We start from the raw sequence: 71,150 nt of genomic DNA on the forward strand, positions 1-71,150 counted from the left end.
TTTTCAGGTGCTGGGCAGTTTCGCTGGACCAAAGGCTCAGACCAAGCTGCTGGAAATCCTGGACACGGGACTATTGCACGTGTGTAGATCAGCTCTGTAACGGGGACACCATGACTTTGCGGATGCAAACACTACTCAGTAGTGCACAGACAGCCTGGCAGTACACAGCAAACCTGGCTTATTTGGGAGATACAGGACCAGGCATGTACAGGTAATAAGGGCAGTGTGCATGCAGAGGTCGTGAGCGGTCCCATCCGTGACAGATGTCATCACTTCGGTTAAGGAAATTACAGATAGGAACATGGCAGTCCTACCGTAGGATGCAATGCAGACCCTGCTTTCTGCTTCCAGACTCACACTGATTCTGACAGGAGTAAAAATTATGTTTTCACTGAGCTACCTAAGACAGTATCTGTGGCACAGGTATTTTTGACTTTAATCAATCCTATTGAGAGTCAGTACTCTATTCCTCACTTGGATTCCTTTTTTTTTTTTTTTCTTTTTGAGAAATGAATGTTTCCCTTCTCTTTTCTTTATCTACTTCTAACTGTCTCAGCTGAAATATTAATCCAAAATACTCATGTATAGGCTAAAGTCAAAGTTAATTTGGATAGTTTAAAGGGGAAAAGATGATCACGAGTTCTCAAATAATGAAAATAGTGCAGTTTTTATTTTAAGTGATTCTTGTTATCTTTGTTGCTATATTACTATTAAAAATGCCTGTAACATTAGCTAAGCTAATATTAAAGTACTAGTTTTATTAGGAGCTTTCCTCCAATCTCATTGTTCCAGAAACATGTGTTTTGACATCCATGAGAAAATTTGCCCACATCTGGAAATAAATATCAAATCTCCAGTTGGACATGCTCATTTGCAAACATCAAACAGCGAAAGCCATTGAAGATTATATTATGGTTCTGTATTACCTTTTCTGTGATAGTTTCTTCTAACAATGAAGAAGGTCATCAGCTGAAATCTTCCAGACACTGAACCCATCCAGTATCTGGTTCAGTTTACACTGGAACATCTCTGAGGGTAAGCTGATGCCCACAGTAGTTCATACCCAGCAGCACCTACCAAAGGATGTGACAAAACCCCTATAACTCAATGTACAACGACCAATTGTTGACCTTATGAGGCAGGTCCGTAAGGGAACTATACACACATTTGCACTTGTGGATGCCAAGCTTAAGGCAGGTGAACTCCCTTCGCTCCCACCCGCACTGTCTTGCTTAACAGGCTCTAACTAATGGTTATCAGTGCTCATGCTGCGCCTAACAGCCCTTAGGACAATTGGTAGGGGTAAATCCCACCCTCTCCATGAGAATGCAGAGCTGTTCCCAGGAGGCCTCTTTCCTGTGGTGCATTGTGAGACTTGCCTTTTAACAGGCTCAAGGGCAGAAGTTGTGTTAGTCTGCCAAGGCATCCGGCTTTGCCAGGCCTGCATTTACTGGCAGTTGTGGTTTGGGACACTAGATCAGAGAGACAATTCAGAATTATGGGAAGGCGTTCAGTACGGAGACTGAACGCAGAGCATATGATAAATCCGGCAAACAAGATGAATGCTGTGACTGCTTTCTCATCCATCAGCACTGAAGGAGCAGCAGAACAAGACACAGCATGGTAGATGGGATTATACTGCCTTGCTGACACGGGATGACCAATAATGGCTCCATAACGTCTGCAAAAAGAGGCATACCCTCATGGATATCTATAAAGGAGGTACTCCAGTCTTCCGGAGCCGTGGTACATAACTGAAGAAATCCATTCAAATAAAGAAACAGGCTCTCAGCAATTTCACTTTGCAGTTCCAGTTCACTTAGCAGTTTCAGGGTGGAGTTGGCCTGAACATCTGGAACACAAAGGCAAAATGGCACTGGCTTGAAAATCACCTGGATGCAAAGACTGCATAAAGAGCTGTGACTGGCTTCGCGCTGGTCTGTATCTGGAAAACTAGACGCGAGTGTTTTGCACAGAGCAGAACCTAGATACCGAGGTATCCCTTAACCAAAGAATGCTCCCTTGTAAGAACTATACACTTTGGGTTAAAGCAGTCAAGGAAAATTAGGGATGCCGTATGTGCTCAAATTCATGCCATGCATGACAATTTTAATGAGTAATTAATCGTAAACGTGTGTGCTGCTTTGTGCATTGTGAACTGCTGTTAGGCATATACCTCATAGGGTGCAGATTTTAAAGGGCTTGGTTTGTCTTTTGGGGATTTTTTTTGTTAAGCTCCTGGGGTGAGGCCACTGCTAATCTTTATGGAGTATTTTGTACCTAATTAATTGTAAGGACTGAGGTAGCTGAGTGCTTTTATTTTCCTTTACTGAATAAAATATCAATTAAAATGTAAATCTCTGCAATTGCTGGCTTGGGGACATGGGGCTGCCTATAATTGAACTGTGTAGGTTACTCACTGTTTTCAGATACTTTAATAATAAAACGTTGGCATAGCTGCTGATTCTCATTTCCGTACAATTAAATGGACAATATCAAGTGTTACACACAAACAATGACCTATATCAATCTTGCCGATGTAGCCAAGGGGGGATAAATAGTGATACAGTCAGAGCAGTTGATTGAGAGTAACAGTTAATGATGTTCCCTATCAAAAAAGTGCAGTGTGCAAGAACAAAACTCATGAAACATGCATGTAATTTCACTTATTTCCTTGCCTCTCCTCATTTCCTTTCTCCTTCACATATTTACTTGGACTTGCAGTACAGAGCCAGCTAGACACTACCTGGATTAGAACTGTTTCTCCCCTTCACTTGCCTGAGCTGTCCATCTCCCTGGAATGGTCTTCACCCTGTGGTAGCAGGAATGGAAAGGCTAGGTTAACTCCCCGTTAAGCGCTTGCAGAGGAACACTTGCACTGAAAAGCACAGACTACAGCAGTCTGACCCACGGTGGGAAGAAGTGGGGCTGCATACTCAGAATCACAGGCCCTCAAGAATATATATGCTGGAAGTTGTTTAGGGTTCCTGTGAACCAGCAATACCATCCCTCAGCTTTACTCCGCCCTCCTTCTTCTCGGTCTATGAACCTGTGCAAAATCCTCTGCTCTGTCCCTCCTGCGCTTCCGTATCTCCTTGAATGCGACCTCTCTCTTTTGCCTCTGCAGCAGTATCTTCCGCAGCCCTCCTCCTTTGCTCCCTTTCCTGTAACAGCAGTGTGCTCAGGCTCCTGGCAGCACAGCTTGTCTTTCAGATCTCAGAGCTCCTGGCAAAAGCCATCCAGCTATAATTGCTTAGAAAATATGCAAGAAAAGGAATCGGCCAGTATTATTTCTGCATGACAAGGCGTGGGGTTAACACTTTCCTCATTTTTAATACACCATTTGTTTCAAAGCTGATGTACAAAAATAGCAAGACAACCGTCAAGCATAACTGAACGCTCTGAGCAACTGTAAGATCACAACGTAAATGTTTGCCTTTTCTTTTTCTTTAATGTCTTTCTGACAGCCTGCACCAGAGGACACAACATGATATCCTAGGGGTTACAGCACTTATTTGGGAAGTGGGAAATCTGAGTTTTAGGCCTTCTTCAGCCTGAAGGATTTGAATCTGTACCTCTCAATAAAATGCCTAATCATGCTACAAAATAGGCTAGAACAGTGTTGTTCTCTATCCCTCCTGCTGAAGCCGAGCTAATGTGAGCAAAGAGTGTAAGATTAACAGGGCCAGGGAGAGAGGATAAGCAAAAGGGGAACTGTGTGTAGCACAGTGAGATGGGGACTCCCAGGGACTTATGAGTCCTGGAGCATTTTGCTTCTTGCTCCAATGGATGTTGATGTATTTCAGCCAGGGACGCTTGAACAAGCAGGACAGCAGCAGGGATCAAGTCTCTCTTAATGAAAGGTTTAATGAAAAAAAGCCATCATCATCTCATCTGTGTATCTTTATTTATTTGCACTACGGGTTTACTTCAACTTTAAATGCTCCTTGCTACACTGCACTGGAATTACAACGGCTTTCCATGTGATTCTTAATACCACTGCCTGGCAGGATGAAGCCTTTATTTTGCAAACTTCAGACTGGAGTTGGAACGAATATTGCTGATTTCAATACCTATTGAGCAAAGCAGTTAAGCATGTACTTGAATTTCTTGTCAGAATTTGAGATTTTCAAGCAGAAGAATAAAACAAGAAACATCTTATCTTTTGACAAGAGAAAGAAACAAATATAAAGACATTATCAACTGAGATCTCACATTTTACATTTGTGTATTTAGTCTCCTTAGGCAGTCTCCTGCCAAATAAAATTCAAATAAAAATTGTAAATGCTATTTTTCTCATGGTATTATTTTCTATACTTTGCTGGATTCTATCTGAACCTATATTCAGTCTCATATTGGTAATTTCATTTCGAAGTTACATGCATTAACATGCCCAAACTTGGTAATATTTTGAACAGTTCCTGCAATGAGCAAGGATATAGCTGGGGTCTCTACTGCAGAAGCATTTCAGCATCTTGTCTCACTCTCTTCGGCTCCAATATCGAACCTCCACAAAACGTCCACATTTGGACTCTATAGAGCCTTTTGGCTAGCACCAGGGGAAGCACTCTTAACTCCACAATGATCAACTGCTTAATAACATGGGAACAAAAATACTAGGTCAACGCTGCACAAACTCCCACATCGCAGAACGTAAATGTACTCCTGGTTTCATTTTCTTGGTTGCTGTCAATAACTAGCTTGGAAGCCTTTGGGAAATGAAGTGCTTGTAGCTTTTTGCATGTAAAACAGCTTTAAAAATAATGATCATAGTGTATACGTAACTGCCTTAGTCTGGCTCTTCCAGGTTTGACTGGAGACTTGAAACATAACCAGCTGATACAGTTATGATATTTATTGATGAAGCAACACAACACTAAGAAACTAGTAATACTAATGAATAAACTACTGTGATCGGTTGTACTCATTCACAACCATATCACTACAAACAAAATTGAGTTACAATTCTGTTGCCTATTTCTACTAGCAGTATTAATTCATCATTATATTGCGATGAAGAAGTCTTACAAATCACATGCAAGCTCTATTAAGTTACAGTTCTATTACCTTCTCTTCTCTACTTAGTATTAGGGTACAAGCCTATCCCTTCTTGTTCCAGCCTCCCACACCAAGTCTTTCAGACAGAAACCTGATGAGAGGCCAGTGGGTGTCCCAAGGGGGTTCCCTCCAGCAACCTGGAGGGCTTGGGACTAGGCATCCACACTCCTACTGTCAGATCTCACCCTTCTTTGTTCTCCACTTGATTACACCTTCTTTTCAGGAACTCACCTTTTTACTACCCCTAATTATTTTTTCCTCATTCATCTCAATTCTGCTACATCCATACCCAAATGTGGTGTTTCTAACGCTGTTACCTAGGCAGTTTTGAGCCAACACTGTATGACAGTTACCTAGATGAGGACAGCCTTGTGCCCCAAGACTCTCTTCCAAGCCTTGGTTCATGCTGGTTACATTTCATCTGTATCATATGCTATTTGGCCAGAATTATCCTACTGTAGCCTTGGTTCTCCTAACTAATTAAGCACAAGTAGTTTCTCATCTCATGCACAGATAGCTTGCATACCAGAGCAACAGAATAACCCATTTTGTGCTCACACAGTATCTTTGCCCTTGAATAGTTTCCACCACCCTCCTCGTTCCCGTCTGTGAAGCTCAGTGTTGCAGTGGGACCTCTTGCCACAGTGTGCCCCTGCACATGCCAGTGCTTCCACCTAAGTGAATACCTGCACATGACAAGGAAATAACGCAGAAGTAGCTAAGAGAACATCTTGCTACTTTAAAGCCTCATGACAGGCCTTTCTTAGCCCAAGAGGACACAAGAAAGAAAGGAGGTAAAGGGGAAGGCAGAAACTGGTCCCTTACAACCTGCATTGCTGACAGGCCAGTAGATGAACAGGCAGAAGATACAGGCAGTGGGGAAGAACCCAGCCCATATAATTTCTGCCTGCAGCAATGCAAAGGCAGGGATCAGGTGCCTTCCCTAGAGAAATCCTCTGTGCAGAAGGCAGAAACTGAAGTAGAAGAAGCAGGAGAGAGACACAGCAGCCAGCCAGGCCAGCACTCAGGTGTCACCTGCCAGGCCTGCGGGGTCAGCACAACCTCCTGTCACCTGCATGATTCTCTTCTGTTTGAATATGTTACCAAAACTCAGTAGACACGAAAGGGAAAGGGACCTGGAATTGGTACTCCTTCTCCAGACATGTTAATAAGGCCAGTTGTATGATCTCTTCATGCCTTCTTACTTCATCTGAATGGAACGGAGCAAAATTTGATCACTCATCTCTGCTTGAAAAATAACGTACAGCATAGTGAAGACTAACTTTTTCAGGCCCAGTTGAACAGGATTCCCCAGGGAACTGTGGGACTGAGAGGATGAGGGACATAATCCTCAGCTTCTGATCCCAGAAGTTGAGGTCCATTAGCAAGTGCACTGCTGCAAAAAACACTTCAGCTCTGTCAGCAACAGAATCGCATCTTTCTACTAAGAGTTACATCTTCTCGACAGGGAGCACTGAGCCTCCTTCTCCTGCCAAAGCCTCATCTCAACGCCAACAGCAAGTCAGGCTGCACTGCCAGTTGCCACTTCCCTCTGTCATCTGGCATCTCACTTCATTTTACTTCCCAAACCCTCACCTCACTGCTTACACCCACTGACACAGTCACTGCCAACCACCAATTCCCATTGCCAACATACGCCATCTCATCTGACTGGGTACATCTACACTGCAACCAAAGGCACGGCCGCCGCTCACACAGACATAGAGCAGTACCTACAGAGTTGTGTTTGCACTAACTGTACACTCTGCCCAGCAAGCACATCAATGCAGCCACAGGGGTGACCAGCCAGCATCGAAGCCATGCTGCTCCCATGCTGCTGCCCAGTGAGCTATGCAGTTTTAGAGGTGGGCTGGCAGCGTTAAGTATACAAAAATTAGAGTCACAGTCTTGACTGAAGATAAGAAACACGCCATAGCCACTTCCCAATCCTTCTGCTTAACCTTAACAGAGAAGTTTCTTCCTCTTCAGAACGACGTCCTCCTGGGGCCCTGCGTGAGGTAAGCACGGTAGCATGACTGATGTTACAACAACCAGATAAAAAGGCAGTGCTTCTAAAGTGACTACAAAGCGATTTTAAGTGACAGCAGGCAACATTTGCCCACGGGGAAATGGCTGAGCTGGGTCAAGACATAATTTTTATCACAGAGGCTGGATGGGATTCCTGTGTAAACTGTGGACTCCTACAACGTGGAGATGATTCATCTCATCTGGAAGAGGACATCTGAATCTGGTCAGAGGAACTGCACCATCAAACTATTTACTTCTCTTCCTAAACTATTCAGAAACAGCATTCTGCAATGTTTAGCTCAGATGTAAACCTTCAGGTTTGAAGAGATAAATCTCAACTTTTGTTTAGAGCTAGTGTACCCTCTCTTCAAAAAAACCATATGTTCTGCAGGCTTCATGTCTCCTCATCAGAATTTGCAACCAATCTCTCACTTTTACTCACTGCTTTTAAATTTCAGAACTTTCAGAAAATAACATTTAAAGTGTAGCTCCAAATGTATATATTGATCCTTTTTAATCAATCTTAATGTGAAGTTTAAGTGAAAAGTTGTTACATACATACAAATACATAAATTTACAGCGTTATTAAATATTTTTATTTCCATGTGCATTTAATAGACATAGTAGAAATATTAACAGGTGTTTTTACTGTGCAACTTTTAAAATGACAAAGCATTAAATTTAGCAAAATAGCAATTAAGCTACAAAGTTGAGTACTCCAATATGCAGTATGAATACCTATGATTTGAATAAAACCACTCTGCATAAGGCGCATGGTTATAATCTTTTGCATCGGGTAGGGTTTTTTGACTTTCCTTCCAGAAAGCAAGACACACAGGCTCACTTCCTACAAAAAATAACAGTTGATCTTCAAAAAGCAGTGTATTTTTAAATGATAATACCAAATGATTTATCAGTGTGTTTATAAAATAATACTCCTTCTTTACCTTTTGTTAGAATTAATTAGAATTCATTCACATGGCTTTCCACTTTGATCTATAAATCAAACTCTGACCCTAACAGCAGCTTGTGAAATATTTATTAGCACAGGATTATTAGCACAGCCTGATTACTGTCTAGATCATCCAGTAGCATACATTCCTGCATGTTACTGCCAAGAAACCTGGCTTTGGTGCTCAATTATATATTATGACAGTAATTTTCTGTGTCCCAGTCTTTTCCCTAGTATAGGTTTCTATTTACCCACATTTTGGTTTCACGGTACCGTTCCATCTTGACTATCTCTTTGGCTTGCTATAGAGACTTAATTTCTCCAAGCAAGATTACAAAATGGATATGACTAAATTAAATAATATTTTAATAAAGAAAGCTTCAAAAAGATATATTTAAGTTACTCATGGATGTCATTTACTTTTAAAAATGAGTGACTAATTTATGGTTATTTTTCTGTGGTAGTGGAACTAGATGTAATTTGGGGGGGGGGGGGAATATAACAGATGACAGCACAGCTGTTCTTATGTTCTTAAACTTCAGATGTTCACACGGAGATTCCCAGAAGCGGGTATGAGAGCCTGGCATTACTTCCTCACGGGAAAAGAGAGTCAACATCTAGACAGCGGACAAGTGGTAAAGGCTTGGGCAGGGGAAGAGAGGAGGAGAAATACCACAAACGACTCTGAGAGCAAAAAGCACGCAGCTTGTTTTTAATGAGGTAACTGGATGAGCAAAGGAGGGGATTCAAAAAGGAGATGACAAAGTGAAGATTAGAGAAATGGCCCTTTCAGCAACATTCTCAATGCACAGGGCAAGACTGTCAACAGCAGAGAAAAGCACAACGAAACAATTAAGATGCTGAAAGCCTGAACAAAAGCTTTGCAGAAGAACAACTGTACTGGCTCAGGGCACCAGTTCACCTTGCTCAGTGTCCTCCCTCTGGCAGCAGCAGTAACAAAGGCACGAGGAATATAAGTTTGTTTGTTTTTAGAAAGAAAAACCTGTATCTTAGGGAACCGATCAAGATTTATGCATAGCCCAGATACAGTCATCACAAGGGAATGTGGCACATCCATCCTGCACCCTAGGTAAAAAGGACCAGGGTGCAGACACTACATAGGGATTTGGCAGTGTTTGCAAGACCTGCCAAGAGGCTTGAGAGAGCCTGAACCAACCCCCACATGTAGCAATGACACCGGGTAGACTCCCCTCCTGAGTTCACCGCACCAAACTCCTCACTGCTCAGCCTCCTACCAAGCCCTGCCTATTCTGCTGCCAGAATACAGCTGGTGAAGAAGAACTCTCTGCTATGCTACATCTTAAGGACACACCATAGTTGGACACACAGGTGACTGGAGCAGTCCTTTTCTCCCTGTTTTCTGAGCATTCCTTCAGCCTACAAGCCAGAGACCGCATGCAACAGGATCACAGTTCTACAGCCAGTCACTGTGTCCTTACAGCCTCCTCTGGTCACTGTTGCCAATAAGTCTATGGAGGGTGAGGAGCAGGGAAAAGTAAGCAAGTGATGGTGACAGCCTTCAGCTTTAGGCTATCCTACCTTCCCACTCTCAGTGTTATTCAGGAGCAGGTAGCAGTGACAGCTCTGTGTCTGCTGCCTGGGCTCCTTCCTCATCAGGGCTCTTGCCAGCAGGACATCCCTCTTGCCTTGCTCATTACATGTCTGGATGGAAGCACTCCTACAGAGGAATATAATTTGAAGTTTGCGTGCAACAGTTAAATTTGAATAACAAGATCATAGTATTTTCCACAGTGACTGGGGAATGGGAGATTTCAAGGTAAAGATGAAAATCTCTGCCTTAGTCATGCTGTATTGCAGACGACAACCAAAAACCTTCGAGAAAAATGTCACAGATATTTGTTTAGGAGTATCTCCGGTTTTCATCTAACTACTGCTAAATATAGAGTCCATAAACAACTTGATAATAAGGCACTGGGACCTGGAGCTTCTGCCTGACTGCCATAGCTGCTGGCTAGGATGCAACGTGCACGTCCTTTGATGCACTGTGGTCTACCTTTTGCTGAAGGGCATAATATGTACTTTGCTCAGCCTATTCCAGAGACAGACAGTGAGGTCAGGCTCTGTGAAGGTACAGGTCTGACTCCCTTTAGGCCGAGGCAATCTGAGAACTGTCCTCCAGATTTCTAGATAAGCTCTCTAACCCTCAGGCTGTTAAATCAGGCACAACTAACCCTACGTAAGCTTTACAAATGTGGGCAGCCAGAAAGGTTTCTGATAGGAGCACCTAACCCCCACGTCCACCAGGCTTCCCCGGGGGATCAGGCCGTCAGGGAACGGTGTGCTTGCCTGAAGGTCTCTGCTCTTCCCCGACCACCACCCCACTCACAACCCGGCCACCGCGCTGTGAGAGACCCTGCCGTATCCGGGCCCGGGCTCCCCTGCGCGCGCAACGCGGCACCTGGGGAAGCAGACGGGAGCCCCGGGCTTCTCCTGCCGGGGTCACCGCCCGCCCCTCCCCGGCTCCTCCAGGCACCCCGCAGCGCCCTCTCCCCTCCCGAGCCTCACTCCCCCCCGCCCGTGCCCCCCGCCCCTCCGCCTCCCTGCCCGCCTCCGCGCCACTCTCCCACAGAGACCCGCCGCAGGCCACCGTGACGCCCCCCAGCCCCTCACAGCGGGGCCGCCCCCGCCAGGGCCCAGCGCCCGCGTGCCCCCAGACCGCCGTCGGCGCATGCGCATTGCGGCCGCGCGGCGGCTCCTGCAGGGACGCTGCCGCCGCCGCCGCGAGCCGCGCCGCCGCCGCAACGTGTTGCGCGCCCCGCGCTGCAGCGCCTCTGTGTATCGTGGCCGTACCGCTGCCTCCGGCCGGCCGCACACCGCCCAGCCGCCCTGCTGCAGCTTCCAGCTGAGCAGGCTCCAGATGTTCCCTTTAAAACCTTAAAGGACCTCTGCGTTCAGGCAGTTCATGCCGGTGCTGCTCTCGCCTCCTCCTCCTCCTCCCCACGGCTGCTGCAAGCCCCTTCTTGAATTGCTCTGCACGTTACTGCTGCTTGGTGCAGACAGACGTTTCCATGCAAGCGCCAGCCGCCCGCTGCAATAACAACCATCAATACATCATTCTTCTCCCGCCCCGAACCCGGAGCTATTTTATTACTTGGGGAGGTGCAGGGACCTTTTTCCGGCAAGGAGGTCCAGTGTAAGTTTTTCTGCAGCTTCCGCTGTTATTTACAAGTCATCGGTTTTGCTCACCATCCCCTGGGAACCGAGGAAACCAAAGTTGCCAGGTAAATGCCCTCTTCCTTGTCTGCAGCACTTTACCGGAGGCAGCTCCAGTTTGTCTTTATAGCATGGCTGCTTCACTGCTATTATATAGCATGAATTGTAAAGCGGAGGCTGCATTAATTGCATAGCTGTCACTGGTTAATTCATTTTATTGCCCGCCTCTCATGACATTTCTTTGCAGAGCTCTTTAGAGAGGCTGCATTTCACTGCACAGCTGCCGCTGCATCACTCGGGTTGTATTTGCCCGCATGATTTCCTACCGCACTGCTCTGACTGCATTATTATTTCGGCCTGTTTGCACTGCTCTCCCGCGGGCGGCGGGGACGGGGACGGGGACGGGGACGGGGGGGGGGGGTCGGGGCATGCCCTCGAAAGGCGGCTGTCGGCAGCAGAGCTGCGCGCAGGATGCCGGGGAGAACTGCAGTCTCAGCAGGGGCAGCATCCCGGCGACCTAAAGATGGTGCCGCTGCCGCAGACAAGCCCGACCGCAGCCCTGCCGTTACTACTGTCGGTGTTGTCCCCGCAGGCCGGCGGCCGGTGCCCGCAGCAAGCCGCCCACACCGGGGGAGGCCCGGCGGCCTGAGGCCGCCCGCCGCCGCTTATGCAACACATCATCGATAACCACCCCGACATGGCCACCGCGCTGCTGGCGGGCGAGAAGCTGAAGGAGCTCATCCTGCCGGGGCAGCAGGATGACAAGGCGGGCGCGCTAGCGGCTCTGCTCCTCCAGCTGAAGCTGGAGCTGCCCTTCGACCGCGTGGTCACCATCGGCACCGTCCTCATCCCCATCCTGCTCGTCACCCTCGTCTTCACCAAGAACTTCGCCGGTAAGGGCAGCGGGCCGCCGCCAGGCCCGAGCCGCTGCGGGGCGGCTGCATCGCCCCTCCGCAGCCGCGGGCTGCCGGAGCGGAGCAGAGCGGGGACGCTTCCTAACGGCCGCCCGCGCCGAGGCGCAGGGGGCAGCCACGCCCTAACGGCCGCCGGCGCTGAGGCGGAGGGGGCAGCCACGCCCTAACGGCCGCCCGCGCCGAGGCGCAGGGGGCGGTGAGCGCCTTTCCTCGCAGCGCCGGCGTTGGTGGTGGGAAGCCGTGGCCCCTTTTGCTCCGTGGGCAGCCCAGAATTGCCCTAGGGAGCTCTGTGGGGCGCAGGGGATTTTCATTTTCCTGGGGCAGTTGGGAGCCAGTGTGAATGGCCCTGTATGTGTTTATGTACGTAATCAGGTGGCTCTTGGATGGATCCAGAGCTGAGTTAAGGCTGATTTTAAGCATTTTCCCCAATTTTAATTCAGGCATGCACAATATGTATGTTTAACTGGCCTACTAGGTGAAGGCGAATGCTTTTACGTAGACTGATGCAATGATTATGTTCAGGCACATGGTCATATTGGGATAATGGAAATCACTGGTATTTGACCCAGTTAAAGGCCTACATATTGCATACAGGCTTTTTTAAAGCTTAAAAAAGCCCGGTTTGTTTGCCCATCACAGCCACTGTAGAGGCCTCCCAGTCTAGGAAGGAAGTTTTAAGTCTTGATGAACTTTGAAAACGAGTGACCCAGTAAATTGTTAGGTCTACTTCCAGGTCATTGGCATGAACGCTGCTTAGTTTGCGAGGTATCAGCTGGATGAATGGAACTACTAGGTTGCGATTGCGTTTATTGGATTACCATAAGGCACCGTAAAGCTCCACACTGAAGATCCTTGTGAAATCACTAGCATTTAAATATGCAGGACTTACTTTGCAGTCTGTAGCCTATATGGTTAGTGGGAACTGGCAGTATTTACTAAGAATTCTCTTGTACTAAGCATATCAAAATCCAACTCTTGTTTTCCATGCTTTGGGATCAACTTCTAACACTTGCAGATCCTTGCTTTCATTATGAGATGTGATTAAACTGCCTAGAGAAATACCTGCTTATGCATAGAAGCTTGGTGGAAATTTTTCTTAATTATAGTTAAAACATTTTAAACACATACCTCATTTTTTTAAACATAACATTTATAGCTCAAGATCTTCAGCCACAGTAAATGGGAAGAACCTAGTTTTGTGAATGATCATCTGGAGGTGACCTAAAGAGGACAGATTTTCATGGCATGCTGAGCTGGTTGAACCTCTGAAAGCAGTCTTCTTACAGTGACTGAAAGTCAGAATACAAAGTCACTTTTATGGATCTTCAGCATAGAATGCAAAAGTATTTGGCTCCCTTCCTCTTTTTGGTTAGTAGAGAAGTAAACTGTAATAAAAAGGCAATCCGTCAGAAGGTCATGAGGGTGCATACTTCCATAAGTACCCTCATACCGTATGAGATTTACAGGTCTGAATCTCTGAGGATAACGTTGGGCACAAGAAAGGGCATCCCTTAGTGTATGTACTTTTCCATAGTGTGAACTTCTTAGCAGAAGTGCTTTCAGGACTCACTGCTCGTGTAGACAGGAGTAACATGCTCCATAGGAACAAATCCTCAGAGAGCACACTGTGGCAGAAACCACAGGTCTAAGAGAGACTGAGTTTTATACAATGGATGTCCCTCTGCAAGTCTCAACAATGGCCTACACAGCTATAAGCAGGTCTACTGATTTTACTTGCTACTCACATCTGCCCTTATTTCTGCAGTTGGGTTTATTTTATGCTGTGGAATACTGCTGTCTGGGGTGGCGGCCGTGAGCTTAAATGTTCCAAATTAGTTTTTCAGAGGTACCAAAAGCAAAATCATGTAAGCCTGGTCACAGACTTGGTAGCTAATTTGACCCTATAATTGTGGAGCAGTAACCTATGATGTCCTGACAGGACAAAGCTTCAGTGCAACACTAAAGACCTCCCTATGCCATTGGAAAACTGTAGGGCAATGTTCTGCTCTCATATGATGTCATGTGATTGTTCAGATAATCTACAATTAGAAAGTAAATGTCACAGGAAAAATATCAAAGGTATGCTACAACAGAAGAACGGAGTCAGCACAAGCATATAATACAAACACTGTAAGGAACTGATAAAGCCATACAGATTTCTTTTTGGGGTGCAGTCAGAAGAGCCTGAGATTAGAGGATTCAGTCCTCCTTCCGCTGAGTTCAAGAGCAAAACTCCTACTTAATTTGAATGTGACCTGAATCAGGTCATAATTTCTCTGTTGCTAAGATAATATTTACTCAGACTTCTTTGCTAAGCTGAGCTTGTCCAGAAACACTGTTAAGTATAGTAATAACAGCAGGCCTGCTGAATGCATGCTTATTCTTGATCTGCAGTTTGTGTTGTGTTTCACCTATGCACTGCCACTAATCGTTGAAGAATCTAATTTTGTTTTCTTGCTTTGGATACAGCTCCCTCTGTGCAATTTAAGCAATAGGTATGAGAAGTGTGAACTTTGCTGGCAAAATTGAGTGCTTTTCCTGCTGCTCCTTTGGTTGTGAATACCATGGTAGCTTCCCAAAGTTTGCTTTGTGCTGTTGTGTGCAGCCAGTTATTGCTTCTGAACAGAAAATAAGAACTGATGCTTATTTTATTCCTATTTCTATTAATGATATCCAGTGCAAGCCATTTAAGCCACCAGCATGCCACTAAACTGAAAACAGCACCCCTTTCTGGGTTCTGTCCCATCTTACGTAAACTTTGTTGGTAGAGCGCTTAGAATGATGTGTGCACGTTCAAGACATTATTGTAGCGACCAAAAAGCAGTGGTAGCATCAAAAGAGTCCGCACGATTAGTGTGTAGAAGACATAAAGCCCTCTATACTTCTAATCTACCTTGGAGTTTACGTAGTAAGATCAAGCTGAGCTTAAAGAGTAGTCCCCTGTACAACGCAGTGGAACAAGTACAGTAAAATCTGCTTGACTTAGCAGCTTATGTGTCTTGCGCCGATAATGTGCAGAAGGAACCCTGTCACAGTAAGATGGGGTATCCCGATGCAATACTAAGCCTTCTGGCCTAGAGACTATTATGAAACATATATGAAAGCACAGTTCAGTGTCAGAGCACAAGACAAAGAAAGAATGCGTTGTGGGGGACATTTATTTAAAAGATGATAATCGTTAATGGTCATAAGATTATGTCTGTTGTATAATTTATTGTATACTATACTTCCCCTGTGGGTGAAGATAAAGTTATTGAATTACATTGTTTTAATTCGGTGGGCTAAGTGATTGTTTAGGTTAACATGTTTGCTATTCATATAAGTGATTTGTTTGTCCTCATATTTGAGTGTTCTGATCTTTACATCACCTTTGAGAAATTAAACCATGATTTTTTGTTTTAATAATTTTAGTAGCATAAAAGGCAAGACCTATTTTTTAGCAGGTACTGGTCTGAGGCAAATGTTGGTTTCCTGAATAAATCACAGTCTAGCTGAACTTCATACGTTACAAAAGACTTTCAATTAGGTATAGGTATAAGGTATAGGACATTTCTTCCTTTATATGTATCCTTATGGTCTGACTTGATGTAAAAAAGCACACTGTCATCCTTTGTTCACTTTTATCTGATAAAAGAATCTGTAACATAATCAAAAATTTATCAGGAGCTGAAATCTTGTTTCCAAACTTTACTGCTAGATAGCAGTGCACTGGGGGTGAAATACATCTCTCTGCAGAGGGAAAATGTAAGCCATATACATCTCTTGCTCTTGAGAGGGAAACTGAGGCTGCATAAGAGTCAGTAAGAGTTTTGCCATTGATTTCAATGGGGCCAGGATTTAACTCCAGTGGCTGAAGTGAGGCTGTTCTTGCATAGGCCCTTCTGCAAAAGAAATGAATACTGCCTTTCTTTGCGCTCTCCAGACTTGCTTTCACAAGAGAAAGTCCCTCAGCTAACCTCTTACACTACCATTACTGCGTCTCCTAATTCTCTTTTAATGTTTTTCAAGCAAACCAGCATGATTCCTAGAACTGAAGCTCCCAGAATGATAATTAAAATAGATCTCTGTGCTATAATTATACTGGGCATAAGATATTCATAAAGTCATTTGGGAACGATAGTCAGCTTCCTCACACAGAGAGAGTCTATATCCCAAAGCAGCACCCACAAGAGAAGAAAGCATATCGTCTCCCTTTCTAAAACCCACCACCCCAACCCCTTGGACAGACGTACATACAAAACTAGGGCATCTTGTGTTTAAGGGGCAGTGTGTGTTGGCCTTTACTTTAATGAGGAAAGGTTTGGACGTGTGATTCTCTGACTCAGTGGATGGATCTATATTTAAACAGAATCAGTTTTGGAAAATCCCAGGACTCCAAGTCCTGATTAGAAGGATGGACAGTCAGTATAGGTTCAAAGAAACCTCTCCAATAGTGATGTCCTTGTTGAGAATAACAGTGCGCACAGTAGGTAGGTCCAAGGGAATTTACTTGGTTATGTTTTATTCCAGAAATTATTACTTCAAAGTTAAGGATGACAATTTTTTAAAGTAAATATGAATACCACTATGTAGATGTTTGGACTCTGAATTTCAAACGTTTGAATTTCTGTTAGAACAGTCGCATGATCCCAGTCATACGGTATATGATTTTAAGCATCTGCCTGCGGCACTGACGCAAATTCATATGCAGTCCATTTTAAGAGTCAGTACTTGTATCTGGCTCCTCAGAATCATCTCTGAAGATTTTACATGCAGAAGCCTTGTTGTTACCAGGCACCTTGAATGGTTATTTATACCCGTGGAAAGCAAGAGTAAAATCAAGAGTAAAATACAACCAATAGTCTTATCAGTAGTGAGTTCTCATTTTGTATTGTCAGTTTTGTTCTTACATTTTAGCTGGACTGGAGCCTGCTGGATTGTTTCCTTTCACATAACAAATAATTTTTTTTTTCAATTTAATTTTTAAATAAATTATTTAAAGTATTTTCTTGCTATAGCACACTAGTTCCATATTAAGTTAATATTGACTGAAAAATGATAAAATACCAAACTTTAATGAAATGTTAGTAGTTGAGGCTCTAACATATGTCGTTCCAGTCCCGTTGTAGTCCGTAGCTATGTTCACCAGTTTTTCTTAGATTTGATGCTACAGTATCTCCTATCAAGGGATGGTCCTGTTGGGGAAGTTTGGCTCTAGATCAGAAGAGACAGATATTTGAAGATACAGCATATCCATTTTCACTTCTTGTCTAAAAGGCCTAGAATGCAGAGTATTAGACTGTAACATTAATTCTTAAGTTTGAAGTTGATCTGTTTTGTGTCCCATGGTTTTTGTTTTTTTTTTTTCCATCCTTTCATCTGCTCTCCCTGTTTTTACCATGGAACCAGTTACACCAAACCACAGCCACGAGTATGACGTTGCTGGGTATTTAATACTTGTCCACATCAGCAAGTGCTACTTTCTGTCCTCTGTGACCAGCAACAATACTGACAGCAAGTGGCAGCCTTTTATATGAAACTTCTCATGGCATTTGCTGAAATTTCAAGGGACTGTTCTACAACCTACTAGAGTAAGAGATACTTGGCCTTCATTATGAGCTGTTTAGTTTGTTTGCATTGTTTAGTATTTTTACTAAATGTTTCAAATATTGTAGCTCAGTGTTGTGCTGCATTCAGAAGCAAGAGTATCAGTGATGTCTGTGGGACGTTTTCTGCATAAGGGGCCAAAGAGAGGTGCGCCTCAAAGGAGAATATGTTTTGATCTTCACAGTATTGAAGTATGTTAATACCCAAACTTTCAAAAGCTTTGAGATCAATGTGACCAATTACATGCATCGTTAAGTCATACCCATCTTGTACAGTGCCTTGCGCTTGTGCTTTTTAGTCACAGTGAACTGTCCTTTCTATATTGCAATCATGGTTACTTTTCCCTCAGAAGCAGTTAAATACCAGTACTTCAGTAAAGCAGAGCAAAACAGTCAAAATTTTATACTGTAGTCAAAAGCCACTCTTTGGCATAGGTTTTCTTACTACGTTTATAAAACAGTTCCTACAGAATACCAAAAAGTTGCTCATAAATACTGTATTTCTATGTTTCTTAGCAGTTACGTAGCTCAGCCCTCTACCACCCTTCTGCTAGAAAAGTCTCATGAGGAAGTAATGGAAGGAGACAGTAAGTTGAATGACTGATGAGTCAGTTCAAGTTTTATGTTTTATTTCCTGATTTGTAATCATTGTGCATAAGCAATGCTTATTTCACTGTGTAGTACAGTATATGCGTGAGTTCAATGTCTTTTTATGCATTTCGCCCTACAGTATGTTTAAAGCAGTGCATGTTAAGGATTTCTGTATTATAAAATGGGGTTTTATTTTGTCTCTCTGGTCAATTTTTATAATTCATGTTTCTGTTTCAAGTTGTAGGTAGCATATTTACATATGCTCGCTTACCTGACTTCTTGTTAGATGGCTTTTGCGCTTATTTTACATTTTTCTTTTCTAAATGCACTTAAAGCAGCCTGTGGCAGGAAAGTGAAGATGACGTTTTTTCCAAATGATTATTGTTAGTGCTAAGCGAATAGGACCAGTTTACATAAGGACAGTTATGTGCAGAAAGTGGTTCGGAGGCGATAATACCTGTGATAAGAGAATTTAAGGAGTGTCTCTGTCTCAGTATTACATGTGTTTAAGTGCTTTCTAGTCACATCTTTATAAAAAGGACTGACATTGTGCAAGCAGCCATAGGCTGGCTGTGGTTTGGCCACTGGCTGTTTGCACTGCTGTAGACAGACAGACAGACACACACACACACACACACACACACACACACACGCACGCACGCACACTCTGTACAAGTTGGCTCTTCAGGAGTTCGACTCAGTTAAAGACTTGCAGTTATCCAGTTGAGTGTTAAGTAAAAAGGTAATCTTGAGGAAATGCATGAACCTCACGTCTGTAATCGTTCCACTGCAGCTTTTATAGAGGCCATAGACATTTTTCTGTCTTGAGTTCCATTTCTCAAAAGCTTCATTGATACATATACATCATCTTCTTTTCATAGAGACTTTGGTAACCCTGCCTGCACTATTAACAGCGTCATCTTCTACAGTGTCACATATGTGAAGAGATCCAAAGCGAGGGTGAGGTTTAGCTTAACACATATTTTCAAATAACTTAATTTGTATAGATGGTCAGAAATATTTTTGTTTAAACACTGCTTAATTCATTCATCTTAGTCAAGAGGAAACCTTGTGTATCGAGTCTGAGACTGTTTTTCAGAAGCTACCCTGAAGGATTTTGAGGCCTTTTTGTCACTAAACTAGATAGAAATTATGCATCCATATTCTCGAAGATACCCCAGCTTGTGTTGTTTCTTAGAGCTGTGAAACACTTCAAGAAGAATCCATATAATCATGGAGATCCTTGGTTTTTGTCAGCATTAAAAATGACTGCAGTGAGCACTTTCAGTAGGTATACACATTTAATTACAAAAGGTAGGTTATTTCGCGGTAGACTGGCATGATTGTTGTAGAGGTTTCCTTTGCTTCACATAATGATATAGGATTTTTTTCTAAGAAAAAGGCTGAAATAAATGCAGGTATTTCCATCGTAACGGATCTTGTCCCAGGTCTCTATTATACTCTTGCATTTGAACTGGGAAATACATAATTCATTATGATAGCAAGATTTGGGGGTTGATTTGTTTTTGGCTGGAGCCATACCTGTCATACAGACTCTTAGGAAGTTGACCAAGAGCAGCAGTGCAGCCAGGTGCTGAGATGCATAATGCATTTTTGCAGCTTGGAGCTTAGTGACTATTTCTGGAGCATTTTAGTTATATGCTTAAGTAATTATTTTTGCATTTTGGAGTTGAGGTACCTTGTCTTCTACAGGATTTCTGACCTCTTTCAGGAGGGCAGGAAACCTCCACAATGGAACTGTCAGGGTCCCTGGGACCCTTGGGAGGCTGGTTCTCGTGGCTAGATCAGCACAGCTCTGATACTTTACAAAATGCTACTTCTCTGTACATGGAAGGACCAGTTTTCCAAAAAGCAGCAGACCAGCCATCTCTGACTCAAAAATACTATGCTGTTAAAATAACATAATTACTTAATGAGCTAATTATTTGCATTTTTCTTCTTTTTTAATATGAAGTTTTTGGGGAACTGTATTTGTGCCAAAAGGTACTGAACAGAAGCCATCTTTATCAGCATTCCTAATCATTAAATAGCAATAATGCAATAGAACAAACCTGCTGTTTCCTGTGTTTGTATTTTGCACTTAACTCTTGGATTAAGAAGCCACACTTGTCTATATATCATTAGTTACACTGAATTTTCATAATTCATTTCACTTTGGCACTTACATGCTTTTGCAGTTTGTTTTAGGTGTTACTCTGGTGTGCATTAGCGTACTATTTGAATGCCTGTAGTGACTTTGAGGTTCCATTACAGGAGGGGAATTTCTGAATTGCCCCAAAGTATTGTTTTGATCTTTTGATGACATTAAAACATTTATTTTCATATGAAATTGCTTTTACCCTTATAAAGAAGATTTATGTATCACCAAGATTCCACTTACCTCCTCATATTAGGACTATTAATTTTAGAAGTAATTATTATGCAGATCTCTTTTGTGGGGCTACCTGCATAACTGAATTTCACTCATTAGATTTTGATGAAAGCATTCTTTTAAATTCAGATCTAACCTTCCCTTTAATCTTAACATAATACAAAGCAATGTTATGTTACAGAAACACGCCCCAAGGTACCAATATATGCAGTGTCCTTTCCTTCCAGGTGTTTTCTGTTTTTTCGCAGAGCTGTGTTTAGCAGAGGAAGAAACGCATGTAACAAGATCAACAGTGCAGTCACTATAAATAAACTCTCTTTCCAGTGATGTTAGCACTATATTGCATGGCCATCATGTGATGGATGTTACCTCATTATGGAGGAAACATTCCTCTATAGGAGCAGCCTAAGAGATTTCATTTGGGTGTTTCTGCACCTTCTGCATAACAGTTGCCATTTCTGAAATAATCTCCAACAGACTTCGACATAATCAACTAAGTAGGAATAGGTATCTTTCTTTACTGAATAAAGCTGGCAGGCGCTTCAGCATACCAGCTAATTTTAAAAGAGCTAATGTCTGCTACAATGAATATAGTCCTATAAATTTATGAATCTATTAGGAAAGTGCATTACTAATATAGTGACTCTGCAGATCCAAAATACATGCAGTTCAAGCAGCAGTCTTGCAAGGGAAAAATCCCAAATTGTAAATATGGGGATATCTACTGCTGCGCTTACATTGCAATTACCCATGTGGGTAACCAGTTACCTGTCAGTCATTGAAACTGCTTATCTACATTTCACCCATTATGACTAAACCTTATTGAATATGGGCCATTAAAACTTATGAGCAGCAGTGGTTTCCTGTCTCACTTTTTAGGGACTTTCTTTTTAAGATTTTTTTCTTAAACAGGACAAGTGGTTTCAGAAAGTGAGCAAAAAAAGGCTATACCTTACCTTGTTGATCATGGAGAAATTTGTACCTTAGGAGGACTTCATGTGCATGGAACCTATGTTCAGATTTGGAAAGAATATTCCCTAACAAAGGTAAAGGTATTGTCTTTTTATTTTGATAAAAGTAATAATAGTTAATAATTAGATTGCTAACTTAAGGCTTAGTTCTGTGAATGCTTTGTTTTCTTACTCATATGAGTAACCTCACGGAGTTAAATAGGACTGTATGACTACAGTTGATATACACAAGTAATTTCAGGAATCCATCCTCATGCTGTATTAATTTTCTAACCTTTAAATACCCTTTAAATAAAGTAGTTGAAATAAACCGGTTAAATTAAGGGAGTTTTTCCTTTGGCTTTGAATTAATTTGGATATTAGTGAGCATTTGTTAAAATCACATCCAAAGGAGAGAGTTACATATCTTTATGGAAGTTTCTGGCTGGGATGGAAAATCTGGTTACTGTTTAGATAACATTACACCTTCTTAGACTACATTTTCAACCGTAATAACATGGATGTTTTTGTTCTGTTTTCCCAGAGAGAAGAGGATCCAGGACCTTCTTTTTTTCCGTTCAAAAACTACCGAAAACTACTAAATAAATTACGTCTGTTTCTCAAAATAAACACTTTTTGCTACCTGCTTTCTTGTGCATTCTTTTTAGTACCCAAGCTGAATGAAGTATGTATGTCTGATTGCTTACACGTATGTGACACATGTAGTGAAGGGCAGTATGATAGGACATCTTGGCTATGAGAAACTTGTGCTCAAGAGTCAAACGCTCTGCATTTCAGTTTTAGCCACTACATATATGTACACTCAAATAAAAGAAAATGTCTTTGTGGTAGTGCCCCACCTCTAAAGGAACTGCACTTTACTATTGCCTAGTAAGGGCTTGATCTAACAGGAAGCTGAATGCCTTTGTTTCTTTCTGACTGCACTCATTGCTCAACACTAATAAGCAAGTTCAGTGGAAGTATTTATATACACACATACTCTTGACTGGTGGTTCTAGTCCAGCTGCCTCATGTAGGTGTCAAACTTTGGCACTGCCTCACCCAAGCAGTAGACATCTGATCAGCAGGGCAGTTCAGACATCCTCCCTAAGTGCTGAATTTCTCCTCATGGTCAGTGGAGAGGACCTTCCAAAGAATGCTTCAGAGGGCTTGACTAAAAAGCTAGCTTTTCTTCATACGCAGCTTGGGCACCTTCATGAGGATGATTTAGTAGTAGGGCAGAGAGCCAACTGGCAGGAAGCACTCGACTCAGGGTGAACCTGTGTAGGCACTTAACTCGGGGCTCTAGAGTCCATATCTCCTCCCCACTCGAGTTTCCCATGAGCCTATCAGACAGAGTCATGGCACGAGGGTTGAAGCACATGCTCAGGAATTGGGAGGTCTAGGAAGTCCTGCAGCCTGTTTTTTCAGAACCCAAGCTCCATCTCTACTGCCTGCGCCCAGTCTAGTGCCACGGTGATCGGGCTGAATGTTTACTTCTAGATCTTAAAGAGCTATCTGCACAGGAGACATACTTACCTCTGTCTTGGTTTAGTCTGCCTAAGGATTTTCAGGTTTTTCATTTTTCAAGTATTTTTTTCTGAAAACTAGGTTCCTTTTTTTTTTCTTTTTTGTATTTGCTGTTAGAAAATAGTTCTGTTACTCCTGCATTATTGAATCATTGCTGAAGAATACTGAACTCATGTAATTTAGCCAGAACATTAATGAGGTGTGCTTTCTTTTTCCAGGGTAAATTCTAAAAGCTGGAGGTCACAGGAGACATAAACAGTTCATTATTAAGGTTTATAGTTTGCTTTTCGTGAATGTACTTTATTTCATTGGGAATATGGCAGGTGTTAATGGTTACTTGCCCTTTTATATAGGCCATTGTATTTTACTAATATATTCTTTTTTTGCTTTTCAAGGTCTACTGAAAGCCTTGTAAATATATTTTCCATATTTATTCAAATAATTTTTGACTATTGCTTGCAATAATGTTTTAGAAGCTTGAAATGGAACCCCCTACAGCACCAGTCCTTCAAAGAGAAATGCACATGCTTAATTTTATGCACCGTGAGCAATCCCATTGGCTTCAAAGGAACTGCCCAATGTATAAATTCACTTAAATCTTTCAGGAGCAGGGCCTAATTTTTTTACATTATTGAATACTAAGAGGTTGGTATTGTTATAGTCCATTTAAAAGGGCATGTTTGTGCTAGATGAAATTAACTTTTCCAGGGAGACATGTAAAAACTGAGCTTTGCAAAGAGTAAAGGAGAAGGATACACATCTGCCAGCTTGACCATGTCTTGGCAGTGTCTTATCAACGTACTGTATACCAGCTCGCTTTTGCTTTGCTGGGTTGATTTTTTTTTTATAGGCAAGTACACACGCACATGCATCCTCCTTGGTGGACTATGTTGTTGATATCTCTTCCTTCAGATGAGATGTAGTACTGGAGCCTGAACTTCAGCCATCTGTATTGCAATGCTAGGCTTCTAGCTACATTTTACCAAAGTGTTCCTGATGCCACTGGCCATTGCATTCATTCTTGGAAATGGCCGCTTCTCAGAAGTTAAAGAAGTGACTCCTGCATGAATCAGAGCCATCCTTGCCAGACATGACCTAAAAAAGAAAGTTCACCTTGAGGGCAGTCAAGCATTTGAAAAGGTTGCCCAGAGAGTTTGTGCAGTCTCCATCTTTGGAAGATTTCAGGCTGCACAAAGCCCTGATGAACCTGATCTGAACTTGGTGTTCACCCTGCTTTGAGCAGAAGGTGGAGCCCAAGGTTCCCTCCAGTATGAATGATTTTGTGATTCTGCATTGGGGTATAACTTCAGGCAATGGTCTAGAACAGCAGTTATCAGATTTTTCCATTGTTAACTCCATTTTCAGATCTGAGATTGATTTTTGTAGTTGAACTTCCACAGAGGTTCCAGCCTCAAACCTCAGCATCAGTCCTCTCGTTCAAGAAATTCCAGATCTCACAGTATTGTATTTCCAGGGTGAAATTTAGCAGGATTTATTTACATAACATTTTCATGCCTGTCACTTGCAGCCTGACAAACGCTGATTAACTCAGTGGCTCCTGGAGAGGGCTATTGAATGTATGCTACGGTATATGGAAGTTGGAGAAACAGTGGAAGAAGGTGACTGACTTTGGCATGGGAACAGAGAGTAGGCAAGGGAGCACGTGCTGGCTGAAAGCACAGAAATATTTCCCAGAGTCTTTACTAAAAGTCAGCAGATTTGGCAGCTCCTAGCTTCCATAGTTTACCTTCACTCCTTCCCCCGCATACTATATGTTCAGATTCTATCCAGGCCAGAGTTTTTTGAGCACAGCCCCTTCATTCATCACTGATCTTACCTCAGCTATCTTGTCCCATGTCCTCTATTTCATCCCCATTAAGTGTGCCACGTTGTATTGTACCACAATACCTCCTGCAAGTCATTTTTCTCCGGTTAAGTACTTAAACTGTTGGGATGAGATGGCACAGAATGTATTCTGGTAGAGCATGTGAGAAAGCTTAGCTGTCACAGGATTTTAACTTTTAAAGTGACATAGCACAATTATATTACACAACTGACTACATAGTTTTACTTTCACTATTTCATCTTGTTTGTATGTCCCCAAAAAACTGTGTGAGCTCTCCTCCATACTTTACTCATGAGACTAGTGTTGAGGACTTCTAGAAGTTGCTTGTGTGCACTGTGAGCAGGATAAAACGTATTCATGTGTAACTGTTGAACACTCCTGATGCAGTGCTGCTGTGATGGGCTAATGTTGTCTAAAAAGGCAGGCTAAGATTCCTAGCATGCCTCTTTATACCCCAGTCAGCATCAGATAAAGTATAATATACTTTAAAATATATCAATATCAAGGATTTTTTTTTCCCCAGTGAAGTAGTTATATTTGCACAGCATTAGCACAGGCTTACTTAGTCTCTTAAAATTGTTCAAATGGAATATTCCTGGGAATGACAGTGACTGTAGGTAGGTATTACTAAAGACAGGATTTGGCCTTAGGTATTATAAGTGGTTTTTTTTCCTGAAAAATTGTATTGAGCTTAATCCGTTGGCATGCAGTAAGTGCATTTATGTAGGCAGACCTAAGGGCAGACTTTCAGACTTTGAACTTAATAAGATTTTACTCTGAACATCAGCACTGATAATCTTGCAGTAGGCCATTACATTTAATACAGAAATGTTTGACTCCTTAGCATTCCAGCCCCCAGTAAGAATAGCAGGTTAGTTAGGCAATTTCTTTTTATTTTCTGCCTGGGCTGCACATGCACACAGGCGCAAGTCACAGATACATCTATGCCCTGAACCCTCTTTTCGTTGTTGTTCGGAACTAGCAAAAGATTATTTTGGAAATGATGACCTTGCTCTCCATTTTGCTGTAGAAATTTCTGTCTGGGCTCACAAAAACGTATCCATCAAGGAGAGTGGCGGGATGGATGATCCTTATGTGCTCAAATGTAGACAACACTCAGGAGGAGACTTAACCACTCAGCCATGATGATGCTGAGCTTTGCAAAACTTTCCTTACAGCATGTTACTCTACTGTCTTCTCCTATGCAGTTGAATAATTCTGCCATATGCAGTTAATATGCCAGTCTTGCGTGGGGGATAGATGCATTTCATGATGGCTGGAGTGATTATATGAAACAGAGGGTTCTCAAATTGCTTTTAGGATTTTCAGGGTTAAATATGAGTATCTGTAGAAATGCTCTATATTCATGAATATAAAGTGAAAAGCAAATGAATTTTTTTGTATTGCATGAACCAGCATCAGAGCTATTATTGTAGCACTCTTACGTTACATATCTATCGACACAGATGTTACCTACCTATCAAGAGAACGTTGTAAAAGAAAAAATATATCTGCTGTGCCTTTTTGAAACTGAATGTGGGTTCAGTAGGTCCCTCATCTAAGTGAGAGCTGTATGTATGAGAACAACTTAAGAATTACTCCCCCATTCTCATCAGACCTTCATGTTGAGATCCAGCTATGCTACTGCTGACTTTCATAACAAACAAGATTAGTTACTGACACAGTGCTTTTCTTTTTCATTTATTCTTGATTGACTCAAATTGCAGCAGAGGAGAAGCAGGTTCATACCCTACCATGATAGGATTACACACCTTCATGGTGTTAAATGCTTGGTTAAGTGCATGGTGAAATGCTGCCATCACCTAAGAAGGAATAGTCACAAAAACTCCAGGTTTTAAGTGTCAATTTAAACTGGATTTAAACTTTAAACCAAGTTTAAGTGGAAATTGGGCCTGACAGCCTCTGTAGTCAATGGAGAGAGAGAGCTGACAGCTAAACTGGGCTCGCTCTTTGAATCATTTACTGGAAGGGCCTTCCTTTCCTCTCCATTGTCTAGGTGGTTGTCTAGATAAATGAGCTTCCCAAGGCAGATGCTGTTTTGTGAGTCATGTCCTATGCTGAGAAAGTTAACCTAAACTCCCCTCTGAAGTGACTTTACCAAAATCAGTGACATTCACTGACAGTGAGTTTGGCTCAAACATTTTAGAAAATACTCTTTAAACAAAATTGCCTTGTAACCCTGCCCCCATCTCAGTCAATTCTACTGCCCTCACTGCGGATAGACTTTCATCTGAAGGATTTTAGGATTTCCGTGGCCCATAAAGAGAATCATCAAAGTTAATAAATATGTAAAGAAAACGTTAGACTAGCATCAGTAAATAACAAAACATTGAATAAGAATGGAACACCATGCTTATCCATCCGAATAAATTACAGATTTCTCACAACTTACCAGCCAATGGGAACAGCTAATAAAAACACTTAACAGAGGAAAAGCAAACAAATTCCTATAAAATGGCATTTGCTTTCTTTACTGGTCTGGACAACTCCATTTTTGAAATAGCCTCTAATGAACCTGTTCAGTCCAAACCAGAGCTGTGAAGCTCTTCAGGTTTTTTCCACGGAGACAGCGGAAAGGGACAGAATGCAGAGTTAATCTCCCGTGTGATCTGTCCAACATAAATACAAATGTTAAATTGAAATATTTTGATTTGTTTCCTTTCTTTATTTGTGAGTTAAATACTTTTTTGATTGTTGCTGTATATTTAACATTTTTGCAGAAGCCATGTTAGCTTTTCAGGCCTCAGTGAAGAGAACTGACCAGTCTATTTGGTAGTAGCATCTGATGCATGAATTCAAAAATAATCCCTATGGATGATTTGTATGAACACTTACATGCAAGTAAGTGTTCCCAAGTATTTCTGATGCTGAAATCTAGGAGAAATGGACCCATGTATGCCACAGGAAGCTTACTTTCATGTTGGCAGGTTCCAGTAGGCATAGGGACACTCCATTCAAAATATTTCTGCTTATCAATCAGAAACACTCCAAGCTGCTTTGCCCTTTTTTCCCCATGGGAACATTTTCACATGGGAAGCTACTCTGTCTCCTGGGGAACTGTACAGTAACTCTGTGACTTAGGAATTGAAATTTTTTGCATGCATCCCTTGTTGGCCAGCCATGAGACAACATGTAATTACTGAAGACAATGAGTGTTTTTCTTGTAACAGATGTCTGTAAATATACAAAAATTAGACTAAATGGGAAGCTGTGTAACGTTAGAGTGCTTTAAGCTCTTCTGCAAGAAAGGTCGAAGCTAGATCATTTTGAAATAGTCTTCAAAAGTGATTTTAAAGAATTTATGGGGCTTACTTCACATCTTGTCTTGGATAGTATCATTTATTCTAACAACTCTATCCAAATTGGTTATATCTTTAGGAAAGAATCTTCACTGAACCACTCAGAAGGAAAAGCAACTTTTTTTGCAGACCTAGTGGCTCAGCATGTAAGCAGATCAGGGAATATGTTTACACTTTAACATTTCACCAAAGCACTAGTAAATGCTTTGGTTTTGCTTGTATATGAGAAGTAGCTGGTCCGGAAAGGAGTTCTCTATTAAGCCAAAAGGATTAGGGCTTTTTTGCCTGCTTGTTAATTGTTAATATATTAGTTATTTTTTTCAAATGATTCTTTATTATTTCTCTTAATGATTTGTATTATTAGGAGAACAGTACCACCACTTTCTTCAGATGAGCTGTTCTCGATCTGAATTGTATACTGCATTCAGAACTGGAACAAGCTTGGTGTTCTTGAGCCATTTTAAATTCAAGAAGGAATATGCCTTCTTCCTATGGATCTCATATTAGGAAAATTTTTAAAGGTATACCAGCACACTTTAAAAATCTTTGTTCTACCTACCATTAAAATATAGTCTTCCTGTTTGGAAGGCATATTTTGATAATAGTCATTGTTATTTGAGCAGTTAATACCACGCTAGCTTTCACAAGTTCTTCCACATTACATTCGTGTCTATTGCTAGAAAAAACGTAATTACATAAGAACATAATATATCCATTGGGTCAAGGCAAAAGTCCTTTTAGCCCAGTATGCTGTCTCTGATGGTGGCAAATAGCAAATGCTTAGGAAAGAGTATAAAAGTCGACAAATATATGGTATTACTTCCTTTGGTAAACCCTCCCGCCCTCCAGCAGCTGGTGGCTTAAAGATGTCCTTAGAGAAAAGTTGCATCACTGTCTGTGTATTTAATAATCCTTGCTATGCTTTCCCTTCCATTATTTTGTCTGATCACTTTCTTGATCCATAATACTTTATGACAGCGATTTCCATCATTTAATTGCACACTGTGTAAAAAACAGTGTTACATATTTAAATGTAAAATCAAATATTCACAGTGATAAATGCAGGTAACAGACCGGATTCTGTCTTGGTCTGTTAGACTTGAATGTGAAAGTGTTAGCTGGGATACAGTTGACTAAACGTGTGTGTGTCTTTAAGTTGCAATTTTTTCTACCTTATCCAATGAGCAGACTTTGTTAATAAGGATTAAACATATTGCCTGCAGCTATGGCTAACTATTTAGAAGAACATTTAGCTGGGATGAGCCTTAAATTTCACTTAAATGATCCTTTCAGAGTTTGTACATCCTCTGACATAACATTCTTAGCTATTGTGTAGCGGATAAGCGTATCAAGACTCATAGCTTCCTGGAGTTAGGCTGCAGGTTATTGTTCTACGAGAGGTAACTAACCCAAAATACATAATTTTTGCTAACATTTCTAGCTCAGGTTCATTATAAAACTTCCAGGTAAATAGTTTTGCCTGGAGGCAAAGGCAGTTTCATGCAGACTGAGCTGTCTAATAGACATTGTGGGCTTAGTGGTCATGTAAAGATACAGTAAAATAAAATTGATATCATTTGAAATGTTTATTTTCCAGAGCTCCTTTTGTAGGTTAAATGCACAGCAGTGACTTTTCTCTCTGTTATACAGAGGAGCCAATATACTGTTATACACCACACAACTTCACCCGCGATCAAGCCTTGTATGCCAGAGGATATTGTTGGACAGAACTAAAAGATGCCCTGCCAGGAGTTGATGCCAGCCACTGGCCCTCCTTGTTTGAGCATAAGTTCCTACCTTATGCACTGCTGGCTTTTGCTGGGATAATGTACATTCCAGCTCTGGGCTGGGAATTTCTGGCCTCCACTCGACTGACTTCAGAGCTTAATTTTTTGCTTCAGGAGATTGACAATTGTTACCACCGTGCAGCAGAAGGGCGGGCACCAAAAATAGAGAAACAAATTCAGTCCAAAGGCCCAGGGATCACTGAGAGAGAGAAGAGAGAAATTATTGAGAACGCAGAGAAAGAAAAAAGCCCTGAACAAAACTTGTTTGAGAAATACCTGGAGAGAAGAGGACGAAGTAACTTTTTAGCTAAGCTGTATCTTGCAAGACATTTATTCATCATCTTTTTAAGCATCATACCAATTACATACTTATCCACCTACTATGCTACGCAGAAGCAAAATGAATTTACGTGTGCACTAGGAGAGCCTCCAGACAAAACAAGCAGCTCCAAGTTGCACATCAGAGTGAACTGTAAACTGCCATCTGTCCAGCTCCAACGGATTATTGCTGGAGTAGATATTGTTCTCCTCTGCTTTATGAACTTGATAATCCTCATCAATTTAATTCACCTCTTCATATTTCGCAAGTCCAATTTCATATTTGATAAACTGAACAAAGTTGGAATAAAGACCAAGAAACAGTGGCAGAAGTCCCAGTTTTGTGACATCAATATTTTGGCCATGTTTTGTAATGAAAATCGGGACCACATAAAATCATTAAACCGTCTGGATTTCATTACAAATGAAAGTGATCTGATGTATGACAATGTGGTACGCCAGCTGCTTGCAGCATTGGCCCAGTCCAATCATGACGCCACACCAACCATGCGTGATTCAGGCATCCAAACAATAGACCCAAGCGTTGATCCAGCAGACATTGATGCTAATGAGCAGCTCATCATTAAGAGACCAAGAAAGAAGATGAAATGGATCCCAACTACCAATCCACTTCCTCAGCCATTCAAGGAGCAACTAGCCATTATGAAGGTTGAAAACCATAAACCTGAAAAACCTAAGCCTGTGCGGAGAAAAACGGCAACTGATAGCCTTATAGCTCCTCTGTTAGAGTCCAATGCAAAAACCTCACAGCAATCATCAGCCCATAAAACCGAGTCAAACGCCATCCCAAGTACAAGCACTGAAAAAAAACACACACGACACTTTTCCTTGGATGTTCATCCGTATATACTTAGTAGTAAAAAACCCAAGCCAGAGATTCAAGCCATCCCCTCGATGCCGACATCAAAAAGCCAAGAGGGTGGATTTTTAAACCAAGAAGAAAATGTCATAGTACACGTCACCTCCTCTCTCAAAGGTACAGTATGTCACTCAAGGACCACCTCCACAGACCATAATTTGTATAGAGATCTGAACTCAAAGCTTATCTGAACTGTTTGACCTACCTTACTAGATTTTGGGATAGCTAATAATGTTAGGGCTTGTAGGCCTCAGGAGTAGTTCTCTCTTTCCTTCTCTCTGTCGGAATACACTTTGTATAGAGGATAAGCAATATTGCAGGTAGAGCTGTAGAAAACAGCCACCCTTCTTTGTGCAGGCAATTTTTCAAATGTAAACAGATTTTCACAATTATGAACGTGGTTGTGCCTTTGTCGAGGAAATGAGGAGGGTTGGGCCTCCGTGATACCCTTCCTGCTCTACCAGCACCTGGCATATTTCAAACGTGCCTTAACTTCAAGCCATATAGAAAAAGCCATGGCAGATCAAACCAGGAGTCCAATTTGTCCCAGTACTCTGACCAGCAATAGCCATTTCTTAGCAATGTGCAAGAAATTGCTAAAGGCAGCTAAAGCTGCCTGTAAAAAAAGTGTCCTTAACTACCAGTTCTCAGGGGTTGACCTGTGTTTGTCACCTGGGGAATTAAAACTCAGGTAATTTATATTGTTTTTCACCCAAAAGACGTTCTAAATTGCCCTTTGTCCTCTATATGGACCAGAGAGCGGATGATCTGAAACGTGGGTGCTGGTCTGGGATTCAGGAGTTCTGCTATTCACTTCCTGTGTGGCCTCACAGGAGACACTCTTTCTGTGCCTCAGTTCCCGGTGCATGTGTTGGAAGCCCTGTCCCTTTTCTACCTCCAGGGAGTGTTCCAAATATATCAAAGACTGTGAGGTGCTAGGTTGATGGGGCAAGCCATGTAAGCACTAAGAACAGCAACAGATCGGAAGATAAATTGATAGACAGATAGATATCTTCTTGTTTATTATTGTAAGCTACTGACATAAGAAAGCAGAACTGTGCAGTTGAAGTTACAGAAAACTTTGTACATACTTAAAGCAATGGCTCTCATCTCATTACAAGCTAAGACCTCCCTCTGGGCCTCGACAGACTGACAGCTACCGTCACCCCACTGCCCAGCAAAGAAGTGATTTGAGGTATAAAAGTTTCTGTCACTTCCAAATCCTTATGCTCCCTTAGAGCCCTCCAACTCCCCGATGTGCATGTGAGCTATTCTACAGCGTTCCTTATCCAGTCACCTGCTCTGATTTCAACTCCTCAAAACTATTGGGGTTTTCTGGTCTCAATTACCTTGATCTGAATTAGTGCTTGAATATTTTACGTTGAGAGCAAAAAATAATTACTGTGGTTTTGGGGCTCTGTTACTCCCCATTCCCATTAAAAATATTCAGCTTTGCTTTTGAGTTAGACCAACATTACAGTCCATCAGGTAAGGCAGAGCTCTAAATTCTGGAAAGAGACATCTATTAACTACAAACTGCTGAATTCTTTCTAAAGGCGAGTGGCTTACAATATGTAACCACTATCTTTTCCCATTGAAAATACCAGTTTTTTGTATTCCATCTTGTGTATTTCAGCATTCATATTGTCTGTCAAAACATTAAATCATAACATTTATAGAACACCTGCCAGAACGTAGAGAAGGAAAAAAAATTTTTTCAGTTGCTTTTTGTTCATGTAATGAAAATACCATTCACATAAGGAAGCATGAGCATGCCTAAAAAAAGAGAGTGAGATTTACCACACCTGTTTGCTGTTTGTCCTATTTCCCTGAGTTTATAATCCTATTGTTATGAAACAGTCCTGTTGAATTTCTCAAAGGCCCCAAGAAAATTCATTTTTGGGTCCGTCCCTGCTCCCATTGAAATCAATGGCAAAACTGCCAATGACTGATTGGTTCAGGAGACTACTCTGTGATGGATTGGAAGGGATGGTGAAAGACTATCCATCTTTTTACTGGCTTTTTTCTTTTCTTTTAGACACCCCTCATCCTGCGAAAGAGATCCTGTACTCATCTGAGACATGCAGAACTGTGCCTGCTGCCAGCGCTTTTGTGACATGCAACCACAACCATATAGCCACAACTGCTGCTACAAGTATGACTTTGAACCAAGTCAAGCCAGAACCAACACCTGCACTGAACTGCAACCCTACCCATCCGTTGCTACACATCAATACACTGTATGAAGATCACGAGGAAGAAGTTTCAAACATAATAGACACTAGTGTCCACTCACCCACTGACACAGGGGAAATCCTCTCCATCCCTACCCCAAAGCAGATAAGGTTGGCCACATTTGATGAACCAATGGCAATAGTGAGCTCTGTGGAGTACTGAAGACCAGGGCTGCCCAGCTGCTCCCTCGCGGCCAGGCCCGAGACTGCTGCAGCGCGAACCACGGTTCCCCCAACAATGCAGTTCACTGCATGAGAGCATGGAGAATTTTGCATACAGACTATAGCTTTTGGTAATAATACCAAATAGTTTTCCAGGATCACATCATGAGCACTGTCAGTCATTTGCAAAACAGAATAAAGAAAATCTGGTGGACCTACACCTCCAACACCAGGGAAACCCTTAGTTCTAACTATAAGCTATAGCTTCCTGATTTAAATGGGAATTAGCACAACTTCTGAACATTTAAGAGTCTGATGGCATGCCACAGTAATTTCAGTGAGCGTGTAAATCCTTTGTATTCAGAATCACTGATCAAAGTTAAAACAACATGGAGTTGAGGTGTATCTTCTTTTGTAATGGCAGCAGTTAAATAAGAGTTTTTTTCTAAGCAGAGGGGATTTTTTTTAATTCAACAGTATGAAAAAGTTATATGCAAGCAAAATTTTTGTTTGTTTCTTTAGCTCACTACTGTTGGGCTTGATGGAGACTTAGCTTAAAGGGCCTTACTACCACCAGCATTTAAGTGCAAAAAGAATTGATATACATCAATTTCTTGCATTTATAAATGAGAATACCTGCGGTATGCCCTGCCCTTTAACATGCTTATATGTTTGATGGAAGATGATGAAATGAAGAGTTTATTTTTTTAAATATATTTTACCATGGGAAAAAATTACTTTAATAACTTTTCAAATCAGGTGTTGCTTTTAACAAAATGGGTAGAAGAGAGTCATTGTAGCTGCTTATTTTTTCATAGTGTATTTATGAACCAGGTTAGAAACTTTCATGGGTGCTTCACTGATATGAAAAATCTTTCAAAGGTTGTTACAAAATACCTTACCAAATATGAAACCAGCAAAACTCTTCAAATAACACACAGTTAAAGAAGTCTATAAATTTAAGTCTGCAGACTTGGCTAATCCCTGAGCCAGCAAACACCTAAGGCCGTGGATGTCACTGAATCGACTCATATGCCTAAATTTAAGCACATACTGAAGTGGCTTTGCTGGATCCGGGCTCTAGCGCAGGCAGACAATAATCCTGCAGTATGTGCTATCACTCTGATTCAGTATTTGCCTTCTTTGGCTCAAAGCACATCTTCATGCCCATCTTCCTATAACTTCAATATTTGTGATTTAATAGAAAACTCTAGTATAAATAAAACATCTATTAAAAGTGGATCATGCAATAACCATTCTCAGAAAAATTATAGTGAAACAAAAAGTGATTGTGTTAAAATAATATTCCTAGCTGCATTCAAAATTATGGACTATGTGTGTTTGCTTCAAAATTATGTATAACGGTAGAAAAAATATGCAGCACAAATATGGGACTGAAATCTTGAATTTATTTTTAATTTATTACCTCAGATATGGATATATGATACCAGTATTTAATGAAAATAGCACTGAAAATAAATACATATTATTCTGAATATTTTAACGTGTACTACTTCCTAGCTTAATTACCTGCAGCAAGCGGGATTCTATTAGTAGTAGTAGATGGGACATATAAAACCCCTCTTCCCCCATATATTATTTCAGTTATGCCCAACCTTTTTATCCTGAAGATCCAAGTACCGTAGGGGCAGCACAGCACAGGACATGTACCACAGCTTTGGGAGGGAGCTCTGGGAACAGCTGACAGATGTGACTGTATCTTCCAGAGGTCTCAGTGGTGCACGAGTGGGCTGGGAGTGATAGGCGCTGGGGAGCTCTGCCCTGGGCAACCGGGAGATGCCAGCCCCCACCGCCCTGTTCCCTTCGACTCAGCAGCCCTCACACCTACATCCAAGTGACATAGCCCTGGGGCGGGCAAGGGTTTGAGCTGCTTACAAGCTACCTTTTGGCTCAAGGGCTGCAGATCGATCTCCTCTCTTCTAACCGGTTAGAGTACAAATTCCAGGGTGTTTGGCATCACTGTCCTCTGCACACGTGACTTCCTTACTAGTGGATAAAGCAGACTGAAGTTTTTAAACTACAAATATGCACTTGCATAATCAGGGCCTAATTCTACCCCTTGTACACCAGCTTTCTCTAGCTAAAGAGAGACCCCAAGAGTGGAGCTAGACCCATGAAATGACCACAAGCAAGGTCTGTGGTCTGCCTGATGAGTAACTGCCAGCCGTTCAGATTCTTTTGAAATCAACAGCACATCAAGGTGACTTCAGAGATGAGCTGAATGTGCTACTATATTATAGTCACACAGCCATACAATTCTGTAGTTAGAACTCGTTTTTTAGACAAAACCATTATAGTTCAGAACTTCTTAAATGCCTGTAAAAACGTAGAAAAACTATGGAAAATTGTCTCAAGAAAATCAGGAACCCATTAATAAAAACAGTGACAGAATAGGACCCAGACAGAGGCTAGATTTGGAGAGATGTAAATCCCTTATGCCACTATAGTTTCAAGTGCCTGAAGTCAGTGTGGTGAATTTCTTCCTATTTGCAACAGCTCAAATGACAATGTTATTACATGCATGAAGCAATTTTGGGGGTTGCCGGTTTGTTCTCCCCTTGGTATCTTACATTGAGCAAAAGGTCAACCATGTTGGCCTGTAGCTGAAGTTATCTACTAATATATGCAAATACCAAGTTGTCCTGTAGCTAAAGTTATCTGCTAATATATGCATATACCACGAGGTCTAAAAAAGTTAAGGATCCAAACTTGCATGTGTAGTAAGTTAAAAATAGCTATGTTCAGTAGGGATCTACTTTATGCAAAAAATGCAGGGAGTCTTGGGCAGATATACATACCAATATAATAAGAGTTTTTCCTAGGAATGATTGTGCAGTAAAGTTGCACATGCCCCTGATTCATTCAAGATCAAAGCTGCGTGGACATACTATCATTGTCAGTGAAATTGCTGGATTCTACTGATTTAGAATCTGCTGGTACTCTTGTAGAAATCAGTATCACACTAGACTAGACTGACTTAAAAGAAGAAAGAAAAGCACGTAGTTCCTCATCCCCAGGAAGAAACCAGGGAACAAACTGAAGTCAGAGAATTACCATTTTACTTATCTTTCCCTGCTGTGTTACAGCAGTGTTGCACCATCACCTTTCACAAGTTGGAAGCTGTGGATATACGGCACACAAAGTTGGGAATGCTACCACACTATCTGCTTGATAAAGCCAGGACGATGGCCCAGGCACAACACTTAATAGAGCAAGCAAGCAGAGAGTGAGCGTAACTTAGTCTTCGCTGATGTGGGGTGGATATCACTGAAGAAGGCACATAGCAACCACTGCCTTGCTGGAGAACTGAAAGGAAAATGTCTGTGTCCTACTCACTTAGAGGAACTTATCTGAACTAATGACCAAAAGTGATGATGGAAAGATGCAGTCCCATTTTAAAATGTCTCTTTAAACCTCAATCACATTATTAACTCCATCTGCCTATCCTCTGCTCTGATGGTTTCTATCTGATAAACCAGATGAGTCATATTCTTCGAGGACCGGCTGTCCCACTCAGATTAATGGCTGCTTTCCCATTTACTTCACTGGGAGAAGTACTGGATCTTGAGAGCACAGAAACCCCCTTTTTCCTCCTATTCAGAGTGCATTTGACAACCAAATAGGAGAGACAAGTGTGTCAGAAGCATCTTTTAAGGTATTTTTAGATTGCCCAAACCCAGCAGGACATCTGTCTCACAGCCAAAGTGCTTCTTCTGGGATTTTTTTAGTGCAGCAATACTTTTTAGTGTGGATTTTACTGACATTTAGCTGTATTGAGTAAATGTGCACATACATGCACACATGCAGATTTATATATATCAACTATATACTTACATGTATGTATATGCAGAATTTGTATCTATTGCATAGAAAACGCTCATCATCTCTGCTTTGGAAATAAGCTATTCAAATAAGCACCCGTTATCCCGTTATCAGGCTTGAGGCCCAATATAGCATTTCTCTGACTCCACTGGGATTTTCTGATGCTCAGTATCTTAGCAAAGATGCTCTGTTCCCAGCAGAATTAGGTCTGCTGGTTTTGTTTTTTTTTTTTTAATTTTGGTATTGACAGTGAATCAGGCCCTGATCTTGACAGTCCATTTGTGCATGATGCTTACTATGACTCCTTGGCACCAAAATACAGAACAAAATTTATTTCTGTGCTGGGCATGTGGTCAGTATAGCGCACAGCTGTTTTGCATATCCTTTGTAACTCCAGTACAGGGGCTTCCAAAGCCGGTGTTGAACCCTGTTGCAAGCAAGGCAGACTTAAACTTGCTTTCACTTGTCCCTGATTATCAGTGCGAGGTTGTCTGATAGCTGGAAGTGCACTAGGGATAGTACTCACAGGCTCTAGGTCTGTAAGAAAGAGTCACTGCGCTGAGCAGCTGTAGCATTGAGCTTCATCTGGAGCTTTAAGAAAGCTTATCACGCTACTCTTTCACGCTTTCACAAAAAAGAGCACTTATCAAGAGCTGGGTCTTGGAGAGCGTGAACCTGTGTTACTGAAGCCAGTGACTTAGGGAAAACTGAAGCAAGCACTTCATCCAGTGCTGCATAGAGGAAAAATAAGATTTTTCCCTCTACATCACAGGGGTAGAGAGTATGAATAGAAATAGCGGACATCCAACTTCAACTTTTCAGTCAGAGAGTTCAAGAAGCTTTAGAAGGCATGCATCATCTTTGTCCCCTGTTTACAGATAAAGACACTGAGGCATACAGAAATGAAACAACTTGTCCCAAAGTTACTTAAACTGTGTATAAACTGTCTAACCTAGAGCTGAGAATATGCCCTAGGTAGGACACTGTCCTATAGTCCAGTGTAAGCAAGTGAGGATATCTTTGGGCACCGCAATAAAGCTCTGTGAATTCCTTTCCTACCAGAAAACACTGGGGTTTTTTTCTACCAGAAACATTGTGGAATATTGATCACAGAATGTTTTGCTTTAAAAAAGTAATGATTTTCTCCTAAAATCATTCTGCTAAAATACAAACCACAGAACATACTGGGAGTTTTAAAGAGGACAATTATTTTTCAGACACCTTCCAATATTTTTTGGCTTCTAATGAGGAACATTCCACTCAGCCTGTAAACAGACTGCAACTAACAGGAAAACACTCTTTGTACCTTATTTTCAAGCAACAACCTTTCTCTGAACAGTCTGAAAGCATTTCTTAGCTATTTTGTAACATTATACAAATAGAAAAATATTATGAATGACTCTGCTACACCAACGAGACTCTCTGTGCTCTGCTGATCAGATTCAAGGAAACGCTAGTCCTCCAGTCCTCTTGCCTGCAGCGGTTACTGCTGTTTCTGACTTCATACTTTACTGCATTGCTATTTGTTCACAGAATGAATTTACGCAGTCAGAGCCAGCTTAATGTGAAAGAAGAAATTGTTGGGCCTCCTTCTGGGCTCCAGAGCAAAGAAGTTTACTGAATCTTTTTGGGTGACTAGGAATCATTTTGGTGTATAATGGCAGAGCTCATCATAGAATTCACCAGTCTGTCTTTCCAAACACATATGTAGGGAGTGTGCTGGATGCGCAATAAATCCATGGAAGAAGAATATGTGATTCACAAGTGAAATCTGATATCTTACATAAAAAGAGACAGAAAACTACTCTGTATCCTCCACTGCAAATGCCTGCCTGTAAAGAAAAATAATACGCTTAAAAGAAGTTACTGGTTTCTGTTCGGGTAGCTTTTATACTAAGTCAACCAAGCCATGACAGTTTACCACAATTGTTAATCTGGGTTAAGAGCCCTGCGCCCAGAGCCAAGGGTGCACAGCAGAGGAGATAGATGGGTGCATTTTGTTGGTGAGAGAAAGAGCTTTTGAGAGCAGTTCAAGAACTTCTTTTTCAAACTGATGGATATGGTCTCACCCAAGAAAAGCCAGAAAAATGCTTTACCAGAATGGAGGCTAAGAAAGCTCTATACTGTTTGTCCTATATGTACAGTCCTGCTGACTTTATATGGACAGATATATTCTGTTATTGGAAAGGCCTAAATGATGCGAAGGAGTGACTACAAGTATAGAAGAAAGGAACCAGAAAACAAACCTGTACGCTCTATTAGCGCTGCCTAGTACAGCCTGTGTTGACTGGCTGTAATCACATAAATATGCAGTCATTACCTCTCCTGAAGCAAGGCCTTGGCTTTTGGGGTGTTTCATACCCAATCTACTCAGTATTAACTGAATACGGCAGAATAGGCTGCGTTTTCTCTCTCATTTCTGAGTAACTATTCAATTGTTTTGCCTAATGTGTCTCCCAGGTTTTCGAGGCTGACTGACTGAGCAGTACTGGTAATAAATATATATTTCTGAATAACGATTATTATGAGAAAAGAAAAAGCCTTCCAGAATCATCTGGACAGTATCTGTCCCATTTGTACAGTCCTGCTGACTGTACATTGACAGATTTATTCTGCTGCTGGAAAGGCCTAAAAGATGTAAAGGAGTCACTACAGGTATAGAAGAAATGAGCTGGAAAGCCAAGAAAATAGTCCGAAACAGCGGAGGAAAGAGCCTGAGGAAGAAAAGGACCACAGCAAAGCAAAAGGGGTGCTTCAGCTGACTAAAAAAGAGCTGAAAAAGAGCCTAAGGTGCTTCTAAGAGAAGCTTAAAGCACAGCATGAGAATGGCTGGGGCGAAGGCCTTGAGGGACATCAGGAGCCCTACAGTGGCTGGAGGCACCTGTGGAGCAGAGATGGCAGAAGGGGAGAGCCCCCTTGTGCTGCGGCGGCCGCAAAGCGCCCGTGGGCATGGAGGGCGAGAGGGCCGCGGCCCCGACGGCCGCGCTGAGACCCGGGAGGGCAGCAGGGTCGGGCACCGTGGCTAGAGCAGCAGGGACTGCTGGGCCGGTCTGGAAAGCACCTCTCAAACATGGCGGCTGCCCCTGGTTGGGGAAAGGCGTCACGTTCGCGTCGTTGTAAAAGAGGGGCCAGGCCGCATCTCGGCGTGTGGCTCTTCCGCAATGGTCCGGGGCGACTCTCGGGCTCAGCACCAGCCCCCTCACTGCCCCCGCGTCCCTGACAGCCGCAGCCGCCTGCCAGGTGGCCCGGAGGGGTACACGGGCCCTGGCCTCGCGCCCTGGGCGATGCAGGCATGGCTGCCCTGGGAGGGCAGGGCGGCGCGGGCCTGCCTCCCGGGGCTGCAGCACCCCGTCTGCTGCCAGATCAGCAGAGCAAGAAGGTGCAAAACTGTGGTTTGAGCACAGGCGCCGTCGCGGCAGGCAGCAGCCCCCTGCCACGGCGAGGCCCCGTGCTGCCGGGTGGCTGTCGTGGCACTTGGGGCTCTCGCCTTGTGCCAGTCCCTGTCCGCCCCCTTTCCGCTGAGGAAAGGACGTTTTAGCTGTCAGATTTAGCCATGCTTGGAGTTTCACATCCAAAAGTGAAGAGAGCTGAATTTCTGAGTAGCTGCTGCTATTGCTCTGGTATACAGCAAATATCCCTAATGCACAAAGTCGTCACAAATTATATTTGTCCAAATGCCAGACAAAACAATGCTGGATATAACCTTTAAGCTAAACAAGTAAGGGCGGTAGAAGGTGACTGCAGTCACTGTACGTGAGGTCTCTGCTGTCGTGTAAACCTGCAACTCCAGGTTCCCTTAGCAGGCCAGCTTCCCCCAGTAAGTATGCTCAGACTGTGTGGAAACAAGGAACACTTTATTGTGGAAACCTGGAAAAAATAGCAGTAAAATAAATATTCAAATATGTATTTTTCCCTCCATATTCCAGTATCTTTGCAAGAGTCTGTTTAACTCTTTTTTTTCCCCACAAATGAGTAAAAGTGTCCCACAGCAGCAGTCAAAGTATGTCTCTGCGAGGCTCTGTCTTTACTTATAAGGATTGATGGCTTGGCCTCCCACTATTTAATTTGCTCTAAATCATCATTTTTTACTTAAGGGCTGGGGAGACGTGGTCTCCTGCCATAATTCCTTTTGTTTAAACAAAGTCTCATATTAAACTAACCACAGGATAGGAACTAAGGGCAGATCCAAGAGCAAAGTCTTGGAAAGAAATGCTTGGCCATAAAACAAGAGCTATTTCTTTTCCTTATTTTCTCTTTTACTATCTAAGAGCAGGTTTATGGGAAACACTAGAGGAAATGTGAGTAGGCAAATGAAATGCCCTTTGGAGGCATGCTTCTCTTTTTCTCAGCACAGTGAGTACCTCCTCTGGGCTTTACATAGTCATAATTAAAACTTTATGTTTGTGAAATGTACTGACTTCCTCAGCAAATACATATTAAAATAGAAATGTCATTTTCAGTGCAAATGGGAATTTGCTTTTGATTTTTTTACCCTAAGCATTGAAACCAAATTGAAACCAAAATCCATAAAAGATTATCTAATTTCTGCAAGTTTTATATTATATTGTATGATTAAGCTGTGTAAGTTGTGTAATGAATTAAGATGTATAAATCACTGCTGCTTTTTAAATACTTCTTGCTCTGGCTAACAATAAATTGCAAGATAGTTGACGACGATAGGCTGTCACATGTCAACATGTTGACACGTGCAAAATCAAGGCAGGAGACTTTCAACATTCTGGTGAGATAACCTGCTAATTTATTATACATTATTACCTAGTGTTTGGCTAGCAGTAACACTTGGGAGCTGCTGTCATGGAACAGGAGTACAATAGCAGCTCAGGCCAAGACCCCAGCAAGCCTACAGCTGTTGTACCACTCCTGAGCGGTAAGCATTGCCTGTTTGCCTCTGCCTAGAGCGGCTCTTCTTGAAGGACTCCTAGACAAGCATTGACCAGCCTCAGCTTTTTATAATAAACTCACCCTCTATTTCTGGAAGGCTGCCCACTTTGTTTCTCCAGGCCAAAATATTATCCACTGAGAAATGAAACTCCATGATTCTGCTGCCTTTGGTATACGTACACATGGGCACCAGAGAGATTGCTTGGCCTGCTGGTGTTCGGGAGAGGGTAGGCGACGTCTAGAAAGCACATGGCTTAGGGCCCAGAGTGGAGGATAGGCCAAAGTCATGTGCAGACAGGTTAGATGCAACCAAAGGCTGTGCAGCCAGTACTTGTCCTGTATTGGACAAGCCACTTACTTATTTTTGCTCCCTTTCTCCTTCACATTCTTCTCCCAGAATTATGACCTCGCTGCCTATTGAGCCCTCTACTGAAATCCTACCCTCTTTCTCCAGTTTAGCCCTCTCTCCACAAGAAAGTTCTTCTGAAGCCAGTTCTTACAGACACTGTGCCTAGGTTTCACTGGCTACATCTTCATTAACTAGAAATTCAATACAATAGGAGCAGATCAGTAGATTGAAGTAGTTGGTAGTCATGCCCTTAGTGCTCCAGTACATGCGATCTGGGAGTTTACCATCAGACTACATGCAGTTTGTTTGCATGGACCACACATTCCTACCAGGCGTGTGTGAGGGACCAGTCACTTGTTTGCACCCTTGTTTCTTTATTAGAGGTTGGTGTGCACCTGGAGTGGAGTTTCCATGGCTGTTTTCTCCTAGAGGAGCTGAATTCACACCAGAACCACTCTGCAAACTGAACCAGTGCATAGCTATAGGTCCATCAGGGAATTTTCTCCCAAACGTCATTGCTCCTCCAAGCCAAAATGCTAAAGTTGATGCTGCGTTTGCAGTTTCTTCTCCAGTGCTCTCCTTTCTCCATCACCCTCATGATACCTTACTCCTAGAGATACAAGTCATATATTGGCTGTGGAGCACCTTGCTCTGTCTTTGACTCCCCTGAGTGCATACCCAGCTGCAGCACACTACCACAAGTGGCACAGAGAGGCTGCATAGCTGTCTCCCTTAGAGGAAATGAGACACTTGGGAGGACTGACACGTGCTAGTAACAGGAATCAGGTCTGTAGAACTGAACCCAGTGCAATTACACTAGCTCCTGTGCAAGGTGAATTCTACCTGGAGGGCAAGATTATGCATATGAACCATCAACATATTCAGCTTTGCATATAGAGCATGGCAATGTTCAATTACCACAAAGTTAAATTAGGTTGTGGATTTATAGTATATTAACTATCTCTGTCCGATAACTACCATGTGTGTACTCTAACCCTGTAGTAAATGTTAAATAATTCCCTCATTCTCACTGAAGAGCAAGCTATGCTTTACCATGAGACAGACACATGTACATGACTAATTACCAGAGTACCTAATACTTCCTAAATCCACGTCCTAACCTTCCCCCCAAGTTTTCTTTCTACAAGCCATGCCCTCATTTTCTAGCTAAAAGATACCTCTTCAGAGTTCTTCTTAAATGCAAAACTTGTATTCTTGGATTTGACTCCACTGTGAAATTCCTTAGAGACAGAGACACTAATGTCTCCATTGCAATGTTATTTGCTAGTTTTGCTTAGGAAGCCAAAGACCATGTGATAAGCGATACTAAATGTGTCCAACTAAACTATGATTTTGCTAAGCAGCCTGTCAGTTTCAGAATAGTAAATGACTACACAAATAGCTAGCTTTAATGGTGTTTAAAGACGTCTCTGCAGATTTATAGCAGAAATAAAACCCCAAAACATTTGGCTCTCGAGGAACTGTATTTGGCTGATACATAAAGATTTTATGACACAGACGTTACTATACCTGAATGCAAATGGATGATTTTATAGTATCATTTTCTATTTCTTCCCCTAGAATGTTAATTAGGCAGCAAATGTGTGAATAAGATAACATTGATTCTGTTAGCAGGTTGGCAATCAGCTAATCCACTTTTTTCTGTCCACTAGGTAACATGTATATGCTGGTCCAATTATCTTTTACCGTTGGAGAAATAATCCCTAGTATTTAGCAAAAGCATCATTCCAATAATACATTACCTCTAAATGTTCCTGTTAAAATTTCTTCCTCCTGATAGCTCCCTTAATTGCCTTGTGAAATGTTAACACGTATCTGTTCTTAGTTGATATATCAAATTCTTTTCTTTTAATTGCAGAGTTCAAACACAAAAGCTTTGCAAATGAAATGGAGTCAACTCCTCTAAATTAGTCTGGACTATTTATATGGAAATCAGCCGGGTTGGACCAGGAGCTATTCCTGCTGCCTTGCCAAGTACAAATCCTGCTGGCCAGTCAGGATGGGCTCCTGCCTGTTCAGTGAGACAGAGGCAGTGAATGTGTTGCCCTTAGTCCTCAGAAAGGCCGTGATCATTAACCTGCTGCTCGGTGCCCTTCACCAGAGCAAACTTGTTTAGCTGAAGTCTGTACTTCAGTGGCATAACTGAACAATGAATTTTAAGCCACAGAAATTCAGATGGCTGTAATAATGATGTTAAGATTGACTCAGATGGATGTAAACTGCTTTTTTCACACACAATTCACACAGGACGTATTTCATAACCTATAAATAATTTTTAAGGTTAGCCAGAGATATGTGGGAGCATATTAACCGAATACATTTGGCTTTGGCAGAGAATAAGAAAATAATAGAAGCACACTTGTGAAATGTTTTCCCAGGTAGTGCTCTTTCTCCATTTTCTGCAAAAATGCTGATGGTCACGGCAGTGAAAACACCTGACGTGAACAGCAAAAGGGATGTATAGAACTGAAGGAGAGATGACAGCTGGTACATGCATGAAATTACTAAATGAAAACTCAATAAAAACTTGACAAAACCAGCTTGCACTCTCCTGTCATAAATGCAAGCTGTGCAAAATTGTACATTTACTTGTCCTGTTAGAGGGTGCAAGTAAAATGAAGAAATGCTATACACCATGCCTAAACTAAATGTCAAAATCAAGTGCCACACTACAAAGTACTTAACAGTCCTCTGTGAAATAAGTTTGTATTGATCTTCCTGTATCACCCCTTTCCCCCTTCACTCCTCCAATGCACTTCTAAGCAGTGTGGTGGGCTGGTGCTGGTTTTGGGGAAAAAATGGGTTGAGTCCTTAGTGGGCTTGGAGGGGTTAAAAGGTCAGGATTGTCACCTGGCTAGTTTTACAGTGGACACATCTGTTGCCATTTGAGTTATCATACACAAAGACATTCACCTGGGCAGGCATAACCGCCCTTTGTCTGAGGGGGTTATTACTTTTTAATTCAGAGGTCACAAGACAAGCTGAGGCATCCCTACTCTGTACATCCCAAGCCCTGAGGTGTCTACATTTTAGCTAGTGGCATATGCAAACCTGGAGAAAGCTGGGAAGCCTGGCTCCCACCTAGAGTCCTTTGGGGATTCCCAAACTAGACTTCAGATGTATATCTCACCTGCAACACCTGTATCTCACCTGCATTAGGAAGAGTGTTGGCAGCAGGTGGAGGGAGGTGGTCCTGCCCCTCTCCTCAGCCCTGCTGAGGCCTCACCTGGACTACTGTGTCCAGTTCTGGGCTCCCCAGGACAAGAGAGACACGGCACTACTGGACAGAGTCCAGCGGAGGGCTACGAAGATGATGAAGGCACTGGAGCATGTCTCCTATGAGGAAAGGCTGAGGGAGCTGGGCCTGTTCAGCCTGGAGAAGAGAAGACTGGGGGGGGATCTGATCAATGTGTACAAGTGTCTGAAGGGAAGGTGTCAAGAGGATGGGGCCAGCCTCTTCTCGGTGGTGCCCAGTGACAGCACAAGAGGCAACGGGCCCAAACTGAAAGACAGGAAGGTCCGTCTGAGCATGAGGAAAAACCTCTTTCCTGGGAGGGTGAGAGAGCACTGGCACAGGTTGCCCAGAGAGGTTGTGGAGTCTCCCTTCCTGGACACATTCAAAAGCTATCTGGATGCGATCCTGTGCAACGTGCTCTAGGTGGCCCTGCTTGAGCAGGGGGGTTGGACGAGATGATCTCCAGAGGTCCCTTCCAACCTCGGCCATTCTGTGATTCTGTGATCCATTATACTTGCATCACCCCAGACCCTTGGGTAGCCAACCTCGTCCACCACTTCCTCGTTTGACTCTTCTTCATTCTCTTCCTGCCCCATCATTCCTAGTTTGAGGTGTTCCTTAGGAGACTGGCCAGCTTGTTGGCAAAGATAGTTTTACCCGACTTGGGCACCTCCACCAAATAGTTGTCCATCCTAGAAGAGGATGCCCTGTGGTGGTGGCATATCACAGTGGGGGTCAGCGTCACCCCTGCAGCGGTGGCGTGTCACAGTGGCGCAGGTGAGGCGGGCAGCCCAGGCGGTAAAAAAAGGGCCGTCGGCTGTGGGCAGCCCCAGGCTGGAGGCAGCACCTCCGAGCACGAGCACGGGACAGGTGAGGGCAGGGGAGGTGCCGCTGCCCCGCGCAGGGCTGGGCCCGGGGTGCTGCTCCAGCCCCGCTGAGCTCAAGGGCCGCGGCCACGCTGCCCTGGGGCCTGGCCCGCTCCTGGCCCTGCGGCAGAGGCGGAGACACACCGCCCCCGCCTCCAGCCCCAGGCAGGGCAGGAAGGGGCTAGCGTGGGGCTGCCGCGGGAGGAGCAGCGGGGCCCCTCACCCCGGGGGCTGGGGCTGGGCTGCGCCAGGGTCGGCGCAGGAGCGTGGGGAGCGGAGAGCCCGGCACGGCTGGGCCAGGGCTTTTCCGGAGCACTAGCCGTCGACCCGCATGGAGCGCGCCATGAAGCGCAAGGCCCCCGACTCGAGGGAGGAGGGTGAGAGCGAAGGGAGCGCCGAGGTGCCTGCAGCCCACGGCCGGGCGAAGGGCTCGTGGGGCGGCCGGTGTGCGGCGGCGGGGAGGCAGGAGTGGCGCGGCGTCCCCGGGGCAGGGCCGTGCTCTCGCCCGCGCGAGGCCTGGGGCACGGGGAGGGCCCTGCGGGGAGGAAAGGCCGGTGCTGGCTGGGGGCGAGGGGCCTGGGGATGGGGCCAGAGGGGCCGGGAGAGGCAAGGAGTAGGTGAGGGCAGGTCGCACCTAGGAGCCCCTGTGGCCGGGGCGGGAGCCTCCTTTGGGTCCGCGCGGGGCTGTCGGGGAGCCGCGGGGCAGCAGTCAGCACCAGGAGGGCGTTTAGGCAGCAGGGGCAGAGCAGGCTCTTGCAGGGGAAGCCCTCCAGGACCCCTTTGCAGGCCCCAACGAGGCGCTCAGTGCCTGTGGCGTTTGCTCTCCCCCCTGCAGCATGTGTTCTGTGTCGCCGGGCTGATTCCGCTCCAGATATCTATGGGGAGAAACGCCAGCAGGACGGTCTCTGTGCCCATGAGAACTGCCTGGTGAGTCTGCCTGGGGCTGCCTCCAGCTTCCCGCGGTGCCCCAGCCCAGCAGCCTGCCATCTCCACACCCAGCCGGGCAGCATCGGCACGTGGGGGTGTACCTGGCTCTGTGGCTGTACAATCTCATCCCCAGAGCTCTGTGGGTGTCGATTCCTCCTTGACACCTCCTGCACCTCCTGGAGTCCCTTTGCTGCGCTCTGCTCGGACTCTCATCATCTGCCCCAGCATGGCGTGTGCTCAGCTCAGCAGGGCCCAGCGCTGCCTGCAGGAGTGCCCCCCGGCCCCTCACCAGGGCACTGCGCCACTGCCTTCCCAGCCCACAGCACAGCCTGGCCGCCCACCTCTCCCGCTCTTTGGGCTACTTGTTGCAGAGCAGCTCAAAGGCCCATGGCAGCTCACCCAGCACCAGGGAACTGAGCATGGCTTGCCCCAGCCCTCTGGCCAGCATCTCAGCACCATCCACCAGCAGTGGGCCATGCCTCCCTGACCTACTGAGCTCTGGGACGTTTCTGTTTTTCAGCATCTTGCCAGTGGGCTCCCTGTGAGACGCCCCAATGACATGGGAGCTGACGAGTTCCTTCCTGCGGATATCAGGCGGGCAGTGAAGCGGGCAACTCGGAAGGTGAAGACCTAGCCCCTAGGGGTGTGGGGAGGTCTGTGCTGGGACAGATTTGTGCAAGCTCAGCCTGTGCCATGGGAAGGAAATCCAGGGGGTTTTCATCGGCTCTAGGCAACACTCCCACCAGTCCCAGGAGCTCCAGAGAGCTTTCCGCAGAAGCAGAAACCTCAGTCCCCGAGGTGACTCTGCAGCATGTGACCCAGCAGTGCCCAGATGGCTAGGGACTTCCCAAAGGTGTGGGGCAGGTCTTGGGGGCCCCAAGCGTATCTCTGATGGGGGCTGCTGTGCTCCTTCCAGGTCTGCTATGTCTGTGGTGAGCGGGGGGCCACTGTTACATGCTGGCAGAAGGGCTGCAAGCGCAGCTTCCACTTCCCCTGCGGCCGCGAAGATGGCTGTGTCTCGCAGTTCTTTGGGCAGTACAGGTAGGAGCTGACGAGCCTCGTGCTGGGCCGCCTCTGCCTAATCCACCCTCCAGCTAGCGCTGGCCAAGCAGGCGAGGCAACTGCTTGCTGTGCCCCACAGTGACCCTCCGAGAGCCCTGCCACAGCCAGAGGCAGGGCATGCAGGTCTCCTTGATGTCCCTTTGTCCCTTCTCCTGGTGCAGGAGCAGAGTGGGAGGGTGTGCTCTCAGTAAGGCCTTGGCAATGCTTTGTTCTCAGGCCCCGGGCACCTGGGGATGCCCTCCAGGCTCCAGGCTGGAAAACCACTATCTTGGCCAGCCTCCTCTCTGCAGACAAGGTCCCCACCTCGGTTGGTGTGAGCGTGCCACGGCCCATCTCAAAGGCCTGACGCTCAGGCCTCAGCCAGAACCTGGTGCCGGGGCCCGTGGCTGGGATATTCTTTAGGGGAGGAAGGGGATGAGAAGAGAGACATACGCATGCTGCCCAGGGAGCAGCCAGCCTCTACACCCTTTGGGGTTGTCTTATCTAGAAACGTGCACAGGCTCCACACATGCTGACCTCGTCCCCCTCTTCCAAAATCTTCTGCCCAGGTCCTTCTGCCGGGAACATCGCCCAGAGCAAACAGTACAGGCACAGCAGGATGGGGAAACCTCCTGTCTCATTTGTCTGGAGCCCGTGGAGGAAAAGCTATCCCACCATACGATGGTGTGCCCTGCGTGTACGCACGCATGGTTCCATCGGGGCTGTATCCAGGTAGGAGGCCCTTCCCACACCCCTTTGGCATGGCAGGTGCCCATCAGGGAGCAGTGTCCCCCTCACCCTGGTTGTGACTCTCTTGCAGCAACAGGCTCTCCGCTCTGGGCTGTTCTCCTTCCAGTGCCCCCAGTGTAAAGACAGCAAGAAATTCCTGCCAGAAATGTCTTCCTTGGGAATCCGAGTCCCCATCAGGTTTGTTCTCTGCTGCCCTTGCCCTGTGCCCACAAGACATGAGAAGGGCACGAGAGTAAAGGTGTAGCAGGGGAGGCCAGAAGGCCAGGCAGCATTTTAACCTAGGGGCAGGGGAGGCTCAAGACCTTCCTTTCCCTCCCCTGCAGACAACCCGCATGGGAGGCAGACGGTGCCTTCGCAGAACTGTATCAGAGGCACAACCGATGTGATGCTAGCCAGTGCCTTTGTGCAGGGGGAAGAGGACAGGCAGAAGCAGCTGGGTAAGGCACCAAAGCAGCAATCTCCTGCTCCCCATGTGGTGGCAGGTGCCGTACTCCCACTCTCGGCAGATGTCTGAAGGTCTAAGCGAGGTGGCTGGACTACTTCTAGGGGAGCATGGGCAGGGAAAGGGACGACCCTTTGCCATGGGGCTGCTGAGCTGCCAGGGCAGGAGGGGTGCCCCTGCTAGCACGCACCAAGTAGTCCTCCAAGCAACTGGTGGTGCTTCTGGAGTGGTCCTTCACCTCGCCAGGTGTCTGGGAGCAAGGACTCTTGGCACTCACTGTCAGCGCCCACTCAGGGCGCTCTGCCAGCCATCCTCTTGCTCAGGACACTTTTCCTGGGCTGTCTCGCTGCTGTCGCTGCCAGCCTTGGCTGTCCTGGCCACCAATGTGTTTGCTTTCCCAGGCCCTGGTACCTGCTCCTCTGCTCCTCCTGTGCTGCCAGGGGCACCCACCGACGCTGCTCTGCCTTAAGGGCCACCGCAGCCACGTGGGAGTGTGATGGCTGTGCGGGCCTGGGCACTGGTAAGAGGAGAAACAAGGCCCCTCACCAGCTTCTCCCGTGCCAGAGCCAGGGGCCAGACAAGGCCTGCCCGTGGTGGCTCAGGGTGGGCTTGGCAGAGTCTCTCTACTGCTAGGGGGGCACCGCTCCAGCCTCCCCTTCCCTGGGGGCATGGGGCTTTGCCACTGACCTTCTGGCCTCTCCTTGCAGCCTCCAGCGCACAGCTGGAGACAGCCAGCTCCAGCAACACCAGCCAGCCGGCATCGTCCCCCAGCTGCACGGCTCCTGTGAGCAGCAGCCAGGCAGGCCAGACTGGGCCAGAGCAAAGGCCAAGCTGCTCACGGTTACGACGCCACCCACGAAATCCTTACAGCCGGCCCTGAAGAGCCAGCGCTGCCCCAGCACAACCGCACTCCTTCTCGGCAGCTCTGCCGGTGGGGCCTTGGGGCCACCAGTCCCAGCCCCCGCCAGAGGCAGTCCTGCGGGGCCTGCTGTGTTCACCCAGCCTGTGTCCACCAGTCCCGCTGCACAGCCTCACGCGGGAGGGATGCCGTCTTCCGGCCACGGGGAACCACACTGTGTCTGCTTCTCAATAAAGAGAATTGTTTACTGGTCTTATGGCAAGAGCTATGGCCTTGAAGTTACAAGTGAGCCATCAGGGGGAGAGTGAAATTAATCACGTTTTTCATCTGTTTTTCTCCTCATCTTGGAGGCTATCTCTAAGCACGTGAAGGACAAGAAGGTGATCAGGAGTAGTCAGCGTGGATTCTCCAAAGGGAATCATGCTTAACCAAGCTGATAGCCTTCTATGAGGGAACAACTGGCTGGGTAGATGAGGGCAGAGCAGTGGATGTTGTCTACCTGGACTTCAGCAAGGCCTTTGACACCATCTCCCGTAACATCCTCATAGATAAGCTCAGGAAGTGTGGGTTGGATGAGTGGGACAGTGTGGTGGATGGAGAACTGGCAGAGCTCAGAGGGTTGTGATCAGTGGCAGAGAGTCAAGTTGGAGGCCTGTAGTGAGCGGTGTCCCTCAGGGGACAGTCCTGAGTCCAGTCTTGTTCAACGTATTCATCGATGACCTGGATGAAGGGACAGAGTGCACCCTCAGCAAGTTTGCTGAGGATACTAAACCGGGGGAGTGGCTGACACACCCGAGGGTTGTGCTGCCATTCAGAGGGACCTAGACAGGCTGGAGAGGTGGGCGGAGAGGAACCTCCTGAAGTCCAACAAAGGCAAGTGCAGGGTCCTGCACCTGGGGAGGAATAATCCCATGCAGCAGTACAGGCTGGGGGCTGACCTGCTGGAAAGCAGCTCTGCAGAGAAGGACCTAGGAGTCTTGGTGAACAAGTTAAGCATGAGGCAGCAGAGTGCCCCTGTGGCCAAGAAGGGCAATGGTCTCCTGGGGTGCATTAGGCAGAGTGTTGGCAGCAGGTGGAGGGAGGTGATCCTCCCCCTCTCCTCAGCCCTGCTGAGGTCTCACCTGGACTACTGTGTCCAGTTCTGGACTCCCCAGGACAAGAGAGACACGGCACTACTGGACAGAGTCCAGCGGAGGGCTACGAAGATGATGAAGGCACTGGAGCATGTCTCCTATGAGGAAAGGCTGAGGGAGCTGGGCCTGTTCAGCCTGGAGAAGAGAAGACTGGGGGGGGATCTGATCAATGTGTACAAGTGTCTGAAGGGAAGGTGTCAAGAGGATGGGGCAGACTCTTCTCGGTGGTGCCCAGTGACAGCACAAGAGGCAACGGGCCCAAACTGAAAGACAGGAAGGTCCGTCTGAGCATGAGGAAAAACCTCTTTCCTGGGAGAGTGAGAGAGCACTGGCACAGGTTGCCCAGAGAGGTTGTGGAGTCTCCCTTCCTGGACACATTCAAAAGCTATCTGGACGCGATCCTGTGCAACGTGATCTAGATGTCCTTACCTGAGCAGGGGGGTTGGACGAGATGATCTCCAGAGGTCCCTTCCAACCTCGGCCATTCTGTGATTATGTAACAGGAGCTACATGCAGCACATATATGGAAATATCTCCATAATATCTCCATTAACTTCAAAATTATATTTGAACATAATCAATGGGTTGAAGCAGAAATGAACGGTTCATAAAGGAGCAACTTTCTATTTCCTCTGGTTAACGAATCCAAAAGCTAACATTTCGTATGTGATTTAACTAGCTTGAACATGAACCAGTCCTGAATATATTTATTAAATGTCCAATTTTGTTAGTCAATACAGAACCCTACAAAATCCATTACTAATGTCATTAGAAGAGATAAAACATTAAAATTCATTTAATCTCTCATATGAGCAATTTTGACCAGTAATAAAAAGTATTTGGAACGATCTCAACCGTTATCCAGGTAACTACTATCAACAACAGGCTTCCTAAATGAGCTATAAGAACAGTTAATTAGACATTACCTTAATTACATATTGCATTAATTATACATTCACTCAGTGACTGTATAGTCAATTAAAATATAATATAATGCAATTAAAATTCAAGCCTTGCCTGAAGGTAGACTTAAGAATCAACAAATACATTCTTAACAGCTGAAAGCTAAAATCACCTTTTATGCAATTTTCTATTAAATAAATAAACATAATACTGCAAGTAACTTGCAAGCAAGGTCATTTTTCCAAGTTTTGTCATACATATCCATTTTTTGTTATTATCCATTTTTAACTGTCTAGTGTGCTACACTTCTTCACATATGTTGTGCAGTCTTATCTGTCTAGAGGTTTATAAATCAGTTTGTCAGGAAAGAATTATAATATAAAAAATGCAAAGATGATTCCAAAGGTCTCTCCACTGTAGATGACAGAATTAGGTAAAACGTGTTTTTACAAAGTTTGTGTAATAGGATCTGAATTACTGTCAGTGATGGATAGGGAGTAGAAATTCTTATTTTACTAAATCTTCTGCAAAAAGACACCTTCTTAGCAATAAACAGAGAGGTTTATTCCTTTTCTATCACAATTCATATGTAGCTAAAAATGTTTATCCATGAGTTATAAGCATTCATTCACAGCTTCTTTAAATAATATATTAATATTGCAAAGGAAGAACTTAGTATAGTTTTCCATATATCTATCATGTGTGCTTTGTGCTTAGTGCTTATGTTAATTTATTTTATGGATTTAGAGTGCTCCCAGTGGTGCTGCAATGAAATCAGTGCAGTCATTGTAATTGGGTTTACCACGCAGGAGGAAAGGTCAGCTTTTGAAAAAAGAAAGAATTATTTTACCTTCCCTTTTATCAGCAAGACTTCTCTCAGATGTGTATGCATAAAGCTTCAGTTCCCAGTTCTTTTGTTGATCAACAATTTTATTCCATTCTGCTTAAAAAAGCAAGAGTAAGCCCCAGCTGAAAGCATTTCCCAGCTGCATTTAGAAATCATTTTACTCTCTTCTGAAGCACAATCACCATGAGTGAAGTGAAATGGCTTCTCTTAATAGGAAGCAGCAATAGAGAATTTCAAAGTGAAGTTTCAGGGGGAATGGAGGGGAGCCAGACTGTAATTACACCTAGTGAAAATTACCCGGGATTGAGGGCTAACAGAGCATCTCTTTTGGAGTCTCATAGCAACTTCTAAGCCACCAAAAGCAGCAGAGTTCCTATCCCCAGGCGATGGGACCGATGAGGGGGAACAGGCAGAGAAGAACAGATGTATTGACAGCCCAGAGCTAATGCAAAGGATTCAGGCAGTGCCTGGGCAGTCGCTGAGGCTGGCCCAAACCGCCGAGCACTGTAACTGCTGCTGGCTCAGGCACAGCACTGCCTGGCTGAGACCGCCTTCAGGCTTTCACCACTTGCAGGATTAGCTTGCACCTTACACTGCTTTCAGGCCTGTACTACTATCTGTGTGTGGCACCATGGGTCCCTGCTTGCAGACGCCAGCTCCAACCAGGGCTTCCTCAGAAATTTCTGTGCCTCCACGTGTCGTGTTCTTGCGCTCTGAAGCACCTGAATAAGCACATTTCTAGATATCCTGGGACCCCAACAGTTACCAAGGAAATTAAATGGGGTTTTCCAGGCAGACTTTGTTCAAAATCAGTCTAGCGTTGAACTCCATTTTGGAGAATCTTATCTTTGTATAAACCAAACTCTATATAAGCCAAACTTTTACAAGCATGATGTGAGGCTAAATTCACAGCTGTCTCCAGGTAGGGTAAGTAACAGCAGCTGAAACCTCAGCCCACGTGCAGAAGGCATCTGCAGTGCACAGCAAATATAATACAACCACAACCAGTTTTTTCTTCAGCCCTCTGTTTCTCTAGCTGCAAGAAAGATTAAACATTTTTCACTTGTATATTTTCTGATGGGCAAGGTCAGCCTCTGAACTGATGGGTATTTGATCATGTCATGCCTGAATACAAGTGTAAGTGACCCATGAAATTAAAGCACATTTTTGGGCATTCATCCAGGACAGCTTAAATTTCCTGGAGGTATGTCAGCCTGGAAAGTCCTAGCAACAAGGAGAAGATATTCATCTCTAGGTGGAAGAACTAGCTGAAGTAAAAATATACAAACAGGAAGAGCCTAACTTGAGGCTTGAAAAAGTGTTTTTTTCCAAACAGAGAACGAAATACAACAGAGAGAAAAGAGAGAATTCTATAGATAGATTATAGCTTGAAACCCTTAAGCTACTGATCCCATACAATGTCAGTGACTAGGGCTGTTTGTGGGGAACACTGGGCATAAGCACTGCAGGGTCTCCAAGGAGCTGGCTGTTGCCTGATCTTTGGCAGAATTTAAGTCATCAGTGTCTCTGAGAGGAGGGACCAGCCTGCAAGAGGAACTACCTCTTTCCCCATGCCGTCCTGCCACCGCAGTGGTCAGCAGGGTCTCCTCTGAGATATTTCCCCTCATCAGAGAGCCCAAGACTGCTTACTCTGAGACACGTAGCTCTGCTGCCCTCTGAATCCGAATCTCTGAAAAAATCTCTCTGAAATTTGGTGGTCCGCTGAGCCAGGGTCTAGGACAGTCAGCTCAGGTCTGCCTTTGTGCTACAGGGCTTTTGGAGAGGATTTGCACAGTATCTGTCTGATCTAGTCCTTGAAAAACCAGGGTTGGTGGCGGTTGATGGCTTAATATCCAGTACTTCTTGGATATCACTATATCCATTATATTGTCAAAAACCTGCTGGAGTGCCTACCGTCGTATATACATAGCTGTCTTTTTAATAATATTAATAAATACATTTTCAGAAAATCAGCTAAACAGCATCAATCAGCTGTAGCAGCCCAAACTTGCATATTAGATAAATTCCAAAACTTGTACATTTCTTGAGTGCCTAAAAATTGGCACTAATAGGGAGATAGGAATTATTTTTCAAACACAAAACTTGAAGGACCTGACTAATGTCCGTATCAAGCAAGGTGTTCACATCAGCTTTCTAATGCCTAATTTGGTATGACCAACACCCACTTTTTCTGTTGCATCAAAAGCCCCATCCGTGAAGATGTGCCCGTGCACCATTTTAATCTGAACTGCAAGCATCACTGCTGGGCGTTGCAGTGACCCTCACACACACCTGCCTGGTGTTTCGAACCCCTGTCACACTCATGGTATCATCCAGCGCTCCAGTGGAGATTTGCAAGAGGAGGAAAAAATAGCTCAGCATGAAACTGTACAGTACAGTTCCTGTTGCCAGAAATGGCATTAATATTAGAGACAAATACCTGCTCTGTCAAAGTACAAACATTTTCCTACGGTCAGCGTTATAAAACATGTAAGATATTCTGCCCAGAAATGAAATGCCTGGGAATTAAGTGAACAACTGACTTTTTGTCTGTTCTTTACATAAGAGCCTTTGTGGATCCTACTTATTCCAAAAGAAATATGGATTTCAGAGCTGGTAATTACATGTTTTAAAGGCAGAAGTTTGTTGAAAATAAAGAACAATAAACCAGGAAATCGTTACATAAGTGCTTTATGAAAAGGTTCCTGGGATTAATAAACTAGACTTAGATCATACAATATTGGTGGTTTTTATAGTGTTCTGTAATCAGTTTTTCAGAGAGATGTTCCATTAACCTATTGAATTACTGTATTTGTTCCAAATTTTAAAAGCGAGAGCTAAAGTATTTATTTCTCCTGCTTATTATTTTTTCCCTAGAAAAGGGGCTAACTGGATTTCATGATTGAGCTGTAGTCACTATCAATGAATGCAAAAGGACATGGTCCGCCAGTAAAGAGTATATAGACCAGTAAAGGTAGCTGGGGTCTTCTAATTTCATTGTTGTGCATCCCAGATTTTCAAGCACTGTATAGACTAGAATAAGTCTAACAAACTGCTCTGATTTTCAGTTACCTTTTCATAGCTCCCAGTGCGAAGATCTGTAGCCCAGCACAGCCAAGCCATTCCCTCTCCCATTCTCAGCATGTTCTTGGTAGCTCACAATGGTTGAAGTCTACATGAGACATGGGCATAGGGCTGATCTTCTGCTCTTTCTGATAACAACGTCTCTCACTGCTCTTCCTGCCTTCTCTAAGTCTCTCTTATTGCTTCCAGCATAGCAAGTAGGGCAAAAATATCCATATTTCCAATACCTTTTTGATTTGAAACATTACTAGCCAATAACATACTGATAGCTTAGTACTTGCGATCTTTCTGAGTATTTGCCAATTCACCAAGCCCCTTAGATATTAACTTTGTTTTATTTGTGTTATAGATACGTGCCTAACTAGAGAAACAGCAAGACTGGTCGTGTGCAGGCTGCCATTTTACAGTCCACATCCTTTTCTCGGTTGAAAATTGGCTTAGAAATGGCTGTCCAGTTCTGGGTATCAGTGAATTTTTTGATTTACTTCCATTGTAAAGTCTGTAATCTTCACTGAGCATTTGATGGCCATCTAAAGTACCTAGCACCGAACATATATGAAAAGGTAACCATATAACTGCTTTATAATATTACATGTGTACATGAATGTATACATGAAAGGCATGAATCTCTTTGGAGCAGGGCTGGCCCTCTCAGGGCCAAGCTTAATGTCAGTGTTCAGTCATAATGTTACTGTCTGAATTTGCTTACAGTCAACTGCTGCACAAAGGACTTAACTGAAAGGAAAACTTCCCATTTATGTCTATAAAATTCCTGTTTCCCATTGTCCCGGCAGACAGTGTATGTCAGCTTAGCGCATAAAGGTACTTCCTCAGATACTATCTTTGGTCTTCTGCTTTCTAAAATGTGCCCACACAAATAGAAGTACCCAACTGTAATCTCAAGGCACACTAGTTTGTAAGTACAGTACCATAATATAAGCTTCAAACCATTTCATTTCAAACCTTATCATAAAGAAAATGTAGCTGAACATTTATGTGCCAGAAAGCATATATTGTAGCATATTTTCAGTACTCAGTTTCTCTTTCCAGGTTAGGATACATTTGTAATCAGCATTTATCCTGGCCTCTTCAGTGTGTGTAATACATTCCCAGGATGTAGAAAATAAAAGATATAGGAATAGGACTATGTTCAGCTATATTTTAGTCCAAAGCTGCTGCATGCCAAGGCAGCACATCAAGAGCACTTGACTGGTTTAGTTGCATCTGTTACTATTCAGTGACTATTGTTCAACATTTGGTTGTATTTTTCAAGAAGTTTGATTCAATCCCTCCACAAACCAGGGGCTTGACTCATGTGTACACAATGAGTACAGACTCATCCAAGTTGGTAACCGCAGTGAGTAAACTCCAGAAGTGGCATGCAGACACGCTTCAGCTAGCTCTGTGGGAGCCGTCACTGCAACTGGAAGCCGGGTTCGCTACGCCGGAGTGTGTGCTGAGCCAGCTAGACAGACCTGCCAAGAAGCTTCGAGACCCAGGCTGGCAGATTTACATGGTGCTTTGCTGAGCCAGAGGGACTCAGCAGCTGGAATACCCCTGCACTTCTGCTCCTGGCCATGCCATAGCTCTTCAGTCCCTTCTAAGTAGAAAACCTCCACCAGAACGGGTGAGGGAAGGACAACTGCACAATAGGAGCTCATACCACTTCAACTGCAGTGCCCCCGCTCTGCACAGTTTCCAGTCAATCCTGGCTTGGGAATAGGAACCGGAGATGATGAATGAGGTACAAAATCTCTGGTCATATATATAAGATGAGTTGTCCTGAAATGGCTGGACAAAGTAGTGAAACAGCAACAGCTTCTTGTCCCAGGCATACTGGTACTGAATTTAAGCATTTATCTTCCTTGCAAGTAAAGACAGATTGCCATGCTCTTCTCTAGAGGTGCAATGCTGTGGCTTCCCAGTTGTAATTTCCCATACACTGTGTTTGCTCAAAGGTTGCTCTTTTCTCCTTAGTTTTGCCTCAAACCTGAAGTGTGACTATCATGTGCCTCAGTTCCTGTATAAGCGATCACTGTGTGATCAACATGGAGTGCATGATCTTCAAATTAGGCAGCTCTAACATGCAGAAAACTGCATATTGGGCGTGCTAAAGCATGCCACAAGATAGGCGAAGACAGCAATCTGACCTGCTGCCAAGTCTCCTCTTCTTCAAGCTGAACAAACCCAGCTCCCTCAGCCTCTCCTCACATATCACGCTATCCAGCCCCCAAACAGTCTTGGTGGCCTTCCTTGTACTTCAGGGCCCAAAACTGGACACAGCGCTCCAAATGCAGCCTCAGGAGTGCCAGAAAGAGAGGGAATCACTTCTTTGGACCTGCTGGCGCTGCTTCCACTAATACAGCCCAGGACGCAGTTAGCCAGCCGCTTTTGCCGCAAGAGCACCCTGCTGACTCTTGTTCACCTCATCCTCTGCAGCTGCCACGTCTTTTTCTGCAAAGCTGAACAAACTCCTGCAACAACGGACCTTAAGAAATCCCAAAGAGGATGATTTAATATTTTCTTCTTATCTCTAGCGTCTATGCTCTGATGAATTCATATCCTTTTTTACATTCCCATTTTGGATTAGCTCCGTATTTCTGAACATATGCTCACCCATGGCAGCAAACAGACTCTGCATCATCTAAAATCACTCACTCTGCCAGCACAGCATAGCTAACGTTGTGCTGACCCTCTCCATATGGAATACGTTGTTTTTATAGGCTATAAAAAGACAGAACCAAAAGCTGTAAAATCATCAGGATGATGCCACTCCTGCAAGCCCTGCGTAAACGAATGTGGATTCAGGGAACTGCGGCAGGACAGATGCAATGAGGCTTGTTTTCTCCTTGCTTTCCAGCAGATGGGGACACGTTCTTCATATAAGGCATCTGTCCAATTCATTTGCTCCACAGCAAGACAAATACCAACACTTCATTTCGCTATTGCCACCTGTGTACAGCTCAAAAGCTGCACTGACCAAATTCAGGGAGAAACATTTAAGAAAAGTGTTTCATTTTGCCCAGCACTGACAGTGACAGAATGAGGAGAGGGTATTTCTCCCTTTTCTTTGTTTTCTTCCCCTGCTGCTAAATATATTGTAGCTGGCTGCTTTTAGATGTCCAGCTGTATTACAGAACACCTTTATTGAATGAAAGGGTGTCAGAAAGTGAGTAGGATAACCTACACACTTTTAACTGCAGAAAATTTGCCCTGGGAAGAAAAATCCCCAGTTCGGGGCAATTAGTCAGGCTGACATGTGCTCCCACAAGCCACTCGCTTGGAGTCAGCATCCCGGGTCACAACTATCCCATGTGTCACAACCAGAAAGTCCTGCAGTTCACCTGTGTAGGTCCTGAACTCAGCCATCTCTTTTAAACCCTGCTGCAGGACTTGCAGACAGCTACTGCCATGTGCTTAGCCGTTCTGACGCACCTCTGTCCCTATTTGCACTTATACCCCGTACAGGGACATCAGCCTCTCCCCTGTAGCGGGTTTAAAAGCATCTTCTTGCTTCTCAGTGCAATAAAGGGTATATCATGGAAAAAACACAGTGTCATAACACAACAATGATAGTGCCAGGTGGCAAATGGGACATCAACATCTTGTTGTTTATTTAATAAAAACACACCGAGTTCCCAGAATCTCTCAACATTGCCTTTTTACCTTTTCTTGTACTCAATGGCTTGCTAAATCTGAACTCTTTTGAGGAAGAACAATCTGTAAAGTCACAGCGAGGTCTTCCACAGAAAGTGCAAACCTGAAGAACCCTTGACCAGCTTTTTAAAAAAGGATGAGGGCGGTCCCATTAATATATTCAAAACTAATGACTTAGGGATCATAAGTATTAATATAACCACGTTATGCTCCAACAGAAATGAAGGCTTTGGGCTCAATTAATGTATGTCTAAAGAAGAAAGCTTTTTTAAAATAAGGGTGCAGCGTTAGCAGAAAGTGCTTAGTGCCATATCCAAAAAGCAAATACTCTTGGGAAAACAGAGTATTCTTTAGATCTACAAAGGGATGATTTACAAACCAGGTGCATAACACAGAAGATACGATGGTTGTAGTTATCTTTTCTGCTACAACTGACAAAAGAACTGCACAGTAAAGTCTAGAACTACATTTTATGTAGATCATCCAATCGAAACTGAAAAAATCCAAACCCATCTCATCTCTGACAGGAGGTGTAGTAGAGCTAAGGATGAGACTTGCAAGGTATCTCATAGAGCATTTACAGGAATTAACGCTATTAACAGATTGGATATAAATATTTGAAATTCTCTATTAAATATTAAGGCTTTTCCATTGCTGGGGTCAGAACACAAGACCCTGTTTCAGCTGCTTATGTTGTGCAGGGGGTTTTGTTAAGCTATGCTGATTAGCAAGAGCTCGGCACTGAATAAAACGAACCGCGGCTGTAATCGGTCACAGCGTATACCCCCGATCTGAGCCAGGCGCCTTAATGCAGCCAGGCAGCAGATGGCACAAAATGGCATTGCTTTCCTTAGCAGGGTTTCTACCTAAGCACAGAAAGTACGGAGCTCAGGAGGCAATTTCCATGGGAAGTTACGCAGGTACACATAGCAGCAGCAGGACAGCCTGCTCCATCCCCTGCACTTCAGCGTCCGGCGGTGAGCCAAGCGCTGTGCAGTTGCATTAGGCCCTGCCTGACCTTTCCACCATCAGCAGTGCACAGACCACCACTAACTGTGTACCCTGCAAACTTTCCAAGAAGTGATATCTAATGCATTGCAAAATCATACTCTTTATGCTTAAGTATATAGGTCTCCATCAATAGAGCTATAAAACATATGAACCTAAAAACGTGCTTTTGAGGAACAAGATTTTGCTTCATTTTAACTTGACAGCGGCTCACAACTCTGTGCCAGCTGGCTCTGGAAGAGTCCCAAGGTTCAGTATTGTGATCATTTTGATCAAGTTAAATATGAAATAATTGATCTGAGATTTAGGGAATCAACTTTTTTTTTTTAAATCTCATTTGAAGCAGAATAGTATGTCCTGAAGACATTCAAATACCAGATGGAAATAATCAATCAGGGTAAAAAGTAAAGGAAATGCAGTTCCTAAAAATGTAATAACCAAGGAGCTACCCAGCAGCATGGTGACTGTGTGTACTACAATGTCATAATTAAAAGCTGAAGAGGAAGCAACAACAGGGGAATTACGTTAATAAAGTTTAGATGGTACTGTTGAGCAAACTCAGACAAATAAATGGCTTAGAGGCAGGTAACACTTTTTATATGATAAAAGGCTCTGTGGACAAGAAGATTAATCTCTATTTAATATTATAAATTAGAATCAAACAAGATACTGTGCAGTGTAAGCTCGATGAAAAATAGTGTTATCTTTTTTAAGAAAGGATGAAATCTGTTGGAAGTATTGGAGAAATCTTGATGGATCAACTTACAGAGACAGAAAAGATTGTTCAGCACTGGTGCTAAACTTTCCACAAAAGGAAAAGAGCATGATGAAAAGTGTCTTGAGCCAAAAATTGAGTAATAAATAAATGTGAATGTCATAAGCACACAAGGAACATCATACAGAATGGAAATAAATTATGACAGTCCTGGCACATTGGAAGCATGATGTATACAATGTATGCTAGAAAATTGGCTTCAAAACAGCATAGATTAACAAATTAATTAGAATGAATCTCTATTCTGCTTTCAATCCATAAAGCTCAGTTGCTGGGAGTTGAGGACACATCTGGGAGATACCTGAATTCCATCTCCACTTTCTCCAGAAAGTATCTGATGACACTTTTTTTTTTTCTGATGCGTTTGCTCAATGGTACCTTCTAAACTTTATTAATTAAATTTATGAACATAATCACTAGAGCTGGTCAAAACACTTATTTTCCTTGTAAAATAATCAATTTAGCTTTTGCTTAGATTTCCCAGAGCATTATCATTTTAACAGACTAACAGCAGCAACAAACTCTACTAACAAGCCAGCCAAGAAGATATGAGGAGAGGCAATTGTTCTGCTAGGAAACGAACGTTATCTAAAAGAAAAATAGCTATCTAAAAATACTGCTTGATTACTACTTTCTACCAAAATTTTCATATGATTAACAATTGCAAAGAGCTAGAAAGCTGTTGTTACTAAGGCCAGGCAGATCAAGGAGGCAGGGAGAATTTCCTTACAGAAACCATTCTGACCAGGAGCTCAGACCTGGACAAACTGCCTGACTCCTGGGGTGGGAGGCTAGAAAAGAAAGAGAAGTTGCTCCAGGGGGCTCAGAGGGCTGCAGAAAACTAACGTTATAGGTAACAACACTCTGTGAATAAGAGGTGGAGTTACAGAGACAGATTTTGGAAAGGCAAAATAGACAGAAAGCGTGAACATGTTATGCTGGTGGGAAATGCTACAATGTTTTGGGTTAATGAGTTTACAAAACAGGGCAGGACTTGAAGACAATCACCAACGAGCTCCAGAAACAGGTCATTGAGACAACAGCGTTGCAGAGAAATTTTGGCCGGATCACAAATAAATGTCCTCGGAAAGCGGCGGAGCAGGTGTTCAGAGATTTCCGGTTGTTACCATCATCCTAGAGTCTTTCTTTACTGGTTTTAGTGGAGAGAGCTGTTCTCAGTCATGAGATAGATATGTTTAGCTGTCAAATTTGTGTTATCCTTTCATGATTATTTTGGCTGAACTCACTACCAAAACTGGCTAATGCAGCCAGCAAGTCTCCACCTCCATCTCCTCTGAGATGAGTTCGTTGGCAAGAATGGCAACACCTGGGGGCTACTGAGAGACGGGTACGTCATGTGAAACAACATAGCGTAAGACTCTGGCATAGCCACTGAGGACAGCAGCTTGTCCGGTGCTTTAAAACGGTGCTTTAAGAAAATTGAAGTGCTGATAAACTCCAAATTCTGCTAAAACCTGTCCTCTCAGCAGTGAGCTGCGACACAAGAAGGAGCTTTCTGCTGTGCTTGCAGATGCTGATAGGAGCAGAAGGGACACCATATCTCTGCTCCTTCAAGAGAAGCTTTATCTTGTGGAATCATGGAAAGAGATGGATTGATTAGCCTTTCAATAAACAGTAACAAACATTTTTTAAAACAACATGAAATAAAGTTTATAAAAAGTAAACAATCTGACTCAGAAATGAAGACAACCACTGCCTGGAGAGATTTCCTTTATGTAGTGGCAAGGATGTATAAGGCCCAGGAAGTAGAGCACTGTATTGCTCAGGCCATTTTTCCAACACTGCTGTTGTGGTTACTTTACCTGTAAATTATTAAAAGGTAGCAGGCACCATATATAATGGTGTCTGCAACATCAGGAAATTAAACAGCACAGAAGGAGAACTGGAAGAAGCACTCAGAACTGAAAGAAATCCATAGGACTGTTCTCATCAACATGGATATTTTACCCAAGGCATCATCAATCCTGGCTCTCCAGTCAGTCCTCGCACTGATCAACCCCAGCATCCTCTCTTCTCGACCTGGAAGAATTGGAGCTACCAGCAGCCATCAAACACTAAGCATGAAAGGTCTCTTTTCTTAGGTTTTGCTATGAAAGTGTATTGCAGCTTTAAAATGCTGGTAGCTTAAGATGGATGTATCTCATGTGGCTAGCTGTAGGACTGACATTTTGGGCAACCTAATAACATTAATCACCAAGCACTATTTGACTGATTTGTTGCAGTGCTGGGATATGATGCTTTTCCAAGAATCTCCAGTTCCAATGAGTTGCCTCTCTTGGTCAATATGGGCACTGCAGCTCCCTTTGTTTCGTTGTGGCCTTCCCTAAGACCCAGTATATTGTTAAAAAACAACAAACACAAGCATAATGTTCATAATGTGGCAGTTTGAGTACCCTGAAATTACAAAACAGTCAATATTTATAAAATGGGAAGCCTAAGATTCAGGCTTTAAGCACTATTTGTCTCAAAACTTTGCTGCTGTGAGTGCAGCCTAAGAGTGATTCTAGACATTAACAGCACGGACAAACAAGGCTTTAGAGAAATTGCTTCAAGCAGATTAGAGAAATCTTTGTAGAATTATATCCTTTGAAATAATGCTTAATTCAATAATTTAATGCTGTAGTCCAGGTAAGATTCTCTGCTAAATTTTATTATATGGATTAAAGTCATTAATAAAAGATTTCCTCTCTACAATAGACGGTACATGGTGTACTGAAAGCTAATATCAAGGACAGAATGATATGTTGCTTAGATAAGAAATATAAACTGAAATAAAATTACACAGATAGATGTGTTTAGCCAATTAATATACCAGTGTTAAAAATCTTATTTTACAACGATGGTCAGCTTCTAAAGTAGAGGGAAACAGAGAAGCACCGCAAGAGATCTTACCACTGACATGGTTGTTTTACACTCTGGTTTGCTCTGCATATATTTTCCATGTTACCATTCTGAAAAGCGTAAAATCAAGGGCATGATGGTTTCTATAGTGACTCCCATTAACTTTTGATAGTGCACAAATGAAATAATGGCATTAAAAATTATACATTGCAAGTACTGGAAGGCTAATGAAAAAAGAGATTTACTCGTAGTGAAGTCCTTTGCACAGTTCATGCTCAGATTCTGCTCAGAAAATTGTTTCTTTATTACGGTCCAGAACTTCTCACTGTTTTCTCCTCCTTTGCAGTCTCACTGTCACTGAATTGGCCTTTACCTTTGGACATTTCCTTGTTTTCTTCCTTCTTCAAGTCTCTAGTCAGATCTAAACTCTTGTAGCTGTATTTTTGCTGGCTATTCATTCATGCTTTGGCACCTGACCAAAAAGCTCATGAAATAATATGCGTGCAAAATAAACCAGTGTGCACTGTCTGCTTTCCTGGTGAAAAGACCTTTTCCTACAAATAAATGCTTTCTTCAATTGTTGGAGACATAATTTGGGATGTAATGGGGAAGTGACCATGGCTCTGATAGGACCCCTGATGCAGAGATGTGTGGTCAAGGTTGGATGGAGAGGAGGGACTGCACATGTAACTTCTCATCTTTCAGATGTTCTTCGGCTATTATATGGGCCTTTCGAAACTATAGCCATCTTTTTAAAGTCGGAGCATCTTACAACTTGCTCTGTTCCATGCTGTTGCCAGCACAGCTCAGCCAATAAAATAAACAAAACAGTGTTACCTTTCCAGTGGTACCTACCGTCCTCCTCAGCTGAAGAGATTTCAGACAAAAAGAAAATCTTGGACCCTGTTAGTCGTGTGACTCATGTCTTAGTTGCTGGTCGACATCCTGCGGCACTTCAAAATAAGACTGTGGTAAGACTTCTTAGCTTGACCTCCCAAACCGTTTTTGGACATGCTTTTTCTATTAGTGCCCAAAATATTTTATTATTACTGAATTTCCAGCCCTTTCTAACGGAATTACCAAAATCTCCTGTAGGTTGCTGGGTATTTACTGCATATTTACTGTAATTTAATTGTGGAAATAATAGGAGGACTACTCTTCTTGCCAGGGTCTTTATACACTATCAGCTGATACCAGTGGAAATCACAGAGGTAGTAAGTGATTGCTAAGATAAATACAGAAGCATGAAGATCACTTTTTCAAGGACAAAATCTTTTTTCTTCTCTGATTTAGCCAATCTTACCACTAATATCTAAATTGAAGGAAAACCAGGAAAAACTTCTGTAAGAATTCATGATTCATTACAAAGCCCATTTTCAGTTCTGCTTATCTGTAATGTGAACATGCAAGTACAGTAAATAACTCATGCTGGACAAAAGATCAGCATCAAACTGTTCTTGAAGTTTGAAAGAGTCATAGTCTTGGCATTCACTTAACAGAAAAAATAATCAATGTTATAAAATATACCTTGTTTCGTAACAAGGCCTAATCCTACCACCTTGTGAATGCTAAATCTCAGTTTGGTCAAACAATAAAACTATTGTTTCTACTATTGCAACATATTTTGTTCTTATATTGGTATATTTTCAACTGATCAAATAATCTCCAGTTCTAAAACTGAGTTCAGCTTTTTGTCGAAGATGGGATCAGCCTTTAAAATGAACCGTTTTGTTGAGTAACATGTTGAAGAAGATGACAGAAAACAAATACATGTGTGAGCAAGGGGGAGATGGTGCTGTCTGGTGTAACATTTTCCAGTTACAGCCATTCCGATTGTTCCAGAAAAAAACTAACCTTGAATCTAGACCATTTGGAAAATTAAATTAAAATTGGCTCACTGGTGGGGTAAAAGCTATTGGTGGGGTAAATGTGGATTCATTCTGGGAATTAATTTGAAAATAAAGATATTTCTTCTGTATATTTTAAAAAGTTGATGTTGTGAATTATTATTCTAGCAATAAACATTTCTGTTAAAATCCACAGCAAGTCAGTGAACTTTTCAGTTGTATAAATATGCTTAACCTTGTGTGATCACATGCCGAGGTTTATGGCTATTTCAGTGACTGCAGGCCAAGAAAGGAGAGTGACAGTTTACATTTTGAATTATTCATTATATTAAGCTGACATCCTCAGATTCAGGTCTGATCTCCACACACACACGCACTGGTATGCTTAGAACTGTGTCATTCCTATTTTAATTAAAAATTATCTTAGCAACTTAAAAAACAAAACAAACCCACTGAGGTGAACATCAACACAAGCTTTTTTGACTAAATGAGTTTTAACAGCATCCTTCGTTCTGATTGAGTGCATGTGTCACCTCATGTAATCAGGATCAATATCAGAAATAATTTTAATAATCAGAATCAGTGTAGTAAGAAAAAAGCAACGCCATATTCTTGTAAGTTTTCAAAGCTTACTGATTCAAGGGAAGAAGACTGTAGTGATAAACCCAGCGCAACTCCATGCCCCTTCCCCAACACCTTTCACAACGTTTGTTTTATTGGTTCTTTAATGGATCTTTCTGAATATGAAACCACAGTAGGTTTCTGTCTTTACATTCAGTGTACATTTCATTTACATTTCACTTGTGCATAGTTGAACCATGAAGACACATACAGAAATACAAGTTTTGAGTCAGCTTTTAAATGGAACCCGGCATGATCCAACTCAGTCTACAGTGACCTCGCATCTGCCTATATAAAATATAGACAGCTTCACTCATAACACTTGCTAGACTTTATTTCTGAAACACTAATACTATTACCCATACAAACAAAACTTTTTGCCCATTGTTAAAACTGTACAAAATGCCCTTGAATTGTGGAAAATAACACAAGTTCCACCAGTACATAACTCCAAAAAGCAGTGTTAGTAGGAAGACAGTTACAAACAAAAATAAAAATGAAATTGTGTAAAAGAATAAACAATAAAAAAATCAGTGATTAAAAAAAGAAACACTGTTTTCTCTATAAAGAGATATCCCAACACATTTCCTGAGTTCACCTATGCAGATGAATAATCAAATGACTATAAGAAGCCTGTTTACATCGCACTTTTCACGTGGAACGTGATTATCATATTACCTAGTTACATAGTCATCTAATATTTGGAAAAACCGACAATCAAGCCACCACTAACTCCCAAACACAGCATAAACATTAATCCAGAATTGCTCTTCAGTTTACAGACAAAGCTCCATCCTTGCAGACTAGAACTGCTCTCCAAACAGGCATACAAACAGGACCCTTTATATCTTAAGCAAGGCTTTGTAATCCTTCCTAGCACAAGGACACCTTATTCCTCCCAGCTGCTGACACTTCAGGAAAAAAAAATAGAGATTATCATAACAGAACCCAGTTTTTCCTTTTACACTTTTAACTTCCTGAGCTTTGGCCAGAAGAACTGACCCCCCCAGGGATTATATAAATGATCTTTGCTCATGGAACTAAATAGAGCAGGAAAATCAGTGTGTACTCCAGTGCGTGCCAGATACTCCCGGCTGCTCCGTGTAGATTTTTGTTTGTAAACACTTTTCTGGATTCAAACAGTCCTCATCTGAAACTTATTTTAAACTTTAGACTACTATATATATATCTGGTGAGCAATGTCACACTATTTACGTTGTGTTATTTTTCACAGTCTCAACCGCCGTCAAGCTTGCGCAATTGTTAATGTAAATCATGGCAATTCCCTTTACGGTTTCTGCACAAGCCTGCTGCAATCTTCAGGAAATACTGCACCTTTATGACAGCGGTCCAGCAAGCCAGGGGCTGTTACTAACACGACAAATTGCAGCACTATCCCCAGGTAGGTAAGAGTTACAATCCTGCAGCTGGGACAGATTCACAGTACAGCGGAGCAAAGCCTCTCCCAAAAAAAGGGGAGACTGGTAGAGGACAAAAAAAGGGTATTCACTGCTAGAAAAGACAATGAAAGGGTAGTATTTCCAGGTATTTTTAACTGGCATAAACCATTAAAAGCAGGAAAGATATCTAAAATCAGAATCCTTGGCAACGAATATGACCTCTTGCCCAGGAGCACTGTCAAACAAAATCCTAGAAGTCTATTTTCAGCGAGGGCTGAAGATCTCCAAGGGCGGAAAACAGAAACCCTGGGGCAGGACTCTTTACAGAAACCGCGAGGATTTAAACAGCCGGAGGAGGGTTAGCCCCGCATCTGGCACGATCCTTCCCCTGCTGGAGTCCCCCGCACATGCTCTGGGGCTGGGCGGCAGCGGGACAGCTCTCGCAGGACGGGGCGGATGGAGGGCCAGCGTTTGGTCCGGTTTTCCCCACGGAAAGGCAGCCACCGGCTTGCTCCTCCCTTCGCCCGTCTCACCGGGAGGAGCTGGCACCGCTCGAAGCAGCGGCCTGCGGCAAGCTCCGTCCTCTGCGGCTCCTGCCCGCCCCACCGACGGGACGGAGCTCCCGCCTGGCTAGTCCTAGCAATCAGGCAGTCGCCCTCCAGTGGGGAGAGAAGAGAAAACCAGACAAAACTGGAAAAAGTGGTAAAGCCGAGCGAGGAAGAAAACGATGGGAGCCCTGCTCGCTCCCCACCGCGCGCATTCGTGGCTCGGGCCGTAGAGGTTTACTTCTAACCCCCTCTCCCCGAGGGGAATCCACTCCTCCCTCCGAAGCGATCGCTCATGTCCTTCTTCATTAGAGAGTCCCTGTCTTGCTGGTATTTGTTGTCATTTGTCCTTTCTTCAGTTCCCAAAACATGCCAAATCCTAGACTTCCTTTACAAAAGCTCTTGGTTCTTTTCCGAAATCCTCTCCCTCCCCAGTTTGCTAGGTAAGACGAGTGTTCAGCGTGTCTTTGAGCTTGGAAGCAGAGACACAGGTAAAAGCCCAGTTCAAAGATTTTTGAGAAGTGGGAGGAAACGGGGGGGGGGGGAAGCTTTGAAAGTTCATGACTCTAAACATGAAGGACTTGCTTTTCCTAAGGCTCTGAATACAAGCATGAAACTGTTGGAAAAAAACAAAATTAATCGGATCTGCACTGCTGTCCATCCTGTGCACACCCAGGGCTACACAGCAAGTCGTGGGGTCCTCTGCTTACTCTGAGGTTATATAGATCTGGCTTTGAAAATGGGGGGGCGGGGGGGACCTCAGGGACAAATTCTTCAAAAAAAGAAAAAGTCAAGAATTCAAGAATGCTGAAGGTTGCTTTTTAGATCTGTTCTACACTCTGTTCCACTCACTGAAGTCAATAGCAAAAGTTCAAAAGAAACTTTGGTAGGGAAAGATGCTCTCCCCATCTCTCACTACCTAGTCAGCTCTGATTCTACAGCTTTTGCCATCCTCTTCTATGACAGGGACCCAGGGGTAAGGAAGGCCTGCTCAGCCCTGCAGAGACGTAACCTGCAAAGCACTGGCTAAGAGCACGGGCACATCCTAAAGGAGGAAGTAGTAGAACTTAAAACTCCTCTAGATGGATATCAGGATCAGGAATACTATGGCAGGAAAAGCACTCGTAGCAACTGAATATCTTTAACCTACACAAAACACATGTAGGAAATCTTTGCACAGGAGTGCAGTGCAGGACACCTGCCAGACAGCAAAATGCAGTGGTGGGTCATGCAGTGTCTGGGCAGTTCCCCATGCCACCCCTGACAGCAGCTGCTGGCACAGCTGTCTGGGAGCCGGCAGACCAGTCCCGCACCTTGGGCACTCCAGCAGCTGCAATTTGCCAATTATTTTTTAGTAACCTCGTGCTGTCATCAGTTCCCAGTCTCAGAAGAAAACTCACCCGACGTAACACTGAGAGACAGCTCTCTTGTCCTCACAGATCCCCCTCCTCCTTCCTGGGCCCCATTTCAGGGCCTCAGTATGTGTACATC

General features: G+C 43.6%; 3 protein-coding genes across 13 annotated transcripts in view; 2 read left to right on the forward strand and 1 right to left on the reverse strand.

Annotated features, from left to right (window-relative positions):
• The first annotated feature begins 10,754 nt into the window (after positions 1–10,754).
• On the forward strand, positions 10,755–35,236 carry PANX2 (pannexin 2). Of its 9 annotated transcripts, XM_068931356.1 has the most exons (5): positions 10,758–11,301; positions 11,826–12,126; positions 30,012–31,463; positions 32,468–32,541; positions 33,385–33,470. In XM_068931356.1, the coding sequence occupies exons 2-4, from the start codon at positions 11,901–11,903 to the stop codon at positions 32,497–32,499; spliced, it is 1,710 nt and encodes a 569-aa protein (XP_068787457.1). In that variant the 5' UTR covers positions 10,758–11,301; positions 11,826–11,900; the 3' UTR covers positions 32,500–32,541; positions 33,385–33,470. The 9 variants fall into 9 exon arrangements, 3 of the variants coding, with proteins under 3 accessions (XP_068787443.1, XP_068787457.1, XP_068787451.1); XM_068931342.1 differs by lacking the exon at positions 32,468–32,541 and having other exon boundaries at positions 10,755–11,301; positions 33,385–35,236; XR_011138962.1 differs by lacking the exons at positions 10,758–11,301; positions 30,012–31,463; positions 32,468–32,541; positions 33,385–33,470 and adding exons at positions 18,249–18,319; positions 21,628–21,761; positions 22,210–22,312 and having other exon boundaries at positions 12,004–12,126.
• Positions 35,237–47,121: 11,885 nt separating this feature from the next.
• On the forward strand, positions 47,122–51,237 carry LOC104151528 (PHD finger protein 7). Of its 3 annotated transcripts, XM_068931143.1 has the most exons (9): positions 47,208–47,335; positions 47,794–47,885; positions 48,406–48,507; positions 48,802–48,926; positions 49,496–49,658; positions 49,747–49,853; positions 50,000–50,113; positions 50,520–50,638; positions 50,826–51,231. In XM_068931143.1, exons 1-9 carry the CDS (start codon positions 47,290–47,292, stop codon positions 50,996–50,998), a joined length of 1,041 nt encoding a protein of 346 aa, XP_068787244.1. In that variant the 5' UTR covers positions 47,208–47,289; the 3' UTR covers positions 50,999–51,231. The 3 variants fall into 3 exon arrangements, with proteins under 3 accessions (XP_068787245.1, XP_068787246.1, XP_068787244.1); XM_068931144.1 differs by lacking the exon at positions 48,406–48,507 and having other exon boundaries at positions 47,122–47,335; positions 50,826–51,228; XM_068931145.1 differs by lacking the exon at positions 47,794–47,885 and having other exon boundaries at positions 47,186–47,335; positions 50,826–51,237.
• A 16,580-nt stretch (positions 51,238–67,817) lies between these two features.
• LOC104151529 (tetraspanin-7-like) overlaps positions 67,818–71,150 on the reverse strand; it is a 4,539-nt gene continuing 1,206 nt past the window's right edge. The window contains exon 1 of the mRNA XM_068931391.1: positions 67,818–71,150. This exon is cut by the window's right edge and continues 1,206 nt beyond it. The gene's annotated coding sequence lies outside the window, so the exon portion shown is untranslated.

This window comes from Struthio camelus, chromosome 1 (assembly GCF_040807025.1).
Source record: "Struthio camelus isolate bStrCam1 chromosome 1, bStrCam1.hap1, whole genome shotgun sequence".
In the NCBI taxonomy this organism is placed as follows: Eukaryota; Metazoa; Chordata; class Aves; order Struthioniformes; family Struthionidae; genus Struthio; species Struthio camelus.

Excerpts from the sequence above, each read along its gene's own strand:
- PANX2 (XM_068931342.1), top strand. The coding sequence starts at position 11,901 with ATGCAACACATCATCGATAACCACCCCGACATGGCCACCGCGCTGCTG. Across the intron at positions 12,127-30,011 it reads CTTCACCAAGAACTTCGCCG|AGGAGCCAATATACTGTTAT; the intron begins GTAAGGGCAGCG and ends TCTGTTATACAG. Across the intron at positions 31,464-33,384 it reads CGTCACCTCCTCTCTCAAAG|ACACCCCTCATCCTGCGAAA; the intron begins GTACAGTATGTC and ends CTTTTCTTTTAG.
- LOC104151528 (XM_068931143.1), top strand. The coding sequence starts at position 47,290 with ATGGAGCGCGCCATGAAGCGCAAGGCCCCCGACTCGAGGGAGGAGG. Across the intron at positions 49,659-49,746 it reads TCCATCGGGGCTGTATCCAG|CAACAGGCTCTCCGCTCTGG; the intron begins GTAGGAGGCCCT and ends ACTCTCTTGCAG. Across the intron at positions 50,639-50,825 it reads CTGTGCGGGCCTGGGCACTG|CCTCCAGCGCACAGCTGGAG; the intron begins GTAAGAGGAGAA and ends CTCTCCTTGCAG.